The 55771-nt window shown below is 47.8% G+C and overlaps 1 protein-coding gene across 2 annotated transcripts; it reads right to left on the bottom strand.

The window, feature by feature from the left end:
* Positions 1 to 5410: 5410 nt before the first annotated feature.
* KIF3C (kinesin family member 3C) lies at positions 5411 to 47404 on the bottom strand. 2 transcript variants are annotated; one of them, XM_059660361.1, is made up of 11 exons: positions 45049 to 47404; positions 43103 to 43264; positions 39210 to 39290; positions 35178 to 37032; positions 17625 to 17726; positions 16805 to 16927; positions 15631 to 15749; positions 15069 to 15185; positions 8439 to 8547; positions 8090 to 8262; positions 5411 to 7868 (listed from the first exon to the last, which is right to left on the bottom strand). In XM_059660361.1, exons 4-11 carry the CDS (start codon positions 36711 to 36713, stop codon positions 7775 to 7777), a joined length of 2373 nt encoding a protein of 790 aa, XP_059516344.1. In that variant the 5' UTR covers positions 36714 to 37032; positions 39210 to 39290; positions 43103 to 43264; positions 45049 to 47404; the 3' UTR covers positions 5411 to 7774. The 2 variants fall into 2 exon arrangements, with proteins under 2 accessions (XP_059516344.1, XP_059516345.1); XM_059660362.1 differs by having other exon boundaries at positions 45810 to 47404.
* Positions 47405 to 55771: the final 8367 nt, after the last annotated feature.

Here is a 55771-nt window from a genome sequence, read left to right as displayed (position 1 = left end):
GTCTCTCCCGACTCCCCTCCCTTTCTTTCTCCCTTCCTTCGTAATTCAGTCCAAAGCCATGAGGCACAGCCCTGCATTGCAGGGGCCTGGCAGAGTCGGTCAGCGCCCATGTGAGGAGGCCAACTGAGCAGGGTGGCAGCTCTGTGTGGGTCAAGAAATTGGCCATCTACTAGGGCACTGGGCAAACAAGGAACTACATTGAAGTTAATGGGATCCAGGTCTCTCAGCTGTCAGAGAAAGGAGTTGTTAGTATGAAAACAGGAACACTGGAATAAACCCTGACACTGGGTGGGAACTGGAGGGAGCAGTATGAGCTCGTGGTTAGATAGGTAGAGGTAAAGTAAACATAATTATATCGCGTGTGTGAGTGAGCAAGTATGTGTAGCCGCTATATATTCATCCTGAGCTCTGTCCACTGAGAGAGCCTGGGAGTAGAGCCAGTCTTTAGCAATAAACACACCATTCACCACTAAAGGGACTCCTTGGATGAGTCTGTAACATCTTTTTGCACCATAAAGTAAGGAAGTGCTCAGAGAATAATGGGAACATTTCAGAAGAACTCAGAAGCCAGCTTGAAGGCACAGCCGCTAATCAAATCTGGCATAATTTGAACATCAAATAATAATAATAATAATAATAATAATAATAATAACCCATTGAATAAAATAGGAATGCATGAGTCCACATTGATATAAACAAACAAATAAGAAGAGAAAGCAGTTGCTCACACGTTAATGTCAACTAATAAATGTAGAAGAAACAATGAAATTAAAAGCCACCATTTAGCAACCATATAGTAATAATTAATTCAAGCCCTAGCTGATTTGGCTTAGTGAATAGAGTGTTGGACTGCAGACCAGAGGGTCCCGGGTTCAATTCTGGTCAGGGGAACGTACCTCGGATGCAGGCTCCTCTCTGACTGGGGTCCTGGTTGGGGTCGTGCAGGGGGCAACCCATCGATGTGTTTTTCTCAGATCGATATTCCTCTCTGTCCCTCTCTCTTCAACTCTCTCTAAAAATCAATGGAAAAATACCCTTGGGATAAATAATAATAATAAATTCAAGCAGGAAACATCAATGAGTATTCAATCTAGTAGATGAAGTTTAGAGGAGGAGTGGAATAGACACATAGTTTCACAGTATCTCCTTGCCAAAGAAAGCCTGAGAGGCACCACTTTAATAAATGATCAAAGTTAACATGATCATTAATAGCACAAAGCAATGTCATCGTGTTCCACCTGACGAGAAGACCACAGTGCAGTGCGTCACCTGAATCTAACCACGAGGAGACTTTAATCCAGGCACAGCCCACACATTAACTGGCCTTTAATATTAATGAGTGTTAAGGGCACCAAAGTCAAGAATGGACGGAGGAAGACTTCTAGATGGGAGACTAAAGAGATGTGACAACTGAGTGCAACAGACGATCCGGGATTGGATCCTTTTGTGGTGAAGGCCATTCTTGGGGCAGTTGGCAGAACTTGAACAGGATTTCCGTGCATGTGGGAGTTCTTAGTATGATTATTGCAACTGTTCTGTGAGTTTAAAATTACATCAAAAATAAAAATAGCCCAGCCGACATGGCACTGTGGTTGAGTGTCGACCAATGAACCAGGAGGTCATGGTTCAATTCCCAGTCAGGGCACAAACCCGGATTGAGGCCTTGATCCCAGTAGGAAGCATGCAGAAGGCAGCCAATCGATGATTCTCTCTCATCATTGATGTTTCTATCTCTCGCTCCCTTCCTCTCTGAAATCAATAAAAAAATAAAATAAAATAAAAAGAAACACACTACAAAAAATATAAACAGTGTGTCTGACTAGTAAGTCCTTGTTCCTCCCGGGCCCATCTCCCCCGATCACCATTTGTGTGCCTTTGGAAACCACTTTCCTTTTCTGGGTCTTCTTTTTCTTATTGCAACTGGGAGCTTTGGGTGTGAATAAATAATCACTTAGGTTTTTCAGTCCAACAAGTTAGCACCCTGTCCCCTCCCTCCACCCAGTTGTGAAGAAGCAGCATGTGGTTGAGCACAGGGACCCCAGGGTCTCTGTGCCCTCAGTGGCTGTGTGCCCTCTGCCTCTACCATCCTTGAGCACAGTCATGGTGTCTACACAGGCAGGGGGCCCTGCTGCTGGCGCTTGCTGAAGGGCAGGCCCACTGTGAGCATGACTCAGAACCACAAATGGTAGAACCGAGATGCTCAACCTTTAAAGAGGTTCCTTGGAATGAGTGGAGGTGCTCGTTTCAAATGCAGATTCCTGGCAAATCTCCTGGCCACTGGCTAAAAGGGGTCTGTCTGGCACCATTATAAGTGCATAAGTGGATAGACCCAGCTTGGCACAGAATCACCAATCCCATCAGCAACTTGGGTCTCCTTGTGTCTCTTCTCCATCAACCTTCACATGCTGTGCTTATTGCCTCAGGGTTGCAATATGGTTGCTGCTCCCTGAACAAACCTGATCCAGTCTTGTCTACATTTGCATGTTTTCCCTCTCCTGGAGTCCTCTTCCTCCATATATCTTCATGGTCCTCTTCCTGACCTCCTGCAGGAATTTGCTCAGATGTCACCTTCTTAGTATGGACCTTAAAACTACAACCTCCCCCTCACCTTAGTACCTGGAACTCCCTATCTCCCTTCTCTGCTTTATTTTTCTTGACTATACTTATCACCATTATGTGTACACTATATATGTGCAATATGTTTTTCTCTCTCTCCACCCTAGAATGCAAGCACTGTATGGATAGGGCTATCTGTCCTTCTGTTCACTGCTGCATCTCCAGCACTTAGAACAATACTTGGAGTGTATGGGTAACAGATGCTAGTTTTTTGTTCAATGAAAGAATATACTTCCAGAAGGTGCATTTGAGTTCTAGGCAGGAAGAAGAAAGGGGAAGAGGAGAGATGGGAGATACCTAAATCAAGGAAAGCAAAATAATTTTCCAGAAATCCCTAGCCAACTTTCATTTACATCACCTAGGCCCGTGGTCGGCAAACTGCGGCTTGTGAGCCACATGCGGCTCTTTGGCCCATTGAGTGTGGCTCTTCCACAGAATACCACGTGCGGGCACGCACGTGCAGTGCGATTGAAACTTCGTGGCCCATGCACAGAAGTCGGTATTTTGTGTAAGAGCCACACTCAAGGGGCCAAAGAGCCGCATGTGGCTCGCGAGCCACGGTTTGCTGAGTCTTTGCCGACCACTGACCTAGGCCAAAACCATGTCACATGGCCACCCCCTGCTGCAAGGGAGTCTGGAAAGAGTATTTCTAATTGTGTGCACTGCCCTCCTTAAACAAAATTATTTGTAAATAAGGCAGATGGAAGAATGGATATTGGAAAGGCAACCTATAATGCCCACCACATGGATCTATCCTGGACCTAATGAAGTGGAATCTCTGAGGGTGATAATTTTGATGCGGGTTAATTGTTGTAAGAAAAATCAATAGAATAATAGAATGAGTCATCCTGGGTGATGGACACACTGGTCATGGACATCTGTTTGGTTAACTATTAGAGCATACTCCACCCTCCCTGTTATCCTCATCATCTTTTTTGGAGAAATACCTTTATTTGCACCCCTGCCCACATATACATGGTTACAGCAGGAGGACTCTTGGAGATGTTATTCATATATCATGTTCCCACCCACCTGACCCAAAACACTGAATCAGAATCACATTACCATGAACTTGGCACTGGGACTGAGACGCTAAGTGTCTCCGGATGACTGGATCATGTAAACAGAGAGCTGCTGGCAGACATATCTTCTACGTCGTGAACTGGAGCAGCTGAGGCAAGAGCAGGAACTCCACCCAGAAGGAAATGTGGTGAAAGAGAGAGGGTCTTTGTGGTGTCTGAGTCCCTGGTAGTAGGCCATTCCTGAGGTCTGGTTCTGTTCTCACCCTTGGCGTCCACTGCACGCTTCTGTGTTCTCATTTTGTTCAGGCCAGCTTAAGCGAACCTTTAGTCCTGGCTAAGAGTTTGTACACACACTCCCCACCCCTAGGCAATGAAAACAGAAGGAAGTAACTCTGGAGATCAGGTGCTCAGTCTTAGAGGAAGAAGTGAAACATGGCAGTTTCTTTATCAACAGTCAACAAAGGACTGGGCCACGGGAGAGTTCTTCCGGCTGCTTCGTGGAGCTCTAGAAAACCACCCTCGTCAGCCACACGGGTGAGCCCCCTGCTAATGGGGGGAGTAAGTGCTTCTAAAATAGGGCTGGAGGTTATGGGTCTGCAGATTTGGTTTTATTTCCAAGCACTCTGCCCACGGCTTCCACTACCTGTAAGACATGCAGGGTGCCTATCAGTTCTCCCAAGGGACCGATGGCTTGGACAGGTAGTGTGGCACAGAAGAAAAAATATGGGTTCTAGCGTCTCCAAGTCCAGCGTTATTACTAACCGTTAGCCAAGGCTCCGCACACCCCGTTTTATTGCGCTCCACTTTATTGTGCTTCCTAGGTGTTGCGTTGTTTTTGCAAATTAAAGGCAAGATCCTCCATGACAAAAAAGATTTGAACTCTCTTTATGATAGTAGTCTGGCACTGAGCCCATAGTATCTCTGAAGTATAACTATAGTCAGTTGCCCCAAATGCCACCTATAAACCAGCAGCAATTATTCCCACTTGGGAGGATAAAATGAGCCTAACACAACACCTGGCAAATCCTGCTCAAAAAGCAGAACACCCCCCCCCCCCCCCCCCGCAAGCTGGAACCGTGTCACAGGCAGGGCTGGAGCCTGGTGTGGAGGCAGGGAGCCCCTCCAGGAAAACTGTCATTGCCAAAACAATGGTTCACGGCTGTGTTGTGCAACAGACCAACCTCGTACTCTCCTGGGAGTCAGGGGCTCTGTGTTTGTTTTCTTAGCAGCAACTACTTTTCATTTCCTATGAGACCTCCATGCTAGAGGGAGCCAATCGCTAGAACCCAAAAGGGAGGGAAAGAGGCCCTGGGAAGAGACCAAAAGGGAAAGGTAGTCTTTATTTTAATCTGACACCCACCATGTGCCAGGTGCATCTATGTGCTTTACCGTACACAAATCATTCGCTGTTTTAGCCTCTCTTGGCTGATAAATGGAGGCGTAGTTGGGGCAGAGCTGTCAAATGCTATTGACAGTTTATCTGGACAGCATCTAGGCAGTTCTGAAATCTGCTAATAGTTCAGAATTAACGGGGTGGGGACGCTACCAGAACATGAACAGCTGCTGCCTTGGCTCTGGCACAGACTTCAGCCTGGAGCCTGGGACCTTCCTCTCAGCCGTACTGGGCAGACGGGTCCCCTTTTATTAACTGCAGCTGGGCTCCCTGTGCCATTGAACCCACATTAGGAAAACAAGGGAGAGAGAGATGGGAGAAAATAAAAATGGGAGTAAAAGTAGAAAGAAACAAAGGGAAGAGAAGGCCGGCAACCAACTCGGTAACGATACTCATTCCTTTATTATTGACTGTTAAGTTGAACAGGGCTGGGGCCTGCAGGCTGCTGGCAGCACCAGGGTGCAGGTGCATTTCTTGTCATCTAAGCCAAGGAGATAGAGGGCAATGTTTTATATATATATATTTATATATTACATATGTAATATACGGGCCACTGCATCAGCTGTTGTCCTAAATAAAGACCATCGCGACAGACATGGAAATTTGGTCCTAATCAGGGCCCTTACTTTGTCAACCAAATGTCTGATACATCGAGAGAGAAAGAGAGAGAGAGAGAGAGAGAAACAGAGAGGCCGAGATCCAACCACCCCAGTGGCCCTGTTCCCAGCATATCTTACGCCGAGTGTAGAGTATTCCCGGTGGAGTTAAACACACACAAACACGCACACACATACGCACATACACAAAACTGCAGGCAGGAGCTCCTCCTCTGACCACACCTCGGGCCCAGCCCTCAGACCAGGGGCGGTGAACTTGGGTAGATTGTGCTATAAGACTGTGAGGGTCAAGTGACCAGACAATGCAGAGTCAATGTGTCCAAGTGCGAATGGGGTGACATGTGTTGCTTCATCCACAAACGAGAAGGAGGTCACTGGGAGAGGCTGCTCAATGCAGACCTGGAGGCCCCCTGTGCCCAGGCCACCTGGGGGATTTCTACATACAACTCCTGTCCCAGCCTCAGCCGAATCAAGTATCTGAATTCTGAGTCTCAAATAATCTCTTGGGCTCTGATGAAAAAATGTTATATCCTTGATGGACAGGAGCAAATGGCAATTGAATTTGCCCAACCATCTAGTCCAGAAATTGCAGCAGAAATGGCAGCATATTGATTAAAAAAAACACACACAAAACCCATAGTTGGTCCTCAGAGCAGAACTTGAAAAGTGTAAAAAGGGTTAATTTCCTGATGGAAAGAGAATAACCAGGCAAACAGCCCCACCACCACCTCCCACACACTAAATTTCAGGCAAATCAGTCAATTTTATGATTTTATATAATGACTAAATTCCTCATATTCTAGGAATTGCAGACTCCCATTAATAGGGCATTTTAAAATCCTAAACCATTGGTTTTCTCCCATGATTACCTCTTCAACCCTCCACAAACACACATACTTAAAAAGTCAATGAAAATTAATCTCTTTTCTTTTTTTGGTAGAAATTTACTTATCACTTGAGATACCTGGAGACATCTTGGGATGTCACAAAAGAAGACGGAGAGCACTTCCTTAGGGACCAATGTGCACAATGCCGAAGATGGGGTTGGTTAGTTTTCCACAAAACAGAGCCCAACACAGGTGACTCAGAAGCAGGGGTAATAGGCCAAGCTGGCAGATCGTGCCGGGTCTCCGTCTCCTGTGCTAAATGAAGGGGGAAGCAACAGGTTCCGATACCTTTGTGTAGCCGGGGGGATACTGACATCGCTCCCTCCACTATGAACTGGGATCCAGGCAGCTACAGGGAAGACATTTGAAGCAGGAAGGAGCAGCATCTCAAAAACAGGGAGTTGGCTTGACCACTTGTTGACCAACGTTACTTCTCGGAGGGGCACAGACACAAAGGACATGGGAGGAGAGGAGGGACTTCCCTTGGTGACTGTCCACAGTGTCTCCATTACTGTTCCATTTCCTGCGGGTCCGAGGAGGCAGCAACTGGTTGGTTCCCAACTCCTACCCGAGGCTTGGGAAGGTGCGCAGGAAGCAGTCTGGGAAGCCATGGGTTCTTGGCAAGCTGAAGAGCAGGGGCTGGGAGGGTGAGGTCTTTCAAGTCTTTGAGAAGGAGCCCGAGAAGCTGAACAAGGTTTTCTGAGGCCCAGAAAGTGCTGGGAGCACTGTCAGGCCCGCTCCTGTCCTCAGGGGCACCCAGCATTTTCCCAGTCCCAGAAGGTGCTTAGGAGCTGCTCACCATCCGCATAGGAGGAGATGGAGATTTTGGAGACAGGTAGAAAAAGTCCTCTCTTCTCAGGCACTGGCCACCTTCCCTTCTGGGGAGAATGAACAGGGGGGAGCCTGAGGTCTGACTCGGGGGGTGGGGGGTCTAGAGTCAGCAGAAAAGGAGGCTATGCAGTGACCACGGCAGGCTCAGGCGCGGGCCTCTCCCTGACACGAACTGAGCTCCATGAATAAATAACATTAATTAAATAAAGGAGGCTGAGAAGAGCAGGCAGAGGCACGGTCTGCCAGAGTCTCACCCCCTCACACATACAAACACGCACATGCGCGTACACACACACACACACACACACACACACACACACACACACACACCAAGCGGCAGATGAGATGATCCAGGGTTGGTGGGCCCATCCCAGGCGTCTGTCAGACGGGCAGCCTAACTGAAGGTTGTCACTCATGGTCTAGCACTGTCGCGGGGCGCAGAGCAGCGGAGGCCAGTGAGGCGTGTGCGGTGGAGGGTGGAGGCCGCTGAGGACTCTGGCACCTGCAGGGGGTGGGGACAGTGGGTGAAAGGGGAGGTTGGGAAAGTGCAGGAAAGAGGGCAGTGAGGACCGTCCATTCTCTCACCCTATTGCTGTAGAAACTCCTCCCCCACAGCCCCCGTCATCACCCCCCTTCACAACCTCCCGGTAGCCCCGTAGCCCGTGCAGTCCCCCTGCCTCCGACCCTGAGGCCACTGCCCACTCTGGTCACGGTGGTACTGACCAGGATCTGGATTTTCGAACTTTTGATGTGGAGGGTCTTTCCAGAAAGCTGTCCAACCGCATGAGCCTCTCCATGTGTAGTGCACGGGGATCTTGGTCTTGGTCATGAGAGAATTCCATCTCAAAGACAGTGGGAGGGGACACATCCAACTCCAGAAACATTATGTTTTCAGCCTGTGGTAGGAGCATCATACCAGACATAAGCAGCAGCCCACGACTGTACCTTCTGGGCACTCAGTAAATACCGGGTGTAGCAAGGGTGATGAGGTAGGTGGAGGCAGCAGAGGCTGTGAGCATCACCTCCCCTGGGCTCGCTCTCCCCTCCCCCCTTCTACTTTCCAGCTTCTTACCCTGTACCTGGGGTGGGACCCCATTGCCATGGCAACCCGAGCATACTGGCTGATAGGCCTCTTGTAGCCCACTGCAGAGGTTGGTCGCTTCTTCATTTGGCTGTTATTGCTGTAGGGGAGAGGCTATATTAGAATGGATTTCCTTCAAACACAAAGGGAAGATGATATTCTGAGGAAGTAAGTATCATTCAGGTAGACAGGAGGCCCTGCAGACTACAGGTTCTGGAATTTTCTTCTCTTTGCTCTAATGTAACCTCACAACTAAAAGTAGTATAGCATAGAAAAACAAACAAAAGCAGTATAACACAAGGAGGCACATGTTTCTTCACTCTTGTTGCTTCAATTATTTCCCACAGTACCAAGGGTTGCTTGAGGACTGGAATGAAAAAATCAAATTCAATTTTTTTTTTTAGCTTTCAGATTCATATACTAATTTCACATACTCCACAAAACCACTGATGACTGGTGGTTCTGCTTCTCATTTTCCTTCATAGGAGTTAGCACAACAAAATGACTAAAAACTCAGGCTTGAAATGCAAGGGTCCAAAAATAGCCAAAACAATCTTGAAAAAGAACAAAGTTGGAGGACTCACATTTCCCAATTTGAAAGCTTATTACAACGTTATAGTAATCAAGGCTATATGGTACTGGCATGCAGACAGATACATGTATCAATGGAATAGAATGGAGAGCCTAGAAATAAAGTGTCATATTTACCATAATTAATTTTCTATACGGGTACCACGACCATTTAATGGAGAAAGAATAGTCTCATCAATAAATGATACTGGCAAAGAACATATAAACATAGCCATGGACACAGACAACATGTGGTGAGGGACAGACGGAGGGGAAGGTAGGGTCTAGGTAGAGGGGGGTAAAGCGGTGGAGGCGGGGAGGAATAGGGGACATCCGTAATAAGGTCAACAATAAAAATAAAATATAATTTTTAAAAAGTGATACTGGGTCAACTGCATTATGCACAGGCAAAAAAAATGAGGTTGGACCCTTACCTTGCACCAAATATAAAAATTAACCCCAAATGGATCATAGACTTAAATGTAAAAATCTAATCTATAAAACTTTTCAAATAAAACATAGTAGTAAATCTTTATTCTCTTAAGTTATGCAATAGTTTCTTACCTATGACATCAAAAGCTCAAGTAACTAATGAAAAAAAATAGATAAATAAGACTTTATGAACACTACAAACTTTTTGCTTCAAAGGAGAGTAGAAAGAAAGTGAAAAGACAACCTACAAAATGGGGGGAAATATCTGCAGATCATGTATTTGATAAGGAACTTGTATCCAGAATCTATCTATAACTTTTATAAATCAACAACAAAAAAGACACACAACCCAGTTTTAAAATGGACAAAGAAGCTGCATAGCCATTTACAAACGGCCAGTGAGCACAGGAAAGGTGCTCAACATTATTAATTACAGTCAAACCTCGTTTCTCGAACGTCTCCCATCTCCAACAATTTGGTTCTCGACTGTTCACACAAAAAATGTCTCGGTTGTTGACCCAAACTTCAGTTTTCAACCTGACAAGCCTTTCGTGCTGAACTGAACCAGTGACTTCTTGGTTCCTGGGTTAACGCTCAACCACTGAGCCACACTGGCTTGGGCATATTTTAAGATAACAATATAATATATATATATATATATATATATATATATATATACACATTTTTTAAATATATATTTTTATTGATTTCAGAGAGGAAGGGAGAGGGGGAGAGAGAGAGAGAGAGATAGAAACATCAATGATGAGAGAGAATCATTGATCGGTTGCCTCCTACATGCCCCCCACTGGGGACCGAGCCCACAACCCAGGCATGTGCCCTTGACCGGAATTGAACCTGGGACCCCTCAGTCCGCAGGCCAATGCTTTATGCACTGAGCCAAACCAGCTAGGGCAATGCATATATATTTTTATGTATATATTCTCTTGTTGATGGTTATCTAGGTTGATCCCTCCCTCCCCCCCATTAAATACATTAAATACAGTGCTGCTGTGAACATTTCTGTACAGGTATCTTCAAGTATATATTCAACAGATTCCTGGGGGTAAATACCCAGGAATGGAATGGTCGCATTATAGGGTATGTGCATTTCAACTTTACTAGATATTGCCAAGTTGCCTTTCAAAGTAGTTATTCCTATGAAAGTTTCCATTGCCAACTCATGGTATGTCAGAATTTTTACTTTCAGCAATTTGATGAGTATGATGTATTGCTTTATTATTAGAAACAAACAGAAAAAGATAGAAAAGAATACAAGAAAGTTATTTTAATTAAAAAACAAACAAAAAAAACCCACACAGGTTTTGGAGGAAGACGGACTGGGGTTTGAATGTTGGCTCTGGGAGCTTTGAGACCTCGGGAAGTGGCTTCCTCTCTCTGAGCCTCGGCTATGGCAGCCTGTCCTCCAGCAAGGCTGAGATGAACCAAGATAAACACCGAGCACGGGACACCGCAAGGACTCTGCACATGGCCCCTGCGATGGTGATTTATTCTCAATGCCACTTGCTAATTTCAAGCAGGGACACAAATGAGCAATGAAAGAAGCCAAAAGGCAGACAGAAGAGGGGATGAAACAGGCAAGTAATTCACAGGTAGGACGCTCTGTCCTTGAATAGAACGAGCCAGGCAGGAGCCCACGAACAATGCCTGCCGTCTGCAGCGAGAGTGGTAGCATCCTTGTGGTTCATTTTATGAAAGGTAAAAGAGGAGTGCGGGGCCCCACCTGGGGTCCCTGTTGACTCCTCTTTATGGAGGAGGGCAAGCAAGGATGAGGCTGCAGAAGCCCCACCTCTCGGACTCTGCTGGGCTCTGTGCACCCGAGAGACCAGCATCGTGACAGCTCGGAGGGCAGCGGGGAAATTAGTAAAATAATAGCTAAGCATTTATAAGGAGAGCCTACAGATCCCATTTGAATTGGACCACAGCCTCCTGAGGTGCAGACAGGGCAGACACCATGCAGTCTTTGGTGTCCAAGGTCATCCAATTAGGAAGAGACAGGAACTGAACCTTCCCGGATATTCCACGATGCGGTACTGTCTCAGGAGTACACGTGAACCGGCCTGGGGCTGAGGGGCGCCTTGAAGGCTGCAGGCTCTGGGAACAGGACAGAGGACATGGCTGGGCGGGGTGAGCAGAGCAGTGGATCAGAGTGAATTGGCAGCCTGACCCTACAAAGATGCCAGGGCTATTCTGGGTGGCATGCGGGAAGAAGGGGCTGGGGGAGGGGAGTCTGTAATTGGGACACCAAACTCCCCACCTACTCCCTCTTCTGCCCCAGGCCTACTTTCCGTGATTGACCCTGTGCAGTAGGCTAAAGAGCTAAAGTTACAATAGAATTTTGTCAACTGTAAACCATGCGCTACAGACACTGCCCAATATCCAACCCTTAGAAGATAATTTTGTATAAACACAATTAAAAATAAGGTCTATTATGAGAAATAAAAAATGAAAAGGTCATACTTGAAAAAGTTATTGCTAGAGCTGGTTGAAAAATTGTTGGTGATGAAGGAAGGCACCTCACCTGGAGATGTTGTGTATCAACCAGTAACCACATAGAGATAATGGTGGAAAAATAAAAGATAGACTCCAAAATAAGCTGATATGGGCATGTTTCAAGAGTTGCCTGACAGCCCTAGCCGGTTTGGCTCAGTGGATAGAGCATCGGCCTGCAGACTGAAAGTCTGGGTTTAATTCCAGTCAAGGGCACATGCCGGATTGAGGGCTTGATCCCCAGTAGGGGGCGTGCAGGAGGCAGCTGATTATGGATATTTTTATCTCTCTATCCCTCTCCCTAAAATCAACAAAAACAGGGTTTTTAAAAATTAAATAAAATATAGCCCTTCTCAGTTACAGATTATAGAAGACTAAAGAAGCATGACAAATGCAATGCACCATCTCAGGTGTGTGGATTGGGGGAGGGGGAGGAAACGGCCATAAAGGACATTATTGTGGCACTGGCTAAAACTGAACATTGTTTATATAATAGTATTGTGTTGATATAAAATTTCCTAAGTTTGATCATTGTATTGTGGTTATGTAAGACAATGTCCTCATTTTTAGGAAATACAAGTGATGGGCTAGGACATCCGCCACTTAATCTCAAAGGGTTGGGGTGGTGGGGTGAAGGAGTTATTAATAAAACAAGAGGTGGTAAAATATTAATTGGTGAATTTTCATGAGGGTATATGGGAATTCTTTGTATTATTCTTGCAATTCTTATTTTTCAAAATAAAAAGTTTAAAAAACACATCCCTTCCTCAGGTTCTCTCTCATCCCATATTTAGCCAACACAAAGAAATTCCTCCATCTGCAAACTTGAAACTGAAGTTTTCTAAGCACAAGATAACCCTAGAGCGGAAGCTTCACTAGCATTTCCTTCCAGCAGAGGGCGCTGGAGTAGTAGTTTTTGAGCCCGGCTTCCTTGTTGGAAGCCTTACCTGGAAGCTTTGGGGAAAAAAAAAAAATTGTCCTGGGATCCACCCAAGACCCTTTAAATCAGGCGCTTTGTAGCGCTGCTTACAGGTGATTCTAGCTTCGGCCAGGGTGGAGAATGTCTGCATTAGATGCTGTACTACTGTGGGTCTCTACCGGGATTGGAAAGGTAGATTTTAAGTGCAAAATGACACGATTGAGAAGTCTTCTACTCATGAACTTGCCCCTTACAAACCTGTGTAGTGTCACCTTGGGCAGGATCAGCCTTTCAGAAAGTAGTCAGATGAAGCGGCATCTGATGCTCCAGTGAGAAGCTACAGACCTACACAGCTAGCCTCCCAACCCCGCTTAGGGGAGACTCCCGCCCTCTCTGGGCATTAATATTTGTGGACAGAGAGAGCAAAGAATCTCTGGGCAAGTGCACTGGTATTTGGCCTCCTAAATACCTCCATGTGCATCAGTGAGTCTACAGGACTAACACACAATCAAGGTGTCAGCAGGACTGGTTTCTTCTAGCAGCTCCAGGGCGGAGTCTGTTCCTTGCCAATGCCAACCTCTAGAGCAGCGGTTCTCAACCTGTGGGTCATGACCCCTTTGACGGTCGAATGACCCTTTCACAGGGGTCGCCTAAGACCATCCTGCATATCAGATATTTACAATACGATTCATAACAGTAGCAACGAAAATAATTTTATGGTTGGGTCACAACATGAGGAACTGTATTTGAAAGGCCAGCCAAAAGGTTGCCCTAACCGGGTTGGCTCAGTGGATAGAGCGTCGGCCTGCGGACTGAAGGGTCCCAGGTTCGATTCCAGTCAAGGGCATGTACCTTGGTTGCGGGCACATCCCCAGTAAGTGGTGTGCAGGAGGCAGCTGATCAATGTTTCTCTCTCATCGATGTTTCTAATTCTCTATCCCTCTCCCTTCCTCTCTGTAAAATATCAATAAAATATATTTTTTAAAAAATAAAGGGCCAGAAGGTTGAGAACCACTGCTCTAGAGGCTATGGGCATTCCTCAGAAATCTTTGCCTCACAGCTATGTCACTGTGGTCTCTTGTTTCTGTTGTCACATCTCTTACTTCTAGCGTCTCATCTTCCTCTGCCTTCCTTTTTTAAGGACACTTGTGATTACATTTAAGGTCCACCTGGATAACACAGGATACTCCTCCTCAAGCCCCTTAATTTCATCAGACCTGCAAAGTCTCTTTTGCCAGATAAGGTAATTTTCACAGGTTCCAAGGACCTAGAGAGCAGAAGCCTCACTAGCATTTCTTTGGAGGCCATTACTCAGTGTTCCACAACGGTAATTTAAAGATTCTGCATATCCTTTTTTAGTTAATAGTGTAGTAATTTATTTAATGTGAAATCTGTAATCAATTGTATGAACTTGTAATTTGTAGTAATTTGCTTAATATGTCCATCACTAAGCTTAATATATAAATTGAATGAAAATATATACTAATTTAAAAATAAACCTTCAATACACACAGATTTTCAATGAAGGGACAGTGGTCCAGCTGAGTGAGGCAGTTACTCTGTTGGGTTTGACTATCCGGCCTTGTTCTTCATGGCTACCAGCAGAGGGAGCTGCACACCCACCCAGTGGACTCAAATACCTAAGGGCTAGGATGTGGAAACAGGTGGAAATGCTGAATCATGGAGCTGAGTGAAGCTATAAAGACTGGGTCCCACCTCTATCATTTCCTGATCTAGTTACTTTCCTGTATTCCCCCCCGGACTTGTGTGCTGACTGAGTTGGATTTACCTGCTGTCTGCAGAGTCTCCCATTGTGCCCAACACACAGGAAGGTAAATATTAACTATTGCTGCTGCTCTTGGCACCAGACAAATGAAAATTCATCAGACTGGCCAAATGTTAGCATTCACTGGGATTGCCAAGAGGCTGAGATGCTCATCCGCACCTCCCCCCTCTCTTCAGGCCTGTCATATAAAATTTTCTGCATCCCAGGCCAAGGAGACATTTTTTGGGGGGGTAGGGGGACACCATTCCTTCATGAAGACCCTTACATCAGGTCCTGGAAAATCCATCCTCCATCTGAATCATCCTCTTCGCTCTCCAATCTATAGAAACCTGTCTCCCCACAGGCCCCTGGCCACCTCCACCCTGGCCCAAGTCCTGAGGCCCAGGCGACTGGGTGAGAGACTCACACGCCGGCTGGCACTAGTGGCTGGAACTTCCACTGCTCCTCCTCACAGTCCAGGAAGAGCCGGTTCATGATCTTGTTCTTCTCCTCAGGGGGGATGAAGTTTTCAATAATTAGGTACCTGGGAGCAGAAAGGAGGTAGGGATGGGAATTGGGGAGAGGGACCCCACACGTATCTGTGAAGTTGAAGGGTCAGAAGAAGCAAAGAGGCAGAAGGAAGGGACACAGGCGGAGAAACCACAATGTTGGGGGAGGGGAAATAGCAGGCCTTGAACATCACTTCTAACTCAAAGAGTGCCGGTTCAGGGCCAAAGGGGTTCCTTCTGGCCAGCACCCAGCCTGCACTTTGGGGGAGTTCATCAAATGCAGGCTGGGGAGGGAAGGAGGTAGAAGAAACTCCAGAACCTGGGCCTCTCCCTCATCCCTCCGGCACGTTATTCCTAAGACACATGGACTTATGGGTGACAGGCGGAAGGAGGCCTTCAGGAAAGAGAAAATCCTGTCGGGAGAAGCTCGGGGCCCACGGGCTGGCTGTGGACCAGGAATGGGAAGAGGAGGGAGCCTACTTGAGCTTGAGCTCCCGGGTCTGCTCATTCTGCGCCTCCTCCAGGTCCTGCCGCACACGGATGTACTCGTCATGCTGGTCCTGGATCTCCGCCTTCACCGCCTGCAGCTTGGCGTAGAGCTGGGTGGGGACAGGTGCAGCTCAGAGGCCACCCGGGCTCAGGGTCCCAGGCTCAGCACAGGATGAGGCCAGGGCCCGGTCTGAATCTCCCTCCCGCGGCTCCACCACCAGTCAGGACAGGCGATCCAAAGGCTGCCCTGTCCCTCCTGCATGCTGGCCTGTTACCTGCTCTCTCAGCTGCTGTTGGCAGCATGGAATGTTCAAACTGGAAGGGACTCTGGGGACCTTTTGGCTCAACACCGTCTTTCTATAGGTGAGGAAACTCATGCGCAGACTTGCTCAAGGTCACAAAACCAGTTAATAGAAGAGCCAGAATCAGGGCCTAAGTCCAGGGCTTAGGCAGTGGAGGGGGTCTAAGCCAGTTTGGAAGGTGAAGCACCCCACTCCTCCCTCTCCAGGGGTTCTCAGAAGTGGGGGTGTGGAGGGCAGCACTGACCCCGCTGCCCCACTCCCAGCCACGGAGGGTGTGTCCCTGGAAACTGCCAGGGACTGGGCCGCTGCCTGGCCTGCTCTGGGGCAGCCACATCAGCAACCATAGGAGCTCTCCAGGTTCTTACTAGAATCCAGGCTGAGACTTGCAGCTTCCTACCCTCGACCCTCATCTCATGCACACACGTTTTCCCGGCATTGCCTTTGCAGGGTTCTGGTGATGATAGTCTCATCCCTTCACATGCTCTTGAGGGCCCTGTGTTTCCTTCTTGGAGCTCCCCCAGGCTCACCACTCCCCTGGCCCTGCTCCAGGCCCCGCTATCCAAACTGTGATTCACTGGCGACACTGTAAAAGGGGAAGTTACCCAGGACCATGAGGACAATCACCCTGAAGACCAGAAATGACGGTGTTCCCAGCCCATCAGGCCTAGCCTGACCCAGGAGAAACAGCTCTGTTCCACCCTAACACCAACCCCTGCCTTCTCCGCTCCTCACCCCCAGCAGCCCAGGCAATGTCACTGGGTTCAGCAGTTCAAGCAAAGTGGGGAGAGGACCTAAAAGACACACCCCTTGGAGAGGTGACTGTCCCTCACACCCCCAGACCCCGTCCTGCTGTGGCATCTCACCTTCTTGAGTTTCTTGGTTTTGACCTCCACCTCCTGTTGCAGGGATGTGTAGGTGCCCCGGAGCTCCATGGTCTCCTCATCTCGGAGCATCATCTCCTGCTGCATCTCCCGCTCGCGGCGTTTCTAGGCCAGTGCAGGGCATAGGGGCTCAGAGCAGCAGCACATACCAGGGAAGGTCAAGGGAGCTCAGGGACAGGCTCACTCTGCCTCCCATGGGCATGGCTTCCCTATGGCCCCAGCTGCCAGGAGGGAGAAGGGACAGTAGCATGGCCCTCATCCATGGCTCCCACCCCAACCTCAGTGGAGCCTCTCCTCTCTGAACCTTCTTCTCAGCTCCTATTGCCATGCCTTTCCTAGGCACTGCCCCTGGGGATGGAGACCCAGCCCTCGTCACTGGCACATTCCAGAGGTGTCAACCACTTACACAGATGTCTGCATACGGGCTTCCCAGCCGCCTCACCATCTCCCCACCTAGTGTTACAGTTGACTGGTAAGAGCAACAAATTGTGGTTCGTGATGATTCAGGACATAGCCATACACTTGGCCAAGGACTCGCACCTTGTGGAAGGCCCAGGAATGCGTATCAGGTGCTGTGGAGGCTGACATGGTGGAGAGCCACCACTTTCTCTCACCCACCAGCTAGCAGTGCCCCTGCCAGAGACAGGCCCTGGGCTGGTGGACCCATGGGATCCAGGGCAGCTTGTCTTAGGTTCTCGGCGCTGGTCCACATATCCTGAGTCAAGGATGGCTTACTGCCCCATGCCCCTCAGACATGACCTCAAGGCCATGCGCCCCCAGGGACCTGAAGCCCCAGCCCTACCTGCTCAGCAATCTCCTGCCTCTTCAGTTCCAACATCTTTTGCTGCTCGTTTGTGTGATCCATGATGTTCCTGCCCCCGATGAGCAGCTTGCTCTCCATGGCCTGGGGATACAGATGGGGTTAGAGACAGGCTTTTTAAAGGGGCACAGGATCCCCAGGCTGAGAGGTTCTGCTTCCCTGCTCTCTGTGGTCCTTCCAAGAAGGGACACAAGACGTGTCCCAATAGGGCCTCCAACAAGAAGGAAGTGTTTTCCTCCAGCTTCTTGGGCCCCAGCACAAGGCGACCATTGTTGGCAGGACCATTGGGTGAGAAAAGGAGAGGGAATCCCTCAGGGGACATAGGGCACCTGATCTGTTTGCTTTGGATCCAGATGGAAGGTGGTTCACAGGCCTGGCGGGGGGGCGGGGGGGGGGCGGGGGGTGCAGATGGCAACCTAATCCTGGCGATCAGCACCCAGCTGGTGCTCAGGAGGGGGAGCTCAGAAGATAGTCACTGGGCGGCCCAGCTTTTTGGATGACTGTCTCCCGATGCAGGAAGAGGGATCTCAACACAGGCAACGGAAGAGCCTAGTTGTAGGCGGACATGGAAAGCAGAAGAAAAGCCAAAGGCAGAAGACTCTGTAATACTAAGGGGCACATGGGGCCCCGGAGGCACATAGCTTTGGAGATGGCCAGACAGACGGGGTTCTACCCACTAACTGCAAAGCCTTGGCCAAGTTACCCGCTTCAGTTCTCACATCTAACATCAGCACCGACTATGACCCAGGATGGCTGCCAAACATGTGCTAGGGGCTGAACTAGACCCTTAACAGACATTATCTCTGTCCTTACCCCGAGAGAGGTAGTATTACTTTCTCTGTTTTTAAATTTTTAAAAATTTATTTTAGAGAGAGAGGAAGGGAAAGAGAGGGGGAGGGAGGGAGGGAGGGAAAGAGAGAGAAAGAGAGAAAAACATCAATTGGCTGCCTCCTGCACATCCCCCCTGGGGATCGAGCCCACAACCAGAGCATGTGTCCTGACCAGGAATCGAACCAGTGACCTTTTGGTACCTGCCGCACTGGCCAGGGCTACTCTCCCTCTTTAACAAAGGAAGAAATTGAGGGGAACTAGCCTCAGGTCATGCAAGTAGTTAACAAACCCCCTCCATCCCCCACACCCCCACTCCCGGTCTCACTGTGGAAGTGCCTAGCCCAGTGCTTGGCACAGACATTCCATGGGTGCCTGCTGACTCTGAAGCTTAAATGGTAACAGATTTGTGTGAGCTGTGTAAATTGTGACTACATGAAATGCATTTTCACTGTTGCTAGTCAGAGGTGCTGCCCCAGGGCACTCCAGCTGTCCTCTGATTTCATCCCAGGCTTCCTGGAAGGCTGAAATCACCTTGAGCCACCAGGAAACACTGGCTGTCTCCTCACTGGAATTTTTCCGAGTGGAACGAGCTGAGCTGCCTGAGCACTTTCAAAGCAGTGGGTGCTGTCAGAAGGGGACCCCTATGCCACCTGTGAGACCCATCACTGGGGACAGAGCAAGGCAGGGGTTAAGGGTGCATTTGGGAGGTCAGAGGTTGAAATATGTGAAGGTGCCAGAGGACACTGAGCAAAGTTGGGTCAGTTAGAGCAGCCCCATGCAGCCTTGAGGCCAAGGAGAGAGCTGCTGCAGGGAAAGGCGCCCTCCAGTGGCTGCCTGTCCTCGCTACCACACCACAGCCACCTGCTGCACTTGAACCTTCCCAGGCCCTGCTTGGGGTTAATGTCTCACCATTCACCCCCCCATAGATCACAGGCCTGAACTCATCCTAGACTCCCCTTTCACTCAAGGTGGGCGAGCAACTCCTTACATTCTGTGTCCTAGGCACCTTGCCTACCTCACCCGAGTGCCCGCCCTGCATCTCACACACCTCCCAACATCGGCCAGTCCTCAAATCCCATCAGGTCTGTCTTCTTGGTGTGGCCCACACCATTCTATTCTTTTCAGCCTCGTGATAGCTGCCGACTTCACTGCGATCCTCAGGACTCACGTGGACCACTGCCATGAGCGAGTCACTGCCTCAGTTTCCCCTTCCATCCATCTCCACATGACACTCAGAGGAGCCACCAGAAACACAAGCCTGAGCGTGCCTCTCCTCTACTGCAAACTCATGCACTCCTTACGGGATAGACACCCAAGTGACAGGCCAGTGGGCTGGCCTAGCCTCCCAGTCTCCTCTTACCGCTTACTCCCCGCCCCCACGGTGTGCTCTGTACTCCTCCAGCTCCCAGGATGTGCTGAGCCTTTCCACCACGCTGCTCTCTCTTCCCACGCCACATCCACCCGGAAAACCGCTACTTCTGCAAAGACGCAGCGTGAGCATCTTGGGACTTTCCTCTGATTCCCTCCACTCGGCACATTCCCTCCACTGGCTTCCTCAATAACCAGGACACCTTCCTGCTGTTCTGCCGTCACATCCCACTATTGGTTTACGTCCTGCCTCTCCTGAGAGCTGCTTCAGGGCAGGAATCATGTCTCATCGATCTCGGTGTCAGGGCTTAGCACAGGGCTAGGCACAGAGTAAGTGCCCAATCAATGTTTGATGAACTGAAAGGAAGCCATGGGGTTGCTCCAGAGGGGGGCTCCAGGTCCTTTCTCTGGGCTCTCTCATCCCAGCTTCAACGGACCAATCCACACTCACTGTTGCAGGGCCAAAGGGCAGAGCAGCAGGGGCTGGGCCTCTTGGGCACCTGTAGGAGGGACTGGCTGGGTGTGAGGAGGGAGAAGGAGAGAAGGCACGAGGAAGCCACCTAGTGCTGTGGGCCATGGATGACGGGTCCCTCCAACTACCGGGGAAGGGAGTCTCGAGGGACCACCACATTCTGGGACGTACTTGGCCACTCCAGCCCAGAGTCCTTGCACTTCCCTTGGCATTGTATTTAACTGCAGTGTTCTTCAGTCTTTGCTAGCTAATAAAAAGACACTAGTTCTCAGACTTGGTTACATATGAAAGCTGAGGCGCTTTTAAAATTCCCAGTGCCAGGCCCACTGCATTATCCCGGTCCCTTCCACTCACAGCTGTGAGAACTAGGACAAGGGCTCTAGCGAAGACCCAACAACAGTAGCTGCCCTGTTGTTTCCTGCCTGATTTAAAGACTGGGCACTGGGGTGGAGAGTGGGAAGCACAGGACAAGCAACCAGGAGGAAGAAACCCATTATTTTCTTTGTACCTACTACGTGCCGGGTTTATCACATCACCTCACATCACATCCCCTTTAAGCAGTGGGTCTCAAACTTCCATGTATATTAGAATCATCTTTGAAAAAACCAGTGCCCAGGCTACACCCCACTGCCAGTTAAACTGGAATGGGGGAGAGAGGGCAGGGGGTGAGGTCCAAGCACTGGTGGTTTTGAAAGGTTCCCAGGTGATTTCACGGCGCAGTCGAATTTGAGAATCGCTGCTTTTTGAAGTCTCCTGAATCAGCATTACTTGGGAGCTTGTTAAAATGCAGAATCTCAGGTCCTACCAGACCCAGTGAATAAAAAAACTGCATTGTAACGAGATCCCAGGTGACTTTAAGGGTCATATTATTAGCACCGTCATTTTTCCAATGAAAACGCAGAGAGGTTAAGTAATCCATCCAAGGTCACATCATGGACATTAAATATAAATGGAGAATCCAGACCCAGGTTGGCCTGGCTCCAAAGCCCATGTTCTTTCTACTGCAGACATTGTGCTGAGTGCTCCAGGAAGCAGAACCTGCTCAAAGAAAAGCAACATGTGTCCAGCAAGAGAAAATCATATCTGACTAATCCCCGAGGTCATTACCATTCATGGGGAAGCCAGTGGCCAGAATTTTAGAGGTTAAAATGCTCCTGGCAAGGTTCTTCATCAGAGGTTATTCAAAGTTACATGGTGGGTGAGGAGATGGAGAAAGGGCAATGTTTTCTCATAACTGAAAGGTGGGTTAACAAAAGAAAACAAATACATGGGCGTCCCTCGAGATGGAAAAGTGTTCAAACGTTAAATGTTGGGGGGACTGATCTCTGTTGGAAAGCGTGCACTGGTGAAATGAAATGCCCAGCTTCACAGATGCTCCCACATCCTTCCCGGGGGTAGCGCACAAGGGAATCTCTAGGCTGGGTGAGCCGACAAAAAATGGCAGATCAGCTTCAATGATAGTTTTACAGTTTGGGAAAAAGTACTTCTAGCCCTACTCATTAAAGGATAGCTATGAGCAATCAGTTATAAGCCAGAAGGGGGGGGCAGGGGAGTAGAGAATCGATCTCTACTGTTCCCAGAAGGCATTGGCTTAATATGCTGCCACAGCTAAAAACGCCAACCGCATCTGGCCAGCCACCATCCTGAAGGCTTTTTAGAAACAAAACAACAAGCATTCTATCCAAATATAAAACCACGACGAAGCTGAATCTGGAGTACTGTGCACAGTTCCCTCCCTGTATCTCCGGGGACACGACGGCAAGAGAACCAGAGGAAGGCGTCTAAAACCATTCAGAGAAGGGCTATTCTAAGAGACTTTAAAAAATAGGACTCTACTCTGCAAAGACAAAGGAAGGTTAGATGCTAGGCCTGGAAACCATACAATCAAGAAAGGTGTGAAAAGCAAAGAGCCAGACCTTTCCAATCCATCCTGGTACACAGAGTAAGAGCTTACACCTTGAGTTTTTAGGAGAAACAAAGGGAAGTTCTACTGTTTACGGGTGATACATTTATGGAATCTGGCATCTCAGGAGCATGAAATCAAATACTTAACAGTTTATGCCCAGCCAGTGTGGCTAGGTGGTTGAGCGTCAACCTGTGAACCAAGAGGTTACGGTTCCATTCCTGGTCAGGGCACTTGCCGGGTTATGGGCTCAGTCCCCAGTGTGGGGTGTGCAGGAGGCAGCCGGTCAATGATTCTCTCTCATCATTGATGTTTCTATCTTTCTCTCCCTCTCTCTCTCTGAAATCAATAAAAAAATATTTTTAAAAATAGAATAAATACTTAACAGTTTATTAAGGAATTCTGGGGACATATTTTTAACCTTTTATTGTCTTCCTCTCCTTTCAGAAAAAAAAAAGCACTAACATAAAAATAACCAGAGAAATAATATGAGAAAATACTTCACATTTTTCTCACCAAAGCTAATCAGCTTCGGTTATATCCCTGTTTTTATCAAATTTTCCATATGCACACATCATTTTTTCATGGCATAAATACAAGCTTATGTCCTGTTATTTCCACTTTATCAAATATTTCAAGCATTGTCTGTTACTTCCATAATGCTGATGATTGTAAATTTAATGATTGCATAATATTTAGAGTGGATAATTTATAATATATCTAATTAACACCCATTATAAGATTATTATTGGTTGTTTACAATGTGTGCAATAAACATCCTTGTCCATATAATTTGCTGCCTTTTTAGGTGACTTTCTTAGAAGGAAATTTCAGGGGTGGGCAAAGGGTTACAAATAATTTGGGTATCTTAGAACACACTGTCAAGTTACCTTCCTAATGGTTCATACCACTTAAACTACTGCCAGCAGTAATAATGGAACCACTTTCATTAGAATATCATATGCATGAGTTCTTATTATTTTTTGATTGTCTATAATAAGAGATATAAAATTGAGCCTCCCTACTTACTTTATACTCCTATACCTTAGAGGCCTGATATCCCCTTTTACAAGATACACTTTTATGCTTTTGGGGGGTGATTTTTAAGTGAGGAGGTAGATCTCTGACTCAAAACAATTGTTTATTTAACCACTTTTCTACCTAACCACACCTAGTACCACGCTCTCCTCATTCAACATTCTGCCTGACAATGCCCAAATTGGTTCAAGAACTAGGTAACCAACCCATTTGGACATTATGAGCCAGAATTTGAGCTGCTAATCAGGCCTGGAATTTGATGCATAAGCCAAGACGACGAGGCCCCCATCCCCATGACAAGATTCCCAGGATTGGGTTCTGTGTTGGTTCTTGCTCATCCACCGTGGTTATGGACCTCTTCTTTAGGATCTCTCCTTCTGGCTGAGCCTGGACTCCATCAAGAGAATTCCTGGACGATGCCTGGCTGCCCATTATCACCCCATTCTGTTTGTTCACTGCCCCAGTGTTTCTCTGCCTGCTCTGCCAGAACCCAGCACAGACGTGGTCTGAATGACAACTGAATCTGCCTTATCGGTTACTCGCCAAACCTTGCCCACTTGCCCAGCCCACACTATCAGCCAAGCCTGCCCGACAGAACCTGTATTGTGCTAGAAGAGGGGGTGGGCCCTGGCACGAAATCTGTGGGTGGGCCTCCATCCAGGTGCAAGGTCTCAGCCCCCTCCCTTTCCTCAGTCTCAATTCATGCCGTCTGCTTCACCCCCACGCTCTGAAATATGTCATGCATGAGCTTCAATTCTTTGCTTAGAAACAGGCTTTTTTTTCTTGCTTTTGTTTGTTATTTTCCCCATTTCTCTGAGGATACCAGTGGCCACCTTCTCCTTTTCCTCAGAGATCCTATCCTTAACTATCACCTACAGAGAGCAGGGAGGGACAGGATGACTTCAGTGCCTAGGCCCACTTCAGGCTGGGGGTAGTAAGCAGAAAGGCAGGAAATATGGGCTTCCTAGTCCCAGGAAAGGTTCTCTGGAGCTCTGAGCTGCCCGAGTTTCTGCCTTTGTGATCTCTTGGACAAAGGAGTACCGGTGGGTGAAGCCTGTGGACAGAACTGGGTTTAGTCCGGGTGGTTCTAAATACATCCAGTGTGGCTAAGAGGTCAGCAGAGGCAGTGGGGGCAGGAAAGACAGGTTGGGAGTTACAGGCACCATGGTCTGGCTCTGGAGAGAGGGATACAAATCACATGCTAACTAGCTGACCTCAGGGAATCATCAACCCTAAACGCTTTGGCTTTACAGATAAAGAAACTAAGGCCCAGAGATGGAGTACTCTAAGCCCAAAGTTCATAATCAAGGAATCTTTAAGTGCATTTGCTCCTATATTGACTATGCACTTTCCAGATAATCTCCCAATTTGATCTAAGTCTTTAAAAAAAATTATTGATTTCAGAGAGGGAGAGAGAGATAAACATCAATGATGAGAGAGAATCAGTGATGGGCTGTCTTTGACATGTGCCGTATCGGGGATTGAGCCTGTAACCCAGGTAGGTGTCCTGCCCAAGAATCAAACCATGACCTCCTGGATCATAGGTCGATGCTCAACCACTGAGCCAAATCCTGATCCCAGGTATTAGAGGCAGGTCAGATGCTATGGCAGTTTACTGCCGAGATCACCAGAGGAACCATGTTCGCTTGCACACATAGCTTGGGATATTCAGAGGCTCACCTTTTCCTGTTCCAGAAGCAACTGGAGTATAAAACCGGAAGACGGAGAAAGGAGGCCACAGCACTCGTTAAGTGCTGATCTGGAAAGCCAGAATGGAGACAGCCAGGCCCAGCCAGCCACTCTTCCGAGAAGATACCATCAAGTATAATTTACAAGGACAGAGAAGCCAAAGGGGCTCTTCCCTGCCACTGCCAGCTAATCTGTGACATTTTGCAGGAGCCAGGAATCTCAGATACAAGTTGCCATGTGCCTGCAGCTGGGCTAGGTCCTTTTTACATTAATCATCAAAGTAACCTTATGAGATAACGAATATGATCCCCATTCGACATAAGAGAAGACGCAGGCTCAGACAGGTGAAGTGACTTGCACAAGGTTATGGTGCCAGTAATTGGCAGAAGTGATATTTGAACACCAGCCTCCTAATTCTAAGTCCAGTGTCCTTTCCCGTCTTTCACAGCTTTCTCCCAGGTTCAGGCAGGAAGGCACCTTGGAGAGAAGCCACATTTGGTATTTGCACCTCTGTCAACTCGGGAACCATCGGAAAAGCTCAGAGCACCTTTTCTTCCTCTTCCAGGCAGGGTGCTGAGAATGCTTCTGCTTTTGTGAGGCTCTGAGATGAGTAGGTTAGAGTTTTTAGCTAGGAGCTTGGGGGGAGGCTGTAATTAGCATCCCTAAGAGAAGCTCAAACCTGGAATGCTTATGGGAAGGGCCACCTCACAAGTTCCAGGGTAAAATGACATAAAGAGTGCTGGGAGCCCGGCCGGCGTGGCTCAGTGGTTGAGTATTGGCCTATGATGGTTCGATTCCTGGTCAGGGTACATGCCTGGGTTGGGGGCGCAATCCCCACTGTGGGGCGTGCAAGAGGCAGCCAATCAATGATTCTCTCTCATCACTGATCTCTCTCTCTCTCTCTCACTCTCTCTCTCTTCCTCTCTGAAATCAATAATAATAATAATAATAATAATAATAATAATAATAATATATTTTTTAAAGACTGCTGCGAAAGACAGCCTGGGTCCTTGTCACACTCTGCCACCCTGTTTGCTAAGGCATCGGGCCCTGGACTTCAGTTTTCTCATCTGTAATATGGGGAGAATCCCCACTACCTTGCAGGCTTTGGGGGGAAATGGTGAGTTGGGTAGTTGTTGTGAAAGCACTTGGTAAATGATAAAGCAATCAAACATCAGTGGTTATTTGCTGTTTCAGTATCTAATGGACATTTACCCACCACTCATCACAAAGAGCGAAACAAAACAATTCGCACAACCGTCTCTTAGGAAACAGTTATCCCCATCACCACAGGCTATTTCTCCTTTGGCGGCTTCCTGGTTGTCGATCTTGAGAAGCCAGCAAGAAGGGAAGAAGAAATGAAAGAGAAAATGGTGAAGGGAAGAAGAGTGCTATTTTCAGTGATTCTCTGTCCTGGGATTGGACACAAATCAGGAGTCTCATCAAGAAGCAAGGACAGTTAGAGATCAGGAAACATATGGGCTGGAGAGTGAGGTGAGCTGGACTCTACTCCAGCCTCATGCTGGACAGGCAGGGGATGGATGCCCAGAGTGCTTCAGTTCACCTTGAAGAAAAGCAGGGAGAAAAAAGCCAGCCCATCTACTTCAGTCCTGACCTTCATCTTTCTCCCCTAATTCCCGTCTTTGTGGTATTCTGCAAGGTTTCTCTTCAGCACCAGGGATGCAAATCCAGCCAGACAATAGAATGCTACAGTGTCAGAAGTGGGTGAGACCTAAGGATGCATAAAGTACAGGCTCAGCGTTTTACAGGTCCAAAGGGCTTAGGGGGTAGTCCCACATCATGCAGCCTCCAGCTGCCAGACGGTGCTCGGTGCTCGGTCATTCCTCCAGCCCTCACTGCCCCCATTCAGGCGGATCTCTAATCCTGGGCTCCTGACCCACTGCTTCCAAGGCGAATCAGCAAATGGTGCAGAAAGCAAGGAAACATCTACTGATTACTTTTTACAGTCCCTGGAAGGGGACTGACTTGTCCAAGATCACCAGATTACCAATAACTGGGTATCATTGAGTATTATTATCAACCCTGGATTTCCCTCAATAATGCATTACCTTTAAATCTTCCAATCATGCCAAAACCGGTTTGGATCAGTGGATAGAGCGTCGGCCTGTGGACTGAAAGGTCCCAGGTTCGATTCCGGTCAAGGGCATGTACCTGAGTTGCGGGCACATCCCCAGTGGGGGATATGCAGGAGGCAGCTGATCGATGTTTCTCTCTCATCGATGTTTCTAACTCTCTTTCTCTCTCCCTTCCTCTCTGTAAAAAATCAATAAAATATATTTTTTAATAAAAAATAGTAAAAAAAATCTTCCAATCAGGTGTGAACACATTTGTTTTTATACGTTTTCTCCTTTCAAAAATTTAGATTAGTTTTTGTTTAGTTAGCAAAGTAATATATGCTTACTATAAAAAAAATAAAAGTATAAAGTAAAAAATAAAAGTATCCCTTCCTATTGAAATCCTTAGAGATAATTGCTATTAGTGAGTTATTGTGATTCTTTCTAAAAACTTTATTTTATTATTATTTGTTTATAAATATATTTTTATTGATTTCAGAGAGAGGAAGGAAGAGGGTGAGATAGAAATATCAATGATGAGAGAGAATTTTCGATTGGCTGCCTCCTGCATGCCTCCTATTGGAGATCGAGCCTGCAACCCAGACATGTGCCCTAACCCAAGAATTGAACCGTGACCTCCTGGTTCATAGGTCAAAGCTCAACCACTGAGCAACACCAGGAACTTTAATTTAAAACCAAAGTTAACTATATCTACTGATTTATGTTCTTGGCCATGGCTACTCCAAAAGATTTGTTGATTATAGGAATGAATGGTGCTCGGCTGAGGTCAGGGGCCAGGGGCTTGCATCACACAAAAAGGCAGATGAGTTAAGCATCTCAGCAGACAAGAGCTCCCAGGGAGATCTGGCTTAAATCCTTCTTTTCTGAGTTCATAGTACACTGTGGAGGTTAAGAACATGGGCTTCGGACATAGGCTCATATTCTGGCCCTAACACTTCCTAGGCATGTGACTATGGGTTGTTTCTTCCTTAATGTGCCTCAGTGTCCTCATTTGTCACATGGAGATTAAAATAGTACTGCTTCTTATGGTACTACTGTGAGGATTGAAGAAAACAATGCACATAATAGAGCAGAGTGCTTGGCATTAAGCGTGCACTAAAGAAATGGTAGCTACCATTATTCTTGTTGTGATTATTTTTCTGCTGGCGCACCTCGAGGAGAAAGACTGAATTACCTAGCGCTATAGAAACAATTCAACTCAGGGCGTGGTACTCCTTCTGGTGAGTACATCTGGGGGAAAAAGGAGACAACTCAAAAGTAACACTTCAGTCTGACTAGGAGTTAATGACCAGAAATGTCTCCGGATATTAAAAATTCTAGATACACCAAACCACAAGGGCAGGTGCCCTACAGGCTATGAGCATAGAGGTCTGTCTTGCATGGCCTGCAGGGCTGAAGGACCTGTGGGAAGAAGACCATTCTCTTATCCACTCAGACAGGCCACCTGGTTCAGCCGCTCTCAGAAGTGCTCCAGACTGGCCAGCCGCAGCAGGCTGGCAGGGATGCCCTTCTCTAGCTGAATTCCGGGCCCTTCCTCCTAGTCCTCAGTGCACAATGAGAGCACTATCACAGCCACTTCATCCAATCTAGCACTATCCGGGGCTGAAAAAATGACTCAGGGCAATATGATAATACACTCATCCAGCCAACACACATCAACAGAAACCCAACACTTGACCAAAAGGCCTGCTGAGCCTCCACATAACTTGAAGCCCAGAACCTCTATGGAAATGCATTAGTTTTATATACCTCCTGCTGGTCAAATCGTGACAAAATGCCCCAGCTTATGACAATTCTGTTAACTGATCACACCGCCAGGGGGGAGAAGGAGCATAAGTCACTGCTTCCATCAACGCCAAGAGGCCATGACTCTGATGCCAGACACAGCTTGGAGCACTGGTCACTTATTATCATGAGGCTTCTCTCAAGGGTCATGGCTGACTCCGATTGGGTGGGGGTGCACACAATCCCTGCTCACCCAGCCCCATAAACCTCAGTGTCTAGTATGGGGCTGGTGTCCTTGAGGACATGTGGATGGAACCAGACCAGCTTTGGAAAATTAGATGCTCCCTATATTATTGGGGGGTCTCTGGAAACTGGGTATAGCCCTATTTGGAGACCAACATCAAGATCAGGACAGTGGAATGGCACTGAGTATTTAACTCTCTCCTCTACACTATGTTTTCCCAATTGGGGTTTCTTCTCCCAGAAACCCTACCCTTTACCCACCCTTACTCTATGACTCTATTTCTCTTTTCCCTCTTCACTGCCCGCCTCTATTTCTTTTCTGTCCTTTTCCTCATGTTCTTCTCTTTCTGCTCTTCTTTGCCTTGTTTTTCTCTAATTGGCCATGGTAGAAAGCTAAAAAAATTATCTTTCATTATTGGTTGAATTCATACATTAAAATTTAAACCCTCTAATTTTCAAAACAATGAAACATTTTATGTTTTACTCTAGGAAATGTTATCCTCACAATGAAGGACTTTTAAGAGGAAGAAACTCTGGCAGTCATCCAGTTCAATGGTGTTTCTTATCCACGAACCCTTTAGAGCACCTCTGACATTCAGTTTCTCCTTGAACACACATCCAGAGATGGGAGTCATTGCCTTTTGAAACAGCACAATTCTAACTGCTAAAAAGTTCTTCTTTATGTTGAGCTGAATCTACTGCCATAATTTCCTTATTACCCAGGATACAAAAACACTGTGATCAGCCAAAGGGCAGTGAGGCACATTTAGGGTAAAAGGATAGGGGTAGACCAGCTGGCTGTGAGGTTAGCCTATTGGAGTAGCTTGCTTGGGCAGGAAGATTGAAGAGATATATTGCAGTCAGGCTCTGGCGGGCTTTGAATGCAGAGTAAAATGTGATGTGTTTGACATATGAGGAAGGTGGCCGAGTGAAAACATCCATTGGACAGTTGGAGGTAACACTAATAAACAGTTGTTACTTACTGACCACTTACACGCCAGGAACTATGCAAAGTGCTTATCTCATTTAATGCTCTCAATAGCACTATGGCATAAGTACTAGTATCACCCTATTTTATAGATGAAAAAACTGAAAAACAAAAAAAAACTGAGGCCTTGGAATTAGTAAGTCACTAAACCCAGGCCTGCCTGACTCTGATGCCTGTGCTCTGAATACAATGCTCTACAAAATAAGGTCAGCAGAGAGACCAGGACAGGAGACTTCAATCTGGGAGTCGCTTACATAGAGGGAGAGAATGCCAAGAACAGAAGCCATAGATTTCATTCCAGCCTTCTTCTGAAGATGGGCCCCAATCTCCGTTTCCAGTCTTGTGCTTGCTCCTAAACTCACTGCGTGTCATCAGCTGACCACTGGATTTTGTCACCAGCTCCTGTCATTTTTCACTACCTTCCCAGCAACCAGTTCCAAGCCTGATATTCCTATTCTTTAAGCATGAAAGTGGATCAAATTTTGTGTCAAACCAACCTGGGCTCAACCAGAAGTGCCATATACAAACCCTGAGGCTTTGGGCAAGTTACTGAACCTTAGTGGCTCTCAGTTTTCTCATCTATGAAATGGAAAGTCACAAGACCTTTCTTGGAAGGTGCTTATGGGGATTAAATGAGACAATTTGTATATAACAGATAATATAGTGCTTGGCATCTAGTGAATGTCTGGTAAATGGGATTATTAGTGCTATGACTGTTGTTTCTCAGGTTTAAAAGTCCCTCTCTTACGTATCCATTGATGGCTCATTCTGATGCTGAGAGGTGGGAGGAAGAAGAGGGACTCACAAAGGAGATGATAAAAAGTCAATGCAGTTTGTGCTCCCTGCAGTGACCTCATCCTTCTGACTTCTGGGCTGTAGGGTCTCTTCCACACCCACAGAGAGAACTGGGCTCTAGCCAAGACCCCCATTCTCCCGCCGAACCTTTTTACTTGGGGATCAACAAGCAGTGTTGCTGTTTCTACCTCTTCCACTCTCTTCAGCTGGAGCCTGCATTTTGTGTCATCTGTTGCCTTTGCCTCCCCAAACACCCTCCTTTCCCTCAAAGTATCTAGAATCAAAGTTTTAGAAATCGTCTAGTCCAATCCCTCAAAAACTGAAGTTTAAAATTAAAAGCCATTTTAAAAAAAGGTTCTTCTCTGGCTGGCGTAGCTCAGTGGTTGAGCATTGACCAATAGACCAGGGCAGTGGTTGGCAAACTCATTAGTCAACAGAGCCAAATATCAACAGTACAACGATTGACATTTCTTTTGAGAGCCAAATTTTTTAAACTTAAACTATATAAGTAGGTACATTGTTATTAACTTAATTAGGGTACTCCTAAGGCTTAGGAAGAGCCACACTCAAGGGGCCAAAGAGCTGCATGTGGCTCACGAACCGCAGTTTACCGACCACGGGACCAGGAGGTCACAGTTTGATTCCTAGTCAGGGCACGTGCCAGGGATGTGGGCTCAACCCCCAGTGTGGGGTATGCAGGAGGCAGCAGATCAATGATTCTCTCTCATCATTGATGTTTCTATCTCTCTCTCTCCCTCACTGAAATCAATTAAAATATATTTTTAAAAAATTTCTTGCACAATTAAATTTAGTAAAGTAGGCCTCTCCCAGTCAATCTGCATGCATCCATCATCATTGCAGTATGTGCACTGTGTGTGCACAAACACTTGCATTTTCACTGTGCACAGCCAACCTCAGTGCAGGTCTGTCTGGGACTTTACACCCCTCCCTCCCAGGCCTAGTCAGCTATCCAAGCCCCCGGTGATATACGTAAGTTCGGATGGCTAATGATGGACAGTAACAGGGCACTGCTCACAATCACACACCCTCACGCATGTGCGCACTCTAACATCCCCCGAGGTCCACAGTAAATATGAAAGGAGACTCTAAGGAGACAGGCATGGTGTTTGTACACAGTGAGGGGAGAACAAAGGCAACAGGGAGCCTGGGGGTGGCAGGCAGGAAAAGCAGGCGAGGCAGACGGTTAGATGAGTCAAAGAGAGTGAATGAGGGCACTGGGTCGCATCAGCTATTGCTTAGCTGCCTCCAGAGGGTAGTGTGAACTGGAAGAAGGGAATGGGGGGGGGGGGGGGAAGGCGAGAAGGGGAGTTGGTGCTATTACTCAGAAAGTGGGCACCAGTTCAGCTCATTTCCAGGAGGGACCCAAGCTCTCGCCTTTTGATCTGGTCTCCCCTTGCCTCCTCAACCCACCTTGCCTGGCTCTGCTACTAGGGCTTCAGGGTTATGGCAAGGCAGCCGGGATGGCAGAGGAAGGAAGGAAGGAAGGAAGGAAGGAAGGAAGGAAGGAAGGAAGGAAGGAAGGAAGGAAGGAAGGAAGGAAGGAGTTAAACTAACAACAAAGATGTCAGTCCTGGAGATCACTGGACCCCTGCTTGACAGACAGAAGCCACCCGTGGCTGCTAGTGCCCTCCATTTATTTGGTGCTCTCAACATAGTTCAAACACCCTCACACTAAAGGTCTCATTTAGTCTTCAGCACAGCCCTGTGAAAGAGGCAGGTCTGGGATTATCTCTGACATGTCCCTCCCCTCTTTTCCCTGTGGGTCCCTCAAGGACCCTCAAATTGCTTCCTCCACAGAAACATCCCCCGTAGGGCCTATAAGGAGGTCCTCTGCCTCGGCTCCATTCCGGGCTTGCTTGCTGCTGTCTGTCCTGGGCTGGGTCTGACGAGAAGTCACAGGATATGGAATCATTCCCCTCTTGGAATTTCCCAGGCACCCTCCCCCTTTGCTTATATCTGAAAGCCTGACACACAATGTCCATTTCACCCACTCCCCAGAGAGCTATGTCAGACTTCTCCGCATTAGGCGAATGGAAACCTGAGGCCTAGAGAGGCAAAGGCCTTTGCCCTGAGTCACATAGTGAGCAAACATGGAGGGCTCTGTGATGACTTAGGAAGAACACAGGACTGGGGAAATCAGAAAACCTGGGTTCCAGTCCTGGCTCCACCCCTTATCAGCCAGAGTCACCAGTCACTCAACCTCTCCAGCCTTGGTTTTCACTAACTGTCAAATGGAAATAATACTCATCTCTTGGGGTTGCTGGAAAGATTATAAGAGATCAAGATGTCAAAGTATTATATAAAAATGAATTACTCTCATTATCAAGTGACATAGGTAACGTCAGGATTATGGCATAATGGAAAGAGGCTGGGCCAAATATAGTTTGGGCTTTCCTTAACTCACCTGTGGGGCCCTGGGCATGTCCTGGCCTCAGTTTCCCAAGGCCGTGCCAGCTCTAACACAGGGTTCTGAGGGCTATGCCTCTGGTGCAAAAATTCTGGCATCAGTCACCCTGATCTCCTGACGGTCCTATTATCTGTGCCCCACATTGCCTTAGATCCAAGCATCTTATTGAGGGAGCCGGTCAGTCCCCCACAGTGGGAGGTCCCACTGGAGGCTTTGCTCCATCCCTCTACCCATGTCCTCAGGGCTGACGTATGCTTCGGGTACTCTCTTGGCCTCAGTGGCTTCTCAGCCTTAAGGATGGAGGGGGGTAGGGATGGGAAGGGGAGCGAGGGCCATGGCAGGTGGGCATAGGTGCTCTTGGTAGTGAAGCCAATGACTGATTGCCCATGTAAGATTTCCCAGTGGAAAGCACAAGATTGCCGGATTCCCTTCCTCCTAGGGACAGCTGACTAACACATCCTGCCTTTCACATCCTGCTTCTCCCAGGACGGCCCCAAATGTGCCAGGCCCCTGAGGAAGCAGCTCGGCATGACCCTTGCTGAGCTCATAGAGGCGAATTAAATACTAAATGTGCCAGGCTAGGGCGCCTGGTGCAGCAGCACATCCCCACAACACGGACAATGGCATCCCACTCATCTGTCACCACCACAGAGGCTCCAGCCCTCCCTTTCCAGGCTGGACTTCCCTGCTCCCAGCCCACACTCCTGAGAACAAGGAATAAGAAATAGTAATGTTCTGCTGTCCCCAGGAAGTAACCAGCTATGGGTCCCTGTGACCCTCTTCCAACCCCCAGTGTTGATGGCCCCAAGGACCTAAAAATGCCAGGAACATTGAGTTATGGCATCTGCAGCACTAAAATTTAGCAGGTCTGTGGCTGGCCAGGCGGGGGCCTCTGTAGCCAAGCCTAGCCCCTAAGGCCTGGGGGCTCCCCGGGGGAGGGGACAGCTCAGGAAGGACACTGAGGCCTGATATCTCGCAGGGCAATGGGGAATTGGCTCTTACTGGGATGAGGCCTTACTCTGCCTCAGTTTATTAATACAGGTCAAAGAATTAGCAGATTGGAAGAGCCTCAGAAATCATCCAGGCCAATCTTCCATTTTCCAAAAAGAAAAACTGAGGCTTTAGGAAAAGAAGAAGCCACTTACACAAGGTCTCTCACTGAGACTAGACTCCAGGTCCCCAGTGTAGAGCCCAGTAAGTGCTCTTTCCCCCCTCTGCCGTGATCCCCCAAACTCCTTCTCAATGATACCATGTAATGGGCCTGCTCCGCATGGGCCCAATGGACCTCATTCACAGGGAGCAGAGCCATTCCTAGTCCCACCTTGCCATCCAAGAACTGAAGAGCATGAGGCCCAAGGGTCCCCGCTCAGCTCTGCCTTAGTTCCCCGCCTGTAAAATGGGGATTTAAGAACCAGTTCCCCGGACGGCTACTGTGAGGATCCAACGAGATCACATATGTGGGACACTCTGTAAACTGTGAAGAGCTCTCCAAATGTCAGATATTCCTAAAATGGTGTGAGGTCTGAAGGTGCAGCAGAGGGAGGAGGTCACAGGTGAGGAGGCTATGCACGAGTGAAAACCCACAACCACATGGGGCTGAGGGCCTGCCTGGTCACCCCATGGACCTGACTGATACTAGGGGCCACCAGCAGAGACTGGCAGGCAGCAGGTCAGACCAGCCCAAGTCCATTGGCCTAAGAGACTGGCTGCCTGCTTTGTCGTGTGTGTGTGTGTGTGTGTGTGTGTGTGTGTGTGTCCCTGTCCGTCCTCCTAGGTACTCCAGGGAGGCTAGCCTGGAATTTGCCTGGCTTTTCCAGGGAAGCATTTGGCAGGAGGGCAGTGTATGGTGCTGGGAAGGGACCCCTTGCTTCAGCCAGCTCACAGACCCACATAGGAAAGCCTGCCAGCCCAGATCCCTCTGGGGACCTCTGGGTGTCCCTGCTTCCTTGGGGACCTTACCTTGTACTTGGCTGCGAGCAGCTCTGTGGCCTGCTGCTCGCGCCGCAGTTCTTCCAGCATCTTCTCCTTCTCCTCCAGCAGCTTCTGCTTCTCCTCGCTGACCAGGCTTCGGTCATCCTGGATGGCTGCCTTCTCTTCCTCCAGCCGTTCCTTCTGCTCCTGCAGGTAATTCTCCATGTTCTTGTCCAAGGCTGAGTCCAGGATGGGCTGGGGCGGGCGATGGTTGTTGTTGTTGTCATCCTCCTCTTCGGCCACCCAGGCCTCGATCACTGGCCCCTCGGGGTAGCCGGCGGGGGCCGACACGGCCTTCTTTCTACGACTGCTCTTTCTCCGGAGCCGCTTCCCCAGCATCCCTTTCTTCTCTAGCTGGGCCTTCAGGCGGGCGATCTCCTCCTGGAATTCCCTCAGCAGTGTGTCCTTAGGGTCCTCGTTCACCCGGGGCCTGTTCTTGATGTTTTTGGCCCGGTTGGCAAAGCGCAGGGTAGAGAGGCTCTCATCGTAGCTGTGAGAAGCTGGCCCCAGCGTGGCCACCATAATGGTCTTGGCATTCCCCCCAAGAGAGTCCTGGAGCAGCCGGGTCAGCTTGGAGTCCCGGTAGGGGATATGGGTGCTCCTGTTGCCCGCCAGAGCAGCGATCACGTTGCCCAGGGCAGACAGCGAGAGGTTGATTTTGGAGGCTTCCTTAGGCCTCTCCCCACTCCCACCGCCCCCTCCACCGCTGCCACTACCTGTGGACTGTGTGGCAGCCCCTCCAGCCGTGTTGGGGCCCGCCTTATTCTGCCTCTCACTACCAGCCAGGTCCACCAGGTTGAGCTTGCCCACACGGATGTGGTCCTGGCCATCTGAACCACGCTCACTGCACTCCACGGTGATGACGAAGATGGCGTGGGAGCGGGAGCTGACCTCATTCATGTGTGTGCTGCCCACTGCCCGGGTCTGGTTCCCCAGGTTCATCACATGCTCGATCTCCTTGACATTCTTGGTGACAAAGGAGGAGAGGTCCTTGATGTAGACACCTGTCTCTGGATTTTCCTTCAGCTCCAGCCTCTTGCCAGGCTCCTTGGAGAGCAAGTCTCGGATCTCCTCCTGGTAGATCTCCAGGTAGGAGGCCCGGACCAGGTACTGCTGGTTCTGGGAGCGAGAGATGTGGGTGAAGATGTGCTCGAAGGCATTAGGGATGACCCCACGCAGCTCGGGCTCCACCCAGGTCCCTTGCATAGTGTAGGTCTTGCCAGTGCCCGTCTGGCCATAGGCAAAAACCGTGCCATTGAAACCCTGAAGCACCGAGTCTACCAGGGGCCTCACAGTTTCATCATACAAGTCTGCCTGCTTGGAGCTGGCATCATACACGGCATCAAAGGTGAAGGTCTTGGGCAGCTCCCCCAGGGCAGCACGGGGGTTCCGCAGGGTCACCTGGCCCAGTTTCACGTCCATGGTCAGGATTTGCTCATGACCAGCAGCCTCCTCCTTCCGGCTGAGGGGGCGGCACCGGGCCACCACCTTCAGGGCCTCACTGCCCTTGGTTTTATTGGCCATCTTGCTCCTGTCCTTCCTGCCCCAGGGACCCGTCCGTAGGCTGGGCAGTCCTGCGTCCTCCCTAGGTAGGTATCAGCGGGGCCGGCCCAGCCCAGAGGCGCCGCTCTTCAATCCGCATGCAGCCTCCCAGGGTGGGGATGCTGGGAGGTGGCCCCGCCGCCGCTGCAGTCCGGGCCTCCTCCGCTCTCTGGTCCTCGCTGCACCGGCTGGACAGGGAGAATTAGGCAGAATCTCCCGGCAGCCGCGGGAGCCGTGCCGGCCGGATGGCAGTGCCCGGAGCCTGCCCCATGCTGGGGCAGAAGAGCCCAGGCGTAAACAGCTACGGCAACAATGAGATAAAGGAAGAGGAAAATGGGATGGGGGTGGGCGGCAGAGCTGTCTTCTCAGCCTCCTCCTCTAGGGATCCATGGCGGGGGCTGCGGATCCTGGGCGGCCGGGGGTCTTGGCCCTGCTGAGGGCAGAGGCTCACCTGGAGTCCTCCTCCCCAGCTGGGGGGTCATTCATTGCAGCCAGCGCTGCTGCTGCCGCCGCCGCCTCTGCCCTTCCCCGCCGCCACCGGAGAATGAGAGAAAAACAGAAGGCGATGGGGCGGAGCAGCGGCGAGACTGATGTTGCCGCTGCGCTGTGGCCCCAGCTAAGCCTCCGGGCTGGGGTGGGGCGCGGGGCGGGGCCGCGGGACGGGAGGCGCCAGTCCGCCGCAGCCAGTGCGCCCGGGACGACCGGGGTGCATCGCCGATCAGCGCCCTTAGACCCCTCCGGAATGACAGACTCTGGTGCCGACTCAGGTCCTGCGCCCACCAGGCGAGTGGCAGCGCAGCCACCGCCCGCCGTCACCCCACGAAGCCGAGCATGCTGGGAGTTGTAGTCCCGCCTTTGTTAACCCGGATCTGGCAGGTTGCTGCTGCCTTCTCACATCAGGGGAAGCCCCTCCCTCTCCGGCATGAAACTCCCAGCGTGACTGCTGAGGTTTCAGCCTACCTGGTGGGGGAAGGGGGGTGACCCACTACCCACATGTGTTCCCTCCACAGCCACCATCCTTGTCTCTCCAATGTGCCTGCCTTTCTGTCTGCAGACAGGTACATGTCACCCCTCCCCTTCAGGGTCTCCAGGTACCCTAATTTCTAATCTTTTCCTCGCCCTACCCTGGTTTACTTCTGTCTTCTCTCTCCTGGAGCCTCCTTCCAGCTGATTTTCTCCTCACCTCCTCTCCTCACACGCACCCCTCCTCCTCCACCAGCCTTCTATCCTATATAATAAAAGGCAATGTGCAAATAGACCGAACAACCGGTGCGCTGACCACCAGGGGGAAGAATATGGTGGGCGTCGGCAGCAGGTGGCAGAGCACCGAACATGGCCGACGTCAGCTGCGGTGGAATGGTGGAGCAGGTGAGTGGGGGATGCCCGACCAAGGTGGGGCGCCAGTCACTGTCATCGGGCCAGCCTCTGGTGGTTACTGAAAATTCTTTGCTCCCCCATGTTGCAGTCCCGCCCGGCGCTCACACCTACTGCCGGCGCTGGCCCTGCTCACACCTGCTGCCGGTGCCCGGTGCCAGCCCCAATTGCTTGGCGCCATCAGCAGGTTCAAGCAGTGGCTGCTGGCCCTAATCGCCCCTGAGGACTTCTCCACTTCCCCCTGCTCCTGAGGGGTGATTGGGACAGCAGCCACCACTAGCACCCGCTTCTGGTGTTGGCCCCAATCACTCTTTGCTGTCAGTGGGTGTGAGCAGTGGTGGCGGGAGCAGGGCTGCCAGCAGACAGGGGACCAAGGCGGGAGGGGCCAGGCAGGGGCACGGAGGATGGGCCAAGACCCGCCCTTGTGCCCTAGCCGGTTTGGCTCGGTGGACAGAGTGTTGGCCTGCAGACTCAAGGGTCCCAGGTTCGATTCCGGTCAAGGGCATGTACCTTGGTTGCAGGCACATCCCCAGTAGGGAGTGTGCAGGAGACAGCTGATAGATGTTTCTCTCTCATTGATGTTTCTAACTCTCTGTCCCTCTCCTTTCCTCTCTGTAAAAATTCAATAAAATATATATATATATTTAAAAAGACCCACTCTTGTGCCCACCGCACCCTTGCGGCCCACGGTTCCTTTCAAGGTGCACGAATTCGTGCACTGGGCCCCTGGTATCGTATAAAAGGCTCTCCATCTTCTGACTCTTGCCTAACTTCCTATCCTCCCCCACAGCTACTCTCCTATGGAGAGTCTGTGTTCCAGACATTCCTTCCTTCAAACCTCGCTTGCTAAAACCCAGGCCCCATTCAAGGAGCTGGACCTTCTTGTCCTCAAGGAATTCACATTCTAGAAACCATGTTTTGTTTCCTTAAATGGCTGTGCTGTGTTGCATCTTTGTGCCTTTGCCCAGAGGACCCTGTCCCCCTTGTGTACTTGGCGCCCTGACACTTGGGCAGTTCAAGCACCTCCTCTGTGAAGTCTTCCCTGACCAATGTCTTTCCCATAGCAGAAAGAGACACATAATCTGCATAAAACAAAAAACTCACATTCCAGTTCCAGTTTTGCCCTTCATCCAACTGTGTGACTCTGGGCAGTCACTTACCTTGCCCTAGCTTTAGTTTCCTCATCTGTTTAAGAAAAATTGGAAAGGGGGCAAGAAATAGTGCCTCCTTCTGGGATGGTTGTGAGACTCAAAGAATGAATCATAAAGTATCGCACCAATGAAAAGACTTGCTTTAAGCAAGCCCTTAATAACGTACATGACCTTGGATTGTCTGATAGCTCCTGCTTCCTTGAGCATCCTGGATAGCCCAGGCCTATGCTTGCTGTTCCTCTTTGGTGTCTTCATATTTTTTTCCTTTAGGATACAAATCACTTATAATTCTTCAAATCCAAGGACGAAGCCAGTATCCTATCCATGTTCCACTCTGCGGAGTGGAGCTGACTCTGTGGACTGGGCCCCAGTTGTCCTTATCCTTCATATGAGATCCAGACAGAGGAGGTGCTGTTATCTGAAATTTCAGGCCATTCATAGAGGCACCAGAAGAATCTGTCCATACAACATTTTCAATCATGCTATTCTCTAGGGAGCCTAACTGTGTGTTCTTCAACTCTACAGAACCTGTCTCCTTAATTCTTCCCTGTCTTCAAGGCCCTAGGACCTGAATGCCAGCTCAACTGGGAGCTTGAGGCTTAGCTGGTGGCTGGTCCACGTCTGTAACTTCTTGGCCTTCCTCAGCCCTCTCTTTCTTTGATCAAGCTTAACTGCTTGTGATTAACTTGGCTTTTGAATCAATTCTTGGGTGGGGTTTTGGCTTTGTACACTAACCTCTCTTGGCTCTGGCAACCTGACTTCTGGATGGACGATTTGGCTGTTGAACGATTTTCTTGTTGCACTTGGCTTTGGTTTTTGGACTACCCTTTCTCTACTTTGGCTAACCCACCTGACTCTACAGTGCTGGATAAAACAGATCCTTTCCCCGTTCTCCCCACCTGATGTCATTACCTGTCAGGGCACTCATCCAAATCCTCCCATATGGGAGGGATACTGGATTCCCATTGCTTACATAATGTATGGCCCTGAGTAAAATATTAAACTTCTGAGCAGCTATTTTCTCAGCGGGGAAAGTGAGGATAAGAATGCTTGCCTGACTCACAGGGTTTACATGAGGATTAAATGAGATAATGTATGTGAAAACTCCCAGGGCATAGAAGACATTCAAGAAATTGTAGTTTTCCTCCCTTTTATCCTTTGCATACAGGTTGTTCACATTCTTTGTCTCCCTTTTCAGCACTGTCTTCAGCCATCCTTCTTTCCGGCACCCTCTTACACACTCAAGTCTCCAGCCTTTCTGGTTCATAAAGGTCCTCCAAACACACAGTTTTTCATGTTTCCCTATCTTTGCTCATGCTGTTCCTCAGCCAGAAATGTCCTTCTAACTTTGTCCCTGCCTACAGAGCTTCACCTTCTATTAATTCCATAACTTGACCTTACATGGCTTCTACTTCTACAGCTCAATAGAGATTTCTCTTATGAAGGACATCAGTTAACTCCATGGCCAATTCTAGTGGGCCCCTTTCAATAGGAGCATTTGATATAATCCACTTCATTCTTTTTTTTTTTTTAATATATTTTATTGATTTTTTACAGAGAGGAAGGGAGAGAGACAGAGAGTCAGAAACATCGATGAGAGAGAAACATCGACCAGCCGCCTCCTGCACATCCCCCACCGGGGATGTGCCCGCAACCCAGGTACATGCCCTTGACCGGAATCGAACCTGGGACCCTTCAGTCTGCAGGCTGACGCTCTATCCACTGAGCCAAACCGGTTTCGGCAATCCACTTCATTCTTTATCAAACTCTCACTGCCCATGGTTTCCATGATTCTGCACTTTTCTGGTATTCTTCTACAGCTCCCAGAACTCGCAGTCTTCTTAACTGGTTGATCTCACTGAACCCCAACATTAAATGTTGAAGTTCACTAAGGCTAAATCCTAAGCCCCCTTTTTCTTCCAGTGTCCCTCTCTGATGATCACTACAGCTTATGGGTTCAGTATTGTCTAAGTGATTCCTAAATTTGTATCTCCAGTCCAGACTTCTCTGAGTTCCAAGTTATATGTCCAGTTCTCTAATGGACATAGCTACTTGGATAGCTCCCATATATATGAAATTCTATTTGTCCAACTGAATTCATCATCCTCCCATCCAAACCTGGTCCTCTAGGAATGGTCCTTAGCTTTGTAAACAACTCTTGCCTCACCCTCAATATATCCATTCAAACACCAAATCCTATCAACTCAACTTCCTAAATATTTCTCAGATCTATCTACTTTTTTTTCCAAGCCGTTACCTTCTCTGGCCTGACCTCCCCAAATACCTCCAATCTGGTCTTCCTAGGTGTGCTCTTGTCTCTACCCATCCATTCTCTATAAGGTAATCTACACTAATAAAAGAGAAACATGCAAATTGATGTCACTCCGCTATGCCCACCAGCCAATCAGAATGAGTATGCAAATTAAGCCAACAAAGATGACGGTTAATTTGCATATGCAGGCACGGAGTGAAGACTGAAGAAGACTGAAGACGACTGAAGACTGAAGAGGCTTGCCTTCTCCACTGCGGCCAGAGCAGAGAAGCATCCAAGCTTGGCTTCTCCGCTGCGACCAAAGCGAAGGCCTGGGTCCTGGGTGCCGGAGGAAAACCGGTGCCGGCAGCCAGGGGAAGGAAGGCCTATTGCACAAATCTCTTCATGCAACGGGCCTCTAGTCTTTCAGTAACACCTGACTAATCATATCACCAATGCTTAAAACCTTTCAAGGCTTCTCACTGCTCTTAAGGTAAAATCCAAATCATTAATGCAGCCCCCAAGGCCCTACATAACCTGGTACCTGCCCATATCTCCTGTCACATCTCATGCCACTTTCCACCTTGCTCTCTGGGCTGTTATAACAATGGTTTTCTTCAGCTCCTTTCCAACTTCCCACCACAGGGCCCTTACACATTCTGTTCCTATTGCATAGAACATTTATCCTCACCATCTTTGCCTAGGTAACCTGCTCTTCATCCTTCAGCTCTCAGCTTGAATGTCACTTCCTAAGGGCACCTTTCTTGACTTTCCCACCTAGTTTATGTCCCTTTGCAATATATTCTCATTGTTCCCTGTATTTCTTTCATAGAAGTTAGCATAATTATAATTAAATGGTTATTCACCCACCTCCTCTGTTGTTCTTTGAAGACATAATATATCTGCTTCATTCAGTGTTTTTTTATATACAACGACTAGTCTAGTTTCTGGCATATAATATGTGCTCAGTAACTATTTTTATAAATAAGTGACATAAATAAAAGCCCCTTATGAATATCACCTCTTCTGGGGATCTTTCTTTGACTTCCCTGAGTCTACCTTCTAACTAATCTTTACTTTTTTCATGATCCTATTGCTCATTATTGAACTAGCCGTATAGTACCCATCATAGTCTGACTTATACTATGATTACCTGCATATGTCCCCCTTACCATAATGTCTATCTCCTGAAGACAGGAGCTGTGGCTTTTGTCATTGTGCCTCATTTACCCATATCTAGAACAGTACCAAATACACTTTGGGTAATCAATATCAATGGCTAACCAAGTGAATGAATGTTCCAAGACCTTCAGGGCAAGAAAATGGGAAGACAGAATGAAGAACAGTAATAAATTCTTAGATTTGTGGAATACGTTACAGTTGACAGAGTATTATCACATATATTACTCACTTGATCCTCATGTCAACCCCAGGAAAGGGGAAAATATTAATATTTTCTTATTGTAAAGAGGATTCCAAGCTTCAGACCAATTAAATGACCAAGGAAGGAAACCCAGCCACCAAGTGGCAAAGTCAATCTTCAGACTCCAAATCTGCAACCTGGGGTCTTTTCCTATGTCAAGCGGGGAGCTTACCATGGAGAGGGCAGAACAGGTGCTTCTCAGTCCTGGTTTGAATGACAGTTTCTTTGGAGTCCAGACCCGTCTTTGGCTTGGTAGGAGGCAAAAGCTTCCTTCCTGTTTCTCCTTTGACAATGACCGTCATTTTCTCCCAGGGGATTTCCACACCAGCCTCTTCTTCCAGTGTGATCTCAGTAACAGAGTGAAATTATACCAAGAAGACAGAGTTAGCTCTTTAGTAATCCTGGGGCCTGCAAATTTCCATAGGCACGTAATTCAGGATTTGAGTTTGCCTTGTAAAACCAAGTTCTGCCAGCAGATGGAGACATGAGTATGTGACAGAATCACTGGATGAGCTCCAAGCTTCCGGCTTCTCAATCACTGCGACATGATCTAATTCAAGAGACACCCAGTTGTGTTCAAATCTAGATTACTAATAGCTCCTCTTTTCCTTCTTTCTCTGCTGTAATTTCTGGAGAATGGGATTTGAGTCAACTCCCCATCCCCTTCCCTAAAAGAATAGAAAAATCTAAATATTAAAAAGGCACTGTTTGCCCAGCCAGTGCGGGTGTGGCTCAGTGGATTGTCAACCCATGCACCAAGAGGTTACTGGTTCGATTCCTGGTCAGGGCACATGCCCAGGTTGTGGGCTCCATCCCCAGTAGGGGGCATGCAGGAGGCAAGCAATTGATATTCCTCTTGCATCAATGTTTCTATTTCTCCCTTCCCCTCTCTCTAAAAATCAATAAAAACATATTTTTAAAAATGCACTGTTCTTGGTAGCTTTGTTGAGCACCTAATAGGTGAGTACAGATGTTTTATTTAACCTTCACATTAACCCAGGTGGTAAGTGGCAGTACTAAGACTTGAGCAGTACTGAGGCTTGAGCCTAATTTCTCCAACTCCAAAGCCTGTGTTCTTTCCACCACTGGGCCCTGAGGTTTAGCTCCCAATCCATCCCCTAGCTGGACTAACTCTACCTTCTTTCAACACTTTCCTGCCTCTTCCAGCCTCAGGGGTCTCTTCCCTTCTTTACCGCCTTTAATAATGAACATCTGCCTTTTTGTTTTATGATGTGATCATATCACTATGAAAATATTCTGTCTCCCCAACTGCATTTCTTCTACTTTGCTATACTTAAGTTTCTCACTACAAAAGTAATTAAAGATCGCCCTGGCCAAAGGGTTGCTGGTTTGATTCCAGTAAGGGCACATGCCCAGGTTGTGCGGGGGTCATTCCTTGGTAAGGGGTATGCATGAGGCAGCCAATTAATGTTTCATTCTCACATCGCTATTTCTCTCTTTCTCCCTCTCCCTTCCTCTTTCTATAAAAGTCAATAAAAATTTGTATTTTTAAAAAAGTGATTGAAGAACATGTTTGAAGAGCTTTCACTATATTGGGTTTCTTTTCTTTTTTTTTCCAATCCTCACCCGAAGATATGCTTGTTTTTTATTGATTTGAGAGAGAGAGAGAGAGAGAGAAACACTGATGTGAGAAACATTGATTGGCTGCCTCCCGTAAGTGCCCTGACCGGGATCGAACCCGCACTTAAGTATGTGCCCTGACCACGAATGGAACCCAAATGGAACTCCAACCAACTGAGCCATCCGGCCAGGGCTAAGTTTTTAAAATATTATAGACCTTATCATCCACTTTTTCCTACTCTACATGCAGTCCATCCACAAACCCCATCTGGGTCCTGCCTACAAAAATCTACCAATCCTGACTCCAAAACCCTGTGTGCCACCACTACTGCCACCCTAGCCCATGCAACCTTCACCTCTTGCCTGGACACCATGGTAACATTTTAACAGGAAACCCTGCTTCCACCACCCTAATCTCCCTCCTCCACAGAACAGCCAGAGTCTTCCTTCTAAACTATAAATCAAATCACACCACTTCCTGCTCTAAACTTCCAATGCCCTCTCATCACTCTCAGAATAAAATCCGAAGTCCCTCACCAGGGCGCTCAGGCCTTCCGCGATCGATCAGGTCCCTGGTTACGTCTCCCATTTCATGTCTTCATACTCTCCCCTCCCCTCCCTCTGATCCAGTAACACTGGCCTCCTTGTTCTCTGGGCCTGCCAGGCACATTCCAGTTGCAGGGCTGTGCACTGCTCTTTCCTCTGCCCGAGGCTTCTCTCACGGCTGCTCATGGTTCTCTCTCTCATTCAGCTGTGCTTTCAAATGTAATCTCCTCAGAGAAGCCTCCTCAAGTCTCTCTTCATCACTCTCCTACTCTTACTATCCTTTGTTTATTCATAGCGCTTGCCACAATATGACATTCTAGATGTTTCTATGTTTGTTTATGGATTATTTTCCATTAGAAAACAAGCACCATGACAGAATTTTATTCTGTATTCCAATGTCTGGAAATATGACCAGTTCATCAAAAACCCCAGGAAGCATTTGTTTAATGAATAAACGAGTGCATGAAGTTATTAATAGCCTTCACAATCATTATTTTGAATGTTGCTTAACAGTGTAAATTGTGAACTTTCATTGTGAAATATTAGGTTGAACCATATGAAATGGCCATTTTGTAGGTTAAAATGGTTGAATATTGTCAATGCCATGTATTACAATTGCATTAACACTTAAATAATTATTATAAAACAACATCCCTGTACAAGCCACCCAGGCCAAAAAAAGGACATTGCCAGGATCCCTGAAGTCCCCTGCATCTCCACACTGCCCGTCTGGTGCCCTTACGCTGACTCACCACCACCAATCAGCAATCAGACCAAGGTCCTGGCTTCTGCATCCTGGAATGCTGCAAGGGCGGTTTCCTGGTGTGATTCACCAACAGCAAGAATGCTTCAGTCTGACACAGAGACCGACTTGGGGAGGGGGACTCCGTGTCCTCAGCCAGGAAGCTTCCTCGGAGCCTCCCAGTCCCCAGAGATCTCTGCCTTTCTGAGCTCACAATCTCTTTCATCCCCGGTTTACTGTGTGGCCCCAAGAAGACGCTCACTCTGTCCTCTTTGCTGTTATCTCCCCCCCCCTCCCCCCCCCGTGGTGCTGTTTCTCCAGCTGTGAGCAGCTGCAGGTCAGGGGCATGCATGAATTCCTCTGCCTTGCCCTGACTCGGGCTGGACATGGATAACACTCCATGTGAAAGTGAGCCAGCAGATGAGGTTTGTGGGGTGCTTAGGCATGAGCACATTTTGTGGTTAGAATCTCACCTGGAGGAAGGATTCCAAAATGATCCCAAATTCGCACCTCTGCCCTATTGGTTGACTACCCTCACGGAGGAGTGACAAAGGGGCCTGGGTAAACTCCCACGGCTCTGGCAAGTAGACTTTCAAAAACCAAGCCTGTCTCAAGTATCCTCTGAAATAGCTCCACCCAAGGTCATGCTCACTGATGGGGAAGTTAATCCCCTAAGAAGATGCTGTCTGTACCCTCTGAAGGTGTAGAATCTAAACAGAACAACAGCTGGTACGTACCGGGAGCAGAGTGGCTCCAGGCCCGAGCTGCAGTCAGGAAACCTGAGCTCAGGCCTGGCTCTGCCACAGCACACCCCGTGACACTGGGCCTGCTGGTGACTTCAGCTCCTGAGCCTGTGCCCTTATATGCCCAGCAAGGGGCAGCCGTGCCCAGGCACTGCACAGAGATGGTGTCAGAAGAAATGGCACATTATATGTAAAAGTACTTTGAAAAGCGTAAGGTGCTACACCGACACGAAGGGTTATTAGAAAGAAGAGTGCTGAGAGATGAACGGGGCGGGCCTCGTACACTTCTCATTATGATTTGCTGGGTAATAGAAACAATCCGTATTTGTTCAGTGCTTGATCCTTCACAAAGGGTTTCTCTAGGTTCTTTATCTCACCTGAGCCTCACAGCGACCCAGTGAGGCAGGCAGGGTGGGGATTATTTCCCTTGACCACTGATCAGATGAAGAAAAGGAGGCTTAGAGACCATGATTTTCCCATGGCCCTATAGTCACAGACTTAGGACTAAAACCACCCTATGCAGCTCTCCATGCTCATGAGGGGCCCATTATGGTGTTCTCTCTGTTTCAGTTGCTGTAACCCCATGAGGCAATTTCCCATAAGACCTGTATGAACACATCCTAGCAGGCCCTAGAACCCCATGTGACTGGAAGGGGTGCGGCAGGAAGGGGGAGCAGAGTGAAAAGGGGGTGTGGTTATCTCATGAGCAATGGGAAGTTATTAAAGGTTTTTAGGCAGAGAAATGCTGTGATCAGGGCTATATGTTTTTAAAAATACCTTCCTTCCCCACTTCTTTTCCTTCTCCTTCTCCTTCTCCCCTCTTCTTTCTCCTTTTTATTCTTCATTTACTTTATAAAATTTCCTAGGAAGAGAAAGAAAAGAAAATTTTGGGACCTTCCATCACGAGAACTCTTGAGTGCCCAACTAGCTGGAGCCCTAACTGGCTGGCTCCTTGAATTTATTTATTTATTTATTTATTTATTTTACCACAGTTTCCGATGAGAACAACAAGTTGTGGTTCTCGTTTTTGTTCAGATTTCCAAGGTGGTTTTTTTTAAAAGGCTCCTTGCATTTATAAGATGCCAGGGTCCTGCTCAGGGACTCCCCTCTCTAGGGGGACAGTTTTAGGGGCTTCCTGCTCCAGGAGCAAGGCCAGGATTCAGGAAAGGAGTGCGCTGTAGCAGGCACAGCCCTGGACCGCTTGCCTCCCAAAATGCTGGAAACAGGTCCCCAGGTCCCTCTTTGGCAGTGGTTCTCAACCTTCCTAATGCCGCGACCCTTTAATACAGTTCCTCATGTTGTGGTGACCCCCCAACCACAAAATTATTTTCATTGCTACTTCATAGCTGTAATTTTGCTACTGTTATGAATCATAATGTAAATATCTGATATGCAGGATGTATTTTCATTGTTACAAATTGAACATAATTAAAGCATAGTGATTAATCACAAAAACAATATGTAATTATATATTCAATATGTGCTTTCCGATGGTCTTAGGCGACCCCTGTGAAAGGGTCGTTCGACCCCCAAAGGGGTCAGACCCACAGGTTGAGAACCGCAGCTCTTTGGCCTCCTGGGAAGGACCATGCCTTAGGCACTGCCTGAAGTGGCCCAGAACTGGGATTCCAGTGTGTGCCCTTCTCCAGTGGGTACTGCCATTCAGAGTGGCCAGCTCCCTCTGGGCTGTCTGACTCTGTTCCTTAGCCTACTGGCCTAACTTCCTTCCCATAGTCTGTGTCCCACATAGATCGCATGCCTGGCTGCTGGGTCCCAAGTCAGAGGCTTTGGAGAGGATGTAAACAGAAAGGGTTGGTGAGCCTGTGTGTGTGCGTGTGTGCGTGTGTGTGTGTGCGCATGTGTGCATACTAGTATAAGCATGTGTGTGTGTGCCTGTATGCATATGTCTGTATACATGCATGTGTCTGATGTGTGTGTGTACACATGCATGAGTATGTAATATCCTGGGAGGAAAAAGTACACACTCTCTCCATAGAAAACCTCTGCCTAATTGTTCTTGCTCAATATTATATCCCCAGTACCAGGCAAGTACTTGGCACTTAACAAATATTCTTTGAATAAATGAATGAGTGAACCATAAATGGATGAAACAAGACTAGAACTGGAGCGTATCTTGTAGCTTCAGGCAGAGCTGGATTTGAAGACCCAAACAAAGTCTCTTGGCTTCACTTTCCTCTGTGTTGGCTTTATCCTCTTCCCCAACTGTTCCAGGAAAGGTCTGGATGTCTCATTCACCGGCTTGGATCACATGTCCATCCCTAAACTACTGTGGTCAGTGGTGAGCTAGGCCTGGTAGGCTCACCTTGGACTTAAGGGTGGAGTCAGAACCCGTGGATGGTCTGAGAGTGGAGAGAGATGCCTTCCCCAAAAAATTCAGGGTGCCAGGTGCTGAAGGTGGGAGAGAGGCTGCTGAGCAGACAAAATCAATGGATACTTTCCAGCTCTCACTTCCTTTGTGAGTGGGAATCTGTTCTGCAAAATGCTTAAAGATATTGGGGGGGGGGGGGGGGGCGTGGAGAGAGGGAAGATTAGGGCAATGAAGGTTTTTTGAAAACTTTAAAATTCAATAGAAATGGGAGTGATTTTGAAGACGATTGTTTACCCTTTTATCACACTGATCACCTATCCAGAATGCCCTTTGACTATTTTATCTGAAGCTGACTCTATTCCCCAGTCCAGTGAGAACTGGACTTTCCCCAGCACCTAGAGCCTCTTGGGTACCTGTGGGTCCCCTCGGCATTTAGTTCTCCTGCATCACTTAGCAATTACTTAGATATGGCCTTTCATTATCTTGTTTATTTATTGTTTAGGAATATTACAATGTATCTGACAGTCCTCTACTCTGTATAAGGCACAAGTACAGTGAACACATTTTAAGCGTGCAAGATATTCCTTTTGATTGATTCGAGAGTTGACTAGCTAGGTTGGAAAGGTTTCTACTCATATCATAGTCAACTTGGTCCCAGGGCCCACAAATCTCCAGCTGACAGCTGGTCTCATGATGTATACTTAGTTCCAAAGTTCTGGTGAAACTATGGGCACCTTTCCCAGGTTCCTTGTCCCGGCTTTTGTCTCTTCCTTGAGGGGGTGCCAACTTACCACTTATTTCCCCAGAGCTACTGCCTTTGTAACCAGAGCCAACAGAGATTCTCACTCTGCCATTCTCTGGAACTCTTCCACCAGCCCCAATTTCTACTTTAAGGAATACGGGTGTGTGTTTTTGTTTTGTTTGTGTGTGGGGTGTGTGTGTGTGTGTGTGTGTGTGTGTGTGTGTGTGTGTGTGTTTAACAAAGTAACTAGAAGGAAGGCAGAACTTGAACATGAACCTCATGTTCCAGAAGAGGCCTTTCAGAGAATGGATCGTTCCTTATAGCCCAATCGGCGAGCCTCACCTCAACCATTTAATGCCCTACACAAGCATACAAGACACACATACTAGTACATGCAAAATGTAATAAGGGCTTAGAGACAAACAGCATCAACCCAAAGAGTCTCTTTCCTTCAGAGGGGTACCCTTCACTCTGGCAGGCCATGGCAAAGACACGTGGGGGCCCTGGGATTTTCCTTTCATTTCCTTGTGTCTTCAGGAACCACCCCTAGTGGCTCGCTCGGTTTAGACAGGTGGGGCACGGCTTTCCATCCAGGTTTACCCAGTTTTCCCAGGCAGAGGAGTGTGCTGAGGCCGCAGGCAAGAGAGGAAGCCCAAGACAGAGGAAGGACAGGGTGTTGCTTTCTCAACTTGTTGAGACCAAAGTTGTGTAGCAAGACAAGCTGGAGCCTGCTCAGCATTTCTCCTTCCTGACTTGGGTTTCACCTCGGCCCCAGTTCAGTGGCAGCTCTCTTGGTTCAGAGGGCTGAGGGATCCAAGAGGAGGAAGCTTGTACAATCCCTCATCTAGTAGGGTGGGGGTGGGGTGGAGTTTTATAGTGACTTTTAACAAAGGCTGAGTCAGTTATATTGCTCCAATTCTGGATCTGGCTTCTCTTGTTCCTCTACCCTCCTCACTTTGCCCTCTAATCACACCAAATTTCTAATCACCCCTGACCATGACGGGCATGACTGCGGTACCGATTCATGGGTAGTGCACTACACAGTTCCTAGAGGTGCCATTCCCATAGACAAAAGAGTGAACTGCGCCTCCAAGAACCATTACAACTCTACCAGGCAGCCCTGAGCCAAGACATTTTATGACTTTCTTCCTTCCCGTATATTGCACCCTCTGCCAAGAACACCCTTGTTTGCCTTTCTTCCCATCATCTCTTCACCTGGTGAACCATCCAACAGTTAGCTTTCAAACTCTCAAACAACGTTGAGGAACACGTATGTAACCACGGAATGCTTTTGGAAGTGCTCAAAGCCACTGAGAAGAAACACGTTAATACAAGAGTCTCAAACAGCACACTGTTTGCTCCTTCTGCCTGGTAGTTTTATTATGCCTGTGGTGTTTGATGAAAGGCAATTTAAGTGAAATTTATCAAATGGATAAAAAGGAAAAGACATAATAGCAAGTGTTGGTGAGGATATGGAACAACTGGAACTCTGATACAATGCCAGTGGGAATGTAAATTGGAATAACGACTGTGGAAAACTGCTTGGTGACATCTATTAAAGTAGAAGAGAAGCCTAGCCTATGATTCAGCAGTTCTATTCCTAGAAATACAAACAGATAACATAAAAAAAAACTGAGCAAACATGATCATAGCAACACTATTCATAATAGCCCCAAACTGGAAACAACTCAAATGCTATCAACAGCAAAATAGATGAATAATATGGTATATTCATAAAATGGAATGTGATAGAGCAATGAAAAGAAATGAATTCTTGCTTCACAATAAAATGGATAAATCTGACAAACATAATGCTGAGTGAAAGAAGCCAGACATAAAAGAGTACACACTACGTGATTTTATTTATATAAAGTTCAAAAACAGACACTACAGTGTTAGAAATTACAATAGCCCTAGCCAGTGTGGCTCAGTTGGTTGGAGCATCATTCCATATACCCAAAGGTTTGATTCCTGGTCAGGGCATGTACCCAGGATGTGGGTTTGATCCCCAGTCAGGGTGTGTGTGGGAAGCAGCCAATTGATGTTTCTTCCATCGATGTTTCTCTTTCTCTCTTAAAAAAAAATCAATAAAAAATATATCTTTGGGTGAAGATTATAAAACAACAAATGAACAGAACATTAGTTAGCTGATACAACCTTAAGCCTTACATACATGTACCTGGAGTCCCAGAAAGGGGGAAGGGGGGTGAACGAGAGGCCAGAAAAAATATTTTAAAAAAACAATGGCTGAAAATTTGATAAAAACTATAAACTCATAAGCCAAAGAAGCTCAACAAGCCCCAAGCAGAAAAGCGTAAAGAAAACTCCACCAAGGCACCTCATGATCAAATTGCTGAAGAAAACTAATGATAAGAAAATGTGAAAAGCAGCCAGAAGGAAAAAAACTGATTATGTGCAGAGGAACAAAGATAAGGATGCTAGCAAACATCTTGGACACATTGCAAACCAGAAAATAGTGGAGAAACATCTTTAAAACACTGAAAGAAAAAACTGCCAACCAAAAACAAAATATCTTTCAAAAATGAAGTTGAAATAGGGTCTCAGAAATACAAAAGTGAAACTCTGCTTCTGGGTTTGCTAAAGACTATACTGCACAACTCTTGCCTGCAGAAAACAGTCATAAAACCTGGGATTAAAACAAAAGGAACTGCCTAAAGATACTAAAGAAAAAAACAGAATTGGATAGTCTACTCACTTCTCGGACTGTCCTCACTGAATGGATAAACAATCTATGGTATGCCCATGCAACGGAGCACTACTCAGCAATCGAAGGGAACAGACTACATGCATAATATGGATGAATCTTACAAGCATTATGCTAAGAGAGAGAAGCCAGACACAAGACTCTGTAATGTATGGTTCCATTTAAATAAAATTCTGGAAAAGGAAAAGCAACAGTGATAAAAAGTAGATCAGTAGTTGCCAAGGGCCAGAAGTTGGAAAATTGAATGCTAAGGGCCATGAGGGAAATTTTTAGTGTAATAGAAACACTCTGTATCATGATTGTGGCAGTGGCTGCATTTGTCAAAACTCATTGAATTGGCCCTAACCGGTTTGGCTCAGTGGATAGAGCGTCGGCCTGCGGACTGAAGGGTCCCAGGTTCGATTCTAATCAAGGGCATGTACCTTGGTTGCGGGCACATACCCAGTAGGGAGTGTGCAGGAGGCAGTTGATCGATGTTTCTAACTCTCTATCCATCTCCCCTCCTCTCTGTAAAAAATCAATAAAATATATTTTGGGGAAAAAAAAGATGTAAAAAAGAGGACTGGAGGCATGTAGCACAAGGCCCAGGTTTCCACTACCTTCTGCACATTTGGAAAAGTGTCCCCCTCCTCAAGTAAAAACCATTGTCAGTATATTTTTTGCACAGCCTGTACAGTGGCATATGCAGGCTCAGCTCCTTGGCTAGACTCAGGCAGCCCTTTAGGGTCCTAGCATGGAACATCCATGATTGGGCCCAGGCATACTCACACCCTTGCTCTCTCCCACACAGCTCATTGCCACCTCACCCTTCCCCCCAGCCTTCTAGGTGAACTATGTCAAGTTTAGAGTTGGGGGAGGGGGAGTGTGAGAAGTTGGGCCTCTGAGAGGAACAGGTGGTAAGAGACGAGACCTCAATTATACCACAGTGCCTTTGAGACAGGCATGGCTGTGCACTGCCTATGAGCGCATGCAAGCATTTGCTCTCAAGTCTGTGCATAGCTGTGTATGCTAGTGGGGGTTTCCATAGATGGGTGCTGCTCCAGCCCAGAGGCTTAGAATGTCTACAGCTGCTTACCTATTTTCACTCAAGTTGGTCGTGTATGTTGCCTCCTTCAATGTGGCCCTGGGTAAAGATTCCTAAAACCTCTCTTCTTCCTAAGGAGAAACTCCTACCAGTCATCCGAGAAAAGGCAAGAGGTGGAGATGTCAAATCTCCTTTCTTTCCACACCTTCCCAAATGAGACATTTTATCAGAAATGTCTCAGGTCTCCATGCCAACTTCTCCACACAATACCAGCAGGACCTAGGAGGGGGTGGGGGAAGGCAGCAGATGGAGCCTTCTCTGCCCTTCATAACTGACCACCCAGAAGTCTCCTTCCCTCTGACATCTTCTCTCCCACAAGAGCACAGATGTCGGAGAACCAAGATGGCGGCATAGGTTAACGCCGGAGTTTGCTGCTTTGAACAACTACTTCAAAAGTGAAACTAAAACACGGAATGGACATCACCCAGAACCACAGGAACGTTGGCTGAGTGGAAGTCCTACAACTAGGAGGAAAGAGAAACGCACACGGACACTCAGAGGAGGCGCAGTGGTGAAGTCAAATTCTGAGGTGCGGAGTGCGCGGAGCAGGCTGGCGGCGGAGGGCGCGGTTGTTGTTTTCAATCGGGAGGGAGTCGCAGACTCTGAGCTCCAGATCCGGGCGAGTCTTTAGGAACCCAGACTCAAACGGGAGAAGCGGGACTGTCTGGCTTCGGTCAGAGCGAGGGCAGCTTTCTCTCCGAGCTTTGCAGCGGGTGCTGGGACTCAGAGAGGCAGAGCCCCTGGGGACAGGACTGAGAGCCGCCATAACTGCTCTCTCCGGCCCACCCTGTTGATCCTGTGCGACCCGCCCCGCCCAAGCCCTGCACAGAGGCATTTGCCGGATAGCCTCAGGCAAAGGCTAGATTAGCACCTCCCTAGAGGACAGAAGTTCTCTCACTGCTGACACAGCTGATTCTCATAGCCACTTGGCCTGGAGGTCAAACCCTCCCTGGAATTAGCTACAACAATCAAGATTTAACTATAAGACTTCGAACAAAGACCACTAGGGGGTACACCAAGGAAGCATAACAAAATGCGAAGACAAAGAAACAGGACAAAATTGTCAATGGAAGATATAGAGTTCAGAACCACACTTTTAAGGTCTCTCAAGAACTGTTTAGAAGCTGTCGATAAACTTAATGAGATCTACACGAAAACTAATAAGACCCTCGATCTTATATTGGGGAACCAACTAGAAATTAAGCATACACGGACTGAAATAACGAATATTATACAGACGCCCGACAGCAGACCAGAGGAGCGCAAGAATCAAGTCAATGATTTGAAATGCGAGGAAGCAAAAAACATCCAACCGGAAAAGCAAAATGAAAAAAGAATCCAAAAATGCGAGGATAGTGTAAGGAGCCTCTGGGACAGCTTCAAGCGTACCAACATCAGAATTATAGGGGTGCCAGAAGATGAGAGAGAGCAAGATATTGAAAACCTATTTGAAGAAATAATGACAGAAAACTTCCCCCACCTGGTGAAAGAAATGGACTTACAGGTCCAAGAAGCGCGGAGAACCCCAAACAAAAGGAATCCAAAGAGGACCACACCAAGACACATCATAATTAAAATGCCAAGAGCAAAAGATAAAGAGAGAATCTTAAAAACAGCAAGAGAAAGAAACTCAGTTACCTACAAGGGAATACCCATACGACTGTCAGCTGATTTCTCAACAGAAACTTTGCAGGCCAGAAGGGAGTGGCAAGAAATATTCAAAGTGATGAATACCAAGAACCTACAACCAAGATTACTTTATCCAGCAAAGCTATCATTCAGAATTGAAGGTCAGATAAAGAGCTTCACAGATAAGGAAAAGCTAAAGGAGTTCATCACCACCAAACCAGGATTATATGAAATGCTGAAAGATATCCTTTAAGAAGAGGAAGAGGAAGAAAAAGGTAAAGATACACATTATGAACAACAAATATGCATCTATCAACAAGTGAATCTAAGAATCAAGTGAATTAATAATCTGATGAACAGAATGAACTGTTGATTATAATAGAATCAGGGACATAGAAAGGGAATGGACTGACTATTCTTGGGGGAGAAAGGGGTGTGGGAGATGTGGGAAGAGACTGGACAAAAATCGTGCACCTATGGATGAGGACAGTGGGTGGGGAGTGAGGGTGTAGGGTGGGGCGGGAACTGGGAGGAGGGGAGTTATGGGGGGGAAAAAAAAGAGGAACAAATGTAATAATCTGAACAATAAAGATTTAATTAAAAAAAAAAAAAAAAGAAGATACATATGGATAATGTCAACTTGTCTATACTATGATGCCAGATATTTGTTCAACATTATTCTGGATGTTACTGTGAAGATGATTTTGAATAAGATTAATA

This window comes from Myotis daubentonii, chromosome 12 (genome assembly GCF_963259705.1).
Source record: "Myotis daubentonii chromosome 12, mMyoDau2.1, whole genome shotgun sequence".
Classification (NCBI taxonomy): domain Eukaryota; kingdom Metazoa; phylum Chordata; class Mammalia; order Chiroptera; family Vespertilionidae; genus Myotis; species Myotis daubentonii.
Note: the sequence above shows the minus strand (reverse complement) of the source record. Positions and strands in the feature narration are given on the sequence as shown.

Bases quoted from the DNA above. Each gene is read 5' to 3' on its own strand.
- KIF3C (XM_059660361.1), bottom strand. From the start codon at position 36,713: ATGGCCAATAAAACCAAGGGCAGTGAGGCCCTGAAGGTGGTGGCCCGG. The intron at 15,750-16,804 runs GTGAGATGCCAC...GTCCCCACCCAG, and splicing joins AAACCAAGAAACTCAAGAAG to CTCTACGCCAAGCTGCAGGC. The intron at 15,186-15,630 runs GTAGGCTCCCTC...TTCTGCTCCCAG, and splicing joins ACCCGGGAGCTCAAGCTCAA to GTACCTAATTATTGAAAACT.